The 61325-nt window shown below is 44.1% G+C and overlaps 1 protein-coding gene across 1 annotated transcript; it reads left to right on the forward strand.

Annotated features, from left to right (window-relative positions):
* The first annotated feature begins 9048 nt into the window (after nt 1-9048).
* Nucleotides 9049-59594, forward strand: CPLX3 (complexin 3). Its single transcript, XM_063930427.1, has 3 exons — nt 9049-10075; nt 57829-57916; nt 58273-59594. The coding sequence occupies exons 1-3, from the start codon at nt 9912-9914 to the stop codon at nt 58495-58497; spliced, it is 477 nt and encodes a 158-aa protein (XP_063786497.1). The 5' UTR covers nt 9049-9911; the 3' UTR covers nt 58498-59594.
* The last annotated feature ends 1731 nt before the right edge of the window (nt 59595-61325 follow it).

Raw genomic sequence — 61325 nt, forward strand, 5'->3', positions numbered from 1 at the left:
TGCCTAATAGACAGGTGGGAAGGGCCGTACCAAGTTTTGTTGACAGCACTATCCCAGTGAAAGTAACGAGAGAGAGACTTGGGTCCACGATTCCCATTGCAGGAAAGTCGGTAGTCCGGAAGGAACTCGTAAATGGAGCGAGATCGCAAAAGTATCACCAGAGAGTCTGTTCCGTGAAGACTGAGAGGCGGCACTGTTGAACACTACCTGAGCGTGCTGAAGGATTGCAGAAAGACCAGTCGTTGTAATTGATTTGCTATGGACAAGATTTGTTTTGTTCTATTTCTCTTTTCTCTCTTTCCCGCTGACAAACATTTACTTCAGGACATTCTATTTTTGCGAGGTTTTTCATGAGGAGTCGAGTGTGGGACTGGAACTGGTTCTGGAGGAAGGAGTGATTTCCTTTTAGGATCCCAGGATCAGCCGACCAGTTTGTTAAAGCCAGAGAAAAATCAAAGGTCTAGTAGTTACGGAGTTCGGAGGTAACGTGATAGGCTATTGTCTGAGGAATACTGTATTTTGTAGTTATTGTGACACCATATTTGAAGATGAGAGCATCCAGAGATGTCAGTCTAGCAATAAGGTGACAGACATCCCTTGAGTGATTACCACTCACTAGTGGGTAAGGTCTTAAACCAAACGGAATGTTGGATGTGCTCACAGGTACCTCTAAGACGTAAGATGCAGGATTAGTGCCATATTTTTTTTTAGAGTTAGCTGAGGTACTTGAAGAAGGGGGAGGGGACCAGATGACAAAGAATATAATATAACTAGTCCCCCTAGCCTTAAGATCCACCAGTACCATAGATAAATCCTTGGTATGTTTAAATCTCACCAATTTCAGGAAATTGGGAGGTAATCAGGAACAATCAGACAATGGCTATTCACACATAGCAGATAAAGAGCTCATTAATATATGTGGAAGAAAGGTTTATGAGTGGCTCTCCCCGAACTCCGAAGGTTTATGTTATCTAGGAAGGACACTACTTATAACCCTTGTTCAATGATTAAACAGACCTAGCATACGTTCCAGAAATGGAAACAATGTTCAGAAAATTATAGGAATATGTAAATCATGAAAATTTTATATGTCACTTTCACGATTTGTTTGTGTCTTCTCCCTCTACCCAGCAGAACCTCAATCAAATCCGAACATCAGTGTACAAAGACGTAGGTACATATGTATGTGTGAAATGTTTGTCCAAATCAGACATTATAGGCCAAAGCACTGTACCAGCATACTCTATAGGTTGAATGTTGTCCCACACCCAACCAGTGGTCCCGTGACCGCCGAGTGCATATAGAGGATGTCTCGTCCTTCTCCCTGTCTTCCCCAAATATAGTCAAATGTCTGATTTGTGAAATGAATACATACGTGTGTCCAGGTCACCGATTATTGTCTGAAATATTTTTCTTATGTTAATAATTTATGGCAGTTATTGTTTACTGCCAAAGGGTGGACTGCCGAAGTCAAAAATATTACATAGAGAGAACATACAGACTCCACACATTATGAGTCACTATACTTGCAAATACGCGCAGCGAGCACAGCAATATATGGTAACATATGCATTTACACAAACATGCCACAAAGATAGATTCAACACATATTTCATACAGCACATAATTATAACATGTCAAGCGCCAGACATCATAATGTTTTAAAATTATATAATGGAGTAACATCATGTATGTGTATTATTGGAACGAAGCAAGATGGACATGTCGTGTTTGGTATTAAAGCAACCAGATTAATGTGTATATCAATTTGATGCCTGTTATTAAGTTGTAGCTCATTGCAACAAGTAGATATGATTAAATGTATGAAAGCTAAAGTCACTCTTATTAGAACAATGAATTTCCTGGAAGACAGCATGATTGTAGCCTGGAGCCAGTGGCTATCTCCTGTAATTACACCATGAAGGCTGGACGTTGCTTGAATATGAACTAACCAATGACTCATCATGAATGAGAAAGTTCCCTCCCCTAGATTAGTTACAAGAGATCTGTATACGCCCCCAAGAGACTCAGTGTATTGCTGAAGAGACACACAGAAGCATGCTTTTTCCCCTGGGTCCTGAACGAGATGGGTTTCTGCCGATACTCTGCTCCTTTGAGCATGGAGGGGGAGCATAGTGAGCATTGAGGGAGATGGTAATTGTATCGCTGGCCTGTAACTGTATGGATTCCTGCTTCCTGTGTAAATTGTAACCATGTAACTATATATATATATATATATATATATACTGTACATCGTGATATATTGAATACATATCCTTTTAATAACAAATATATACATCAATAAGCTTTGGAACTCAGATAATGTGTGGGTGTATTGTTTTCTCATGGGATACAGTGTTCTGCGATGTATAGCACACATTCATAGCACATGGTAATAAGATACGCAGGCGTCCACAGTATATATTAGAGCGGGCATTTTAAATATTTGTTAGAAAGCAATTTGGCATTTACAAAACCCTTTGCTCTATTGTTCTGGCCTTGGAACCTGGGATTATATGGTCTCCCTGGACATACAGGATGCTTACCTGCATATTCCAATTGCAATGTCGCACCAGCAGTATTTGAGGTTTGCTGTGGGCAACCTCCATTACCAATTTCGGACGTTACCTGTTGGCTTGATAACGGCTCTGCGTGTTTTCACCAAGGTCATGGCGGTAATAACAGCTGTACTCCACCATCAAGGGGTCAGGATCCTACCGTATCTGGACGACTTGTTGATCCTGGCAAATTTCCCAGAAGTTCTCCTATGCCATCTGGATCTGACTATCCAGTTTCTGCAAGCCCACGGGTGGCTCATCAACTAGAAGAAATCTTCCCTGGTCCCTGCTCAAAGCATGGTGCACCTGGGAGCGTTGTTGGACACCTGCAACCAGCGCTTGTTCTTGTCTCAGGACAAGGTCCTGAAGCTTCAGGACAAGATTAGATACTTCCTATTTCGTCCGCGAGTGTCAATACATTCGGCGATGCAAGTGCTAGGTCTCATGGTGTCGTCTTTCAACATGGTGGAGTTTGCTCAGTTCCATTCACGCCCTCTGCAGAAACTGATTCTTGCCAAATGGGAAGGCCTACCTCACCGTATCAGGTCTCACATGATCTCCTTGTCTCCGGAGGTCTGTCTGTCAGTCACTGAGTTGGCTTCAGGATCAACGATTGAGCAGGGGTTGTTTCTTCTGGATCTCCAACTGGGTTCTTCTAACGATGGATGCCAGTCTGAGAAGTTGGGGCGCAGTGTTGGAACAACACTCCCTTCAGGGTCAGTGGACCAAGGAAGAGTGTCTCCTCCCGATAAACATTCTGGAATTGCGGGCGGTGTTCAACTCATTGAACTTGGCCCAGCATTTAATACAGAACAGACCTGTTCAAGTACAGTCAGACAACGCCACCACAGTGGCGTACATCAATCATCAAGGCGGCACTCAAAGCCACATGGCAATGAGGGAAGTATCACGGATTCTTCAGTGGGCGGAATGCCTTCTGCCAGCCATATCGGCAGTGTTAATTCCAGGAGTCCTAAACTGGGAAGCGGACTTTCTCAGTCATCAGGACATACATGCCGGAGAATGGAGCCTCCATCCAGATGTGTTTCAACTCCTCGTGGACAAGTGGGGCCTTCCAGATGTGGACCTGATGGCATCTCGACACAATCACAAGGTTCCGGTTTTCAGAGCAAGGACAAGGTATTCTCAAGCAGCATTCGTGGACACACTGGCAATTCCATGGAACTTTCGGCTGCCATACGTGTTCCCTCCAGTGTCACTCCTACCCAGAGTAATAAGGAAGTTCAAGCAAGAAGGAGGAATCCTACTTCTGATCGCTCCAGCGTGGCCCAGACGGCATTGGTTCTCAGACCTTCAGGGTCTCTCGATAGAGCGTCCCCTTCTACTTCCACAGTGCCCAGATCTCCTCGTTCAGGGCCCCTGTGTATATCAGGACTTAGCCCGATTGGCTTTGACGGCGTGGCTCTTGAAGCTTCCGTCTTAAGGGCCAAAGATTTTCTGAGGCAGTCATTCAAACCATGTTGAAGGCCCGGAAACCGGCTTCTGCTCGGATTTACCATAGGGTCAGGAATTCTTACTTTGCTTGGTGCGCATCTAACAATCATGACGCTGACAAGTTTAGTATGGCCAAACTTTTGGCCTTTCTACAACAAGGCCTGGACTTGGGCCTTTGTCTGGCCTCCATCAAGGTTCATATTTCTGCCTTGTCGGTCTGGTTCCAGAGAAAAATTGCAACTTATGTTGCGGATTCAACCTCCTTACGTCCCGCTGGTGGCTCCTTGGGACTTGTTGTGGTTCTGGAGGCGTTGCAAGGGTCTCCGTTTGAGCCTCTTGAATCGGCAGACCTTAAGTGGCTTTCTCTTAAGGTGTTGTTTCTGTTGGCTATTGCCTCTGCCAGACAGGTGTCGGATTTGGGTGCTTTGTCCTGTAAGTCACCAAATCTGATTTTTCACCGTGACCGAGCAGTTCTTAGAACACGTCCCGGGTATCTACCTAAGGTGGTGTCTTCTTTACACCTTAATCAGGAGATTGTGGTTTCGGCCTTTGCCTCTCCTGAATTGTCTTCCAAAGAGCGGTCTTTGGATGTAGTATGGGCTCTCCGTATATATGTGAAGAGGACAGCTCAGAAAGTCTGATTCTCTCTTTGTACTGTTTGGTTTTCACAAACGTGGCTGGCCTGCTCACAAGCAGACCTTGGCCAGATGGATTAGAATGGTGATTGCACATGCTTATGTACAAGCTGGTTGCCCAGCTCCTGCTACTATTAAGGCCCATTCTACTCGGTCTGTTGGACCTTCTTGGGCGGCCCGCTGTGGTGCGACCATTGAACAATTGTGCAAGGCGGCTACATGGTCCTCAGTGAACATGTTCATAAGGTTCTATACCTTCGATACATCCGCCTCCCATGATGCTTTCTTTGCACGCCAGGTTTTGTGCCCGCTACAGTGCGTCCCCTCCCATAAGGAACTGCTTTAAGACATCCCCAATGTCATTCTCTGTGGAGCCCAGTGTACCCCGCAGCAGAAAACGAGATTTATGGTAAGAACTTATCATTGTTAAATCTCTTTCTGTGAGGTACACTGGGCTCCACAGGGCGCCCACCCTGATGCACTTAGCTTCTTTGGGTTAGTATGGCATTAGCTGCTGATACCCTCTCCTGTCGTGAGTGTGTGGTGTATGTGGCTACTAACAATTGTCGTCTCTTTTACCTGCTACTGCATTGGACTGGTTAACAAAAACTGAGCTCCTGTGCACGGAGGCGGGGTTATAGAGGAGGCGGTGCTATGCATCTTGGGAGGAAGGTCTAAGCTTTGAGCCTGTTGGTGCCTCGGATCAAGATCCTACTCTACACCCCAATGTCATTCCCTGTGGAGCCAAGTGTACCTCGCAGAAAGAGATTTAACAACGGTAAGGTCTTACCATAAATCTCGTTATCTCATTAATCTCCACCATATCATTTTAAGTGAAAAGTATGTAAATTTTTGCTGTGTAAATATATACATTTCTATACTGCATATGCTCACCAAAATATGTCCGTATTAAGATTTGTTTGTATCATAGACTTGTGTCACCTTATACCTAGAATGGGAACAATAGGGAAAATTTAAGTGCAATAAGGGTATGTTCACATAATTGTAGCATGCTCTCTAGAGATCCAACATAATAAAATGTGAAGGCATATCTCTTGTGAGTACTCAGGGCCTAATATAGGACTGCGGGGCCCCTAGGCTGAAAAGCTGTGGGAAATCTCTGGACTGGCGCCAAGAAGATTTAACCGGTCCAATAAATAGGAAAATTGTCTTTATGTAGGCCATCACATTACACAATACAAAGAAATGTATGTTGTCCTCCACGCAGAATTAAGAAAAGATACATTTTTGGTTTAAATACCTCTTTATAGTGGTGTTTTTTTTTTCTTTTAAAGTGCACTTATTTGCAGGTATTACTTCCTTGTGGGATGTGTGTGTATGCATATGTGTTAATCCCAACACCAGTCGCAATACCGTAGTCAGAACCCGACAGCCGACATGCCAAACGTAAGTAATAGGGAGAGGATAGGGTTAGGCTGTGGGAAGGGAGGGTTAGGATTAGGCTGCGAGGAGGGTAAGATAGGGTTAGGCTACAGGAGGGGAGGGTCCGGGGGGAGGGTAAGGATTAGGTTTACGTTTAAAAATAAAAAATCAATAGATAATAATGGGAATGCGCTTATTCAATCTGATGTAGATTTTAATTTTCAAGATAAGTATTACCCATAAACATTATCAATGCCGGCCAGCATCACACATATAAAATAATAATTAAAAAACACACACAATTAAAGACATACAATAAAAACATATAGTAAAAAGCTTCTTTCAGAATGATAGAACTCACACTATCTATGCATGTATTTTCTTATATGCACCCAATAGTATATTAGCTGCTTTATATTATTAATCAAATAAACCATGCAATCGTCCTTAGATAGTCCATATATCCAAATATATGTTAGTAATGATGTTGAACAATCTTGCAATATGCTTAATGTCCTTTTTAAAACTTTGGTTAGTATCCAGACGAATCATGCATTAATAAGATGTTGTTATATTATAATCAAGAAAAAAAGGCATTTGTTTCCCCCAGCACCCTGAATGATAACCGTAACCAGATATAAATTCCACATAATAATAGAATTCAGAGATCTTCGTTACACATATTTGCGCAAATGTGTGAATAAGCCCCAAAGCCGCATCAAGGCGTCTCTGTATATTTGGGGTCCCTAGCGCTATATCTAGGTGCAGGGTGTGGCACCCCAAATTTCTTGCTTAGAAATACCCCTCCCTTTCGAGCACCTGAATGATATCACTATGCTAATTGAGCATCTACCAATATATATATTATAATCATCCATGCACATGCAGCTGCTTTGTAAGTATTCAAGCAATTTATGCAACAATATGACATTTATTATATAGGGCAGTCCATGTCCTCTTGTACCATATTACTTGCAATGATGAATTTTGACTACCATATAACATTCATATATTAGCCTGTATTATGTTCAGGCAACTTTGTATTCCCCCTCCTGGCTGGCTTGCTCACTCCCAGCCTTATCCAGAGTTCACAGTTCACAGGCAATGGTAGTAGTGTGCTCAACTGATCCCCCTTAGCACTGGGGTTTCAAGTCACAGGGCTGGCCAAAGAGTATCAGCTGTATTCAAAGTTGTGTTGCTTCCGTGGAGGTCCCAACAGACGCGTTTCCCCGCCTCTTTATACATGTCAGCGGCTTCCTCATTGTCAGGGCTAACGCAACTTTGATTACAGCTGATGCTCTTTGGCCAGCCGGCCCTGTGACTTGAAAAGTATATGTACCCAATATATTGCAACATGGTGTGTCCAGGTGTACAATTCAGTACTTGCTCTATTTAGCTGTACTCCCATCTCAGAATCAGGCCCTTAATGCCGACATAAGTGGGTCATGTGTCTAATCTACACTTATAGAGGTACTCAGGAGCGGAACTGCCAGAGACAATGGAGTCAGTTGCTGTCAGGCTCCAGGCCTGAAGGAGGCACTTCCTACATTATCCTCGGTTCCTCTATGTCCCCTGTGTTCTTCCCGCAGTTAGAGGAGCAGCCGGGTGCTTCCCCCTGCCCCGTGACCTAGTTTCGCTGCTCTAGTTGTCCACATCACATGAGATGCGTGACCTGAGCGACTGAGCGTGACTGAGGAGCTGGGAGACAGTGTGTGATGAGCCAGTGTGTAGAGAGAGCTGGCATGCAGAGATGTCACTGTTGCAGCAAAGTGGCAACCAATATTTAAGTAAGTGCAAGCCACATGGGTTGCGGGAGTGGGGGTAGCTACTTGCAGGGGGTGAGGTGCAATTTATTAAACTGTATTTAATTTGGAAACACTGGAGGAGCATCCATATGATCATAAATATATTATTACACTATCTTTCATTTTAAATATATCATGACAGTCATATATATAAAGAGCAAGATAGTGTATTAATGTCTTTATGACAGATTAGCTACACCTCCAGTGCTACTAACTTAAATATAAATTTATATATATACATATAATAGATAATCAGTGTACCTGGTTCATGTGTAGCCTCCTCCATCTGGGCCCCCTTCTCTCTGCCGGTAGCGCATTAGACTCTTAGCACTAGAGGGCTCAGATGCTAATGTGCATGCGCAGATCTCCAGGCAAATGGCACAGGGCCATTCTCCTAACAATTTCTCTACTGCACATGCACAAAACACTGAGGATGGCATGCTGCATATGCAGTGTGAGCCCCCTAGGACTCAGGACCTGCGTGCGCTGCACCCATTATAAATATGCCAGTGGCCATATTCCTCATATCAGTTGAGGTACGAGTCTGTGCCCCTCCAAATACCACTATATTGGTGAGTAAATTCATGCAAATCCATGTGACGCTTTAGGGATCTAGCATGTGCGCAAACGTAGGCACAGGAATAAAAAGAAATTTGCATAGCAGTTTTCAATATTTCTGAGACACTGTAGCTATTTACTTTTTTCTTCTTCTTCTTGTTTTTATTATTATTGTATCTTTATGTGAGTTGCACCACAAAGTTGCACTAGCACTGTACAGTCAAAATTACAATAACATGCACAAACAAATCAATATAATGATAATCAGACAGAGCAAGTGGAAGAATCAAACAGTGGGATGTTATACAACTGAGTGACAGTTATGTTGGTAGCACCGAATACATACAGTACTATGAATACCATCAGTTCATTTACTCAATGAAATTCCTACACTGACATTGTAAGTCTTTTACTCAGAAATATCAACTGTATTTTAGTGAAGAAGAAAAAATGAAGCTGAATAAATAAGACGATTTCATTGCTATGAACTTTGATGTAATGCTTACATATGGATACGCCCTGTGCACCTCAGCAGGGTTACTGATGTATCTGTGCCACATTTGTAGATAAAACTGAAGGTGTTAATTGTATCATCATCATCTAAAGGTTCTTGCTATGTTTCACTCCAATAAAACGGCAGAGCAGAGACAGCGTTGCCATAGGTGTGATGGCTTTTCATTTTAGGGCATCTCACCTCTACATCACACTGGAGGTATTAACCTCTTTGTTTGCAGAGAAGGGGGGGCAGCCAGGGACATCTAACAGGTGGGGCGTGTGGCTTTGTGACTACCTACGTGTAAACAAGTTAGGCTATCTTTAGAATAAGAAGGGGGTTTGGGAGGCAGAGAATAATAGGATTTGAAGGGTTGGAAGCTAATGGGAATAGATGTGTGTCTGTTATTTCCTAAACGTGGGATCGCCCAGCTGAGCTATGTGAACAGATTGGAAAGGCTAAGTGACTTTACTAGAGCCAATGGCTGTGATGCTGTAAGCCAGACTGAACAGAAGGGGCTGATTGTGTTTTCAGTTCCTCTGCTAGCTGTGACTCGGGACTGGGGAGTCTGCCTCCCTCCCTCTCCCCAATGTCTCAGAAGACCAGGGACAGCGCAGGGTTGGAAGCTGTTCAGTGCGGTGGTGCTGAAATCTAAGACCAAGCAGTGACACTCTTCACACGTCAGAGCCTACAATCCGGAGACCTCTTGGAATATCCTCACTTCCATGCTCTTCTGCTGGATATAAAGATCTTGGCACAGCATGTCTGAAAGCATGCATTCAACTCATTAAACTGACCGTCAGTGTGAACCTGCACAACCTGTCCTGAGCAAACCAGGGTACATTTACAGCTGTATACTGAAGTGTGTGGTCTTGTAGGTATTGCGTTTACACTGACGAAGTAAACTGAAGCAGCTTTCTTTTAGTCACATTATAATATAATTTAAGGGCAGACCTTCATCTCATTCACAAATTTAACTCTGCAGTAAAGTCACTGCAGCCTGCAACCAGTGTGCTGCACAAGTATGGCTTTTATGGTGAAAACTATGGTGGGGGGACAACTGAAGAACCTCACAGGAGGTCTGGGGGGCAAAGAAGAGAAGGGGGAAGGAGAGAAATCACCAGCTGAAGCCCAAGGAATGACGAGGGAGGAATATGAAGAGTATCAGAAGCAACTTCTAGAAGAGAAGTAAGTGTTTCTTGTTTGAGTCATCTGGCCAGTAATGAATGTAAAAGTGAAGCAAAATAAAATGCAAATATTTAGAAAAGGATACAAATGTATTCTTACAGCATATACCTGGCACTAGTCCTATATCAAAATGCAGAACTGGAGGGGTCACTGGAAAATAAAATACAGGTGATTAGATGCAAGTCAGAAGCTTCTATTCTTTCAGTCAGTCAGTCAGTCAGTCAGTCAAGTTGCAGGTTGTCTCACTCAGTTCCACTGCTAGCTCATCGTCATATTTATTTGTCATTTGTTCATTTAAGTTACATGTTCCATGTCAGCACACCCTGCTGGAAAATGTGATTCATAGAGTAGCACTCAATGTTCTGAATTCTACTCTATACAGATTAAAGTATACATTTTACTATTCAATAGGTACATGTGGATGTGTCATTTCAGTACATTTCAGACCTGCACAATCTGTCTGCAGAGTAAATGTCTTATAATGAATAAACTAAAGACAGTTAACAACATAACACAAAAGGTACACAGTTACATCACTAGAGAAGCCAGGGCCACTACCAGCAGTTTTATAATATGGAATGGGCCAAGGACCCTCCAGAAACAATTTGTTATAGAATATTACTTTAAATCGACCATTGAGAAGTTTTGTGAACATGTGCCAGGTCTCAATCCTGCAAGACCCTCCTGAAGACCACCCCTGAGGCCGTGCATTGCTACTGAGTAATTGCCTTACTATGACCTTTACTTCCTGATTATCTGCCTCATTCAGTACATCTTCCCTCTTACTTACACTTACACTACTGCTCAATGTGCTACTGCATTAACCTCATCCATGCAAAATCAGGTTCTTGTGTATTCATACATCTAGTATTAGTATTATTTTACCTGATCATATAATAACAGCACTAGTATATGTGCACTGTAGGTAGGGACATATATAGTTACAGGGATGATACAAGGGCAAATATTTACTCCTATAGTCTACAAAGTGTTACAAATGTGTCTACCACAACATCCATGAACACAGTTTTAAAGAACTAGATTTATGTCATACACAAAAACTGAAATTTGCTTAATGCCTGATCAAAACCCACAACATTAGTAATAGCAGTATAGTACAGTGACAAGTACGTATGGGCAAAGCTATTGCAATACTAAATGATGCTGATATGTATTGAATGAAGGAACCATCAAACAAAGAGCTAGGTGTAATTAAAGGTTAATGCTTTGTGGATTCTTAGCAGTCATATGTATAAAGGTGATCCCTGTTTGGAACCGTTTCTTTATACTCTGTAGAAGAGTGTTTATAGCACTTATTGCCTTAAAGCTCCGGCCATATTCAATAGACTTACTGTGGCTAGACCTCCCTACCTCATTCTGCTGATTTTATTGGATTAAACCAGAGAAGAACCTTCTCTGGTTTGTGCTACCAATGGTGTCACAGTGGCCAGCGTAGATAGAAGACTCGCTATTTACAGGTGCACTGGCTACAAACAGTACCCTTAAAGTCTATTTTACACTTCTATTTTACACTCCTTATGGTGCCATAAGAAAAATAACATTAACAACACATCATCATATTTCTTATGTTGTACTAATCATTATATTGTTTGGAGCCCATTAATACACTGAGCTGTAATAAAAGAAGACTATGTTAATAATATACAGAGAAATATATAGTGATTTAAAAAGCTCCATGGTATTTCTCAACAGTATATTTTGATGTCAAGTCTATGTATAGAATGCTGACCTACATATAACACACCTGCAGATATTAGCACACCACAGCAGAATAAAATAATGGCACAGATTAAATAATAATGTACCACATAGGATAGGAGAAAATGCACATTATTGTGTTTTAAAGGGAGAGATTTTATTTATTTACCAATGACTATTGTCTTTAGAGGATTAAGATGATTAAACAAGCAAAGTTCAGTCCTATACTGTTCCTAATAATACAATAGAGGCTGATCGATAAGATGTCCAAATCTCTAGTGTGCCAAGGTCTGTGACTCATCAGCTCCAACCAATCAGTGCAGCCCTCAGTCTATGTAACCTGGCTTCTGCCTCTGCTAACCTTTTCACTTCCTCTGCTTATGATCCTTCATTGCTGCCTTGTGCAGTCCTGATCTTAGCTTGTGTTGACTTACAACCTTGTTACTGGCTTATTTTGCTCTGTCCCCCATGTTATTGTCCTGCAGAAATGACCTTGCAAGCACATTTTCAATTGATGCCAATATATTTATAAGAAAAGCTGTAGTGTGACCTGTATAGATTTTTTTTAACCGTCATATTCCATAGATAGGTACAGAACCTGCAGACTTTATAATGAGAGAACTGCAGTGCATGGCCTCGGCTAGATGATTGTTTTAGCCTCTTAATAGCTTAAAAACTTTCCACTAATGTCCTAATAGAAAGATTATAGTAGGCAACATCAGTAAACTGTGAGTTTATCCTCAAATTGAAACATAGTCTATATAATGGGGAGCTGCAGTCAGGAAGGCTTTTTCCCACCTGTAAAATTATGTTGGCAAGTACCTCATAGGGGTCTTTAGTAAGCAATTAATCAGCTTCTAGCTATCATTTAGTACAGGGATGGGGAACCTTCAGCTCTCCAGCTGTTGTTGAACTACACATACCAGCATGTCTTGCAACAATTTTGCTATTTGGCCATGCAAAAACTGTTGCAGGGCATGCTGGGATGTGTAGTTCAACAACAGCTGGAGGGCCGAAGGTTCCCCATCCCTGATTTAGTACATACTATAAAATAACAGTTAGAAGATGATTGGTCTCTATGGGCAACTTCTCCACTTTATCTCTCTTTAAGATTTGATACAATTCCCCCTGTGTCTCTCCTCCTGTCCTATACATTATCTGGCTCTCCCCATTCCCTCCTTTGCAGTCTCTCTCTCTCTCTCGCTCTCTCTCTTTCTTTACCCTCTTTCTCCCCCATCTCTCCCATCTATCGCTCTCTACCGTGATCTTTCGTTCTTTTTATTCTGAATTTACACAACAAAATAAGGTTCATTTCAGAGCTTGATGGACTGTGGCCACAGCAAAACTAAGTTTTGTGATGTCATGTGATGTTTTGAACATTTTTGTGTTCATATTCCCATTTGAATCAAAAGGGTACTGTCAGGTGTTTGCACGAGTACAAAGTTTTGCATGTCTTGTGGGAGGAGCAGGGTTGAATAGAGAGTGGCTCTAATTAGGATTTACTTTAATTTGCAGAATATATACCCTATTGTTAATTTACATTTAAATGTTATAAATCAAATACAGATGATGACATACATTGTACTTAGGGGGTAATTCAGACCTGATCACTAGGCTGCGTTTTCTCACAGCCTGAGATCAGGTCCGAAAATGCGTATGCACCAAAATGCGCAGGTGCATCGGACGACTGCACGGAATGGTGTGAAAAAAGCGATTACACAGGTGATCGCAAGGAGATTGACAGGAAGAGGGCATTTGTGGGTGGCAACTGACCGTTTTCAGGGAGTGTCTGGAAAAATGCAGGCGTGTCCAAGCGTTGGAAGGGAGGGTGTCTGACGTCAAATCCGGTCCTGGACAGGCTGAAGTGATCGCAGCAGCTGAGTAAGTCCTGGGCTGCACAGAGACTGCACAAAATCAGTTTGTGCAGCTCTGCTACACATGCGTTCACACACTTGCACAGCTAAAATACACTCCCCCAGTAGGTGGCGACTATCTGATCACAGGGCTGCAAAAATCACTGCCCAGCGATCAGGTCTAAATTAGGCCCTTATATACTTAACTTCCTGTGAAAGGTATAGACTCTAAAAATTTTATTATGTAACAATCATGGTGGTATGACCAGAAATAACTGCACAATTGACTCCTTGTCCATCATACACAGCACAGTGTGAAGCATAACAGCCTCCATTAACAATCCTATTTCCAGCATGTTGTCCGGTTATTTCACAGTTCAGCATTATAGGCATAGCCCTGTTGTGCTTTTATAAAACACTATGGAGTAAATTTACTAAGATGGGAGTTCTTTTTAAGATGGGATGTTGCGGACTTCCGGTGGGCGGGCCGAACGGATCGGCTGCTTTTAGCAGAGAGCTCTCCGTGTACCTCACCCAAATAGCCCTTACTATCGGCTATATTTGGTCCAGGGGCCCCATTTCCACGACTACGGGGCGCGGAGATAATAGGGAGCAAAGAGGTGCTACCCCCGGCTCGCTCCCCTCCTCCTTTGAGCCCACCGAAAGAGGCACACGCTTAGTGCCCGGCACAGCGGCGGCCATTTTGGGACTCGCGACCATCCGAGTCCGGCCCGCCTGACTCCCAGAACAGCCAGCAAGTGCCCCGGAGAGACGGACTGGTGGCGTCTCCCCTCACCACCTCTCGCGGCAGCCGCTGCTCGAGCTCCGGTCTCCCTCATCGCACCGCGGACCTCGGCCGAGGCCCGCGATCCCCCTCCTGGGAATACTCCTGATCTACTCCGCACCCCACCTGCGTCACTCCTGGGACAGCTGAAGGAGACTACACAGCCAGCCAGCGCTACAGAATCACAGGAGGGCCTAACTGACAGCATTTTCCTCCATACCTCCGCAGCATCCTGGCTGACTGAGGCCTGCAATACCACGCTCCCGGCAGCTCCTGGCAAATTACAGGTGTGCGGCGCAGTTACACCTCCCCCCAACCCGAAACCACAAGGAAGTGAACCGCCACCCCACGCTGTGGGTCCCACAGGTACCGCGCTGGTCGCTGCCTGTAACCCACGACAACGACAGGCGAGCCTTATATTTTGAACCCAAACAAGTCTGACAAAACCAACCTACGTACAGGGTTCTGCTGACCTCTTGCCCCCTCCTGGTTTCCTGAGGCTTCCCTGACCGTTCTATACCTTCTGCAACGCCGGAGCTGCGTTCACACTGCATTACAACCTATAGCTCTCGCTACACCTGGCCTGAAAACAAACTTACCATCATGGAAAAATACGTGGCTAAAACGCTCCGGGCAAATAAAAATTCTCAAAATAAAAACAAGCCGGCACCCAAAGAGCAAAGCCCACTTCAACAGCGGTCACCGCCCTCGCCGGGCGAAAGAGATGCAGACGACTCATCGTCGACTGACTTCAGGGCCAGCCCGTCCGCCGTACAGAGGGCCAGGGAGATTACGGAAATCATATCGCCCTTGTTTGACGCGAAACTGGCACCCTTATTAGAGGCCATCAACTCAGCTGCGGCCCAAATATCACAACACACTCAACGATTAACAGAGGCTGAGGATCGTATCTCCACATTGGAAGACGACCAACATGCGATCCAATCACAATTAAAAGCTCACGATAACACGCTAACAGCCATGAACGATAAAATTGAAGATTTGGAAAATCGCAACCGTCGAAACAATTTGCGTCTTGTTGGGCTTCCGGAGACGGTCAGGCAAAAGGATTTGATGGACGTAGTCACTCGCTGGCTTCCCTCAACGTTAGATCTCCCTTCTTCACCGACCTCATACCTAGTGGAACGAGTCCATCGCATTGGCCCCGAAAGACAACCCTCCCAATCTGCACAATCACGCCCCAGACCGGTAATTTTCAAACTGCTAAATTACCTGGACAAGGTGAAAATTATGGAACTGTACCGCAAGAGTTCCGGTCTTTGTTATGAGGGCTCCAGGATCCTCCTCTTCCAGGACTTCTCCTTCCAGGTCTCCTCGCAACGAAGGGAATTCTCCCCAATATGCAAGGAACTATTCTCTCGGAACATTAGATTTGCACTCTTATATCCTGCAAAATTGAGAATCTTCCACGCAGGAAAACCAAATTATTTTGATTCCCCAGAACCTGCACGGAACTTTCTCAAATCACTTGACACCCATGGATCAAACTCCCGTATGGATGACGCGGATTGAGTGCCCTGGAGTAGCAAGTATTCTTTTGTTATAAATAATCTTCTACATCTTTCTAATGGCTAACACACTACTAAATTTATACAGTCGATTAGTCTGGTTGCAGATAAATCTGTTGTTTTCATGTATGATATTGAAACAGGGGAGGGGGGAGATTGCTTACCCACCCTCTCTGTCTATGCCTACCTTTTTCCCTTTGTCTAATCTTTTCATAGTTTCAGTTAAACACAAATGGTTCCTAGAACCATCCTCTTGGGTTCGGATATTTCAAAAATGTTTTGACCGATGGCTTATAATGTTTTCGTTATCACAGTTTATATGTATTACAGTGCATCATTGTTATCTAAATGCTCCCCAACATGCTGCCATATTACACTTCTTTTGCCCTACCTCCGCTCGCTGGGACGGAGGGCCGGGCCTTTGCTTGTGGCTTCTCTCTCCAAGTTCCATTAGACTGGGTATTGGATAATGATAGACCCACGAGCAGCTGAGACATCTGTAGATGGCTCAAAGACATCACTCAAATTAGTCTCGTGGAACGTGGAGGGTTTGAACACACCAACTAAGAGGAAGAAAATCCTAAATCATCTTAAAAAATTTCACCCAGATGTGGTGTTTCTACAGGAGACACACTGGCGTATTTCAGATCCAAATAAATTGAAGGATGCTTGGGTGGGTGATTTTAGAAGCGCCTCATATAGCACCAAGACACGAGGGGTCTTAATACTCTTTCGTAAATCATTACACTATGAAATAAGGGAAGAGTGGATAGACCCGGAAGGTCGATTCTTATTATTGAAGATGGATATTGAAGGTGAACGATTTACTTTAGCATGTATCTATGCCCCTACAGGGTCAAACACATCCTTCTTCTCAAACATATTTGTTAACCTACAGGGTTGGATTGAGGGCTCATTGATTTTGGGTAGGAGACCTTAATGTAGTCTTGGACCCTCAGCTAGATGTATCAGGAAGTCCTAAACAATCAGGTTCCAATAGGTCAATACCACCCACACTTTCATTGATGCTAGACTCCCTACAACTTCTTGATCCCTGGAGGTTCACACACCCCGACGCCAGGGAATACTCCTTCTTCTCTCACCCACACAAAACATTCTCTAGATTGGATTATTGGCTGGTATCGGCCTCTCTAATACACAGGGTAGAAGATTCAACCATAGCTAATATCCTACTATCTGACCATGCTCCTATCTCATTAACAATCACGTTGACCACGCCTCGCACAATCTCTTACAATTGGCGCTTCCCAGAATACCTAGCCACCTCAGAAGACTTTAAGCTTTACCTGTCTCAGTCCTTCCTAAACTATACACAAGACAATGCAACACACACAAATGACATGAACCTTTTCTGGCAAGCTTCCAAACCTGTTCTCAGAGGCCAAATACTATCTTATGTTGCCACAAAGAAAAAACGCTTTAAGGAAAGAATGTCCACAGCTTCCCAACAGGTGACCACCACATACTCAAGGTTACTGGCCGACCCCACTGAAAACAATAGGCTACAATACAAGGACGCCAAATTAGTTCATGACACTTTATGCACAGAACAGGCCAAGCTATTCCTCTCTTTCCAAACTAATAAATACTTCCGCTGGGGCAACAGGCCAGGAAAATTATTAGCTAACATGGTAAAGACCCAAAACACTCCCAAACATATCTCCTCAATACGAGACAGTCACACTAAGCCTTCACTGACCCAAGAAGCAATTAGTAATACTTTCCTGAAATTCTTTGAAAACCTATACACAGCACCCCCTGACCAGCCCGAGATAGGAGAGGACTTCTTACTACGAGCTGACCTCCCTACTCTTAATGACACTGATAAAATGTGTCTCACCGCCCCTATTACAGATGAGGAACTGGAATGGAATTAACTATAAAATCCCTTCCCAATGGGAAATCTCCAGGCCCAGACGGTTTGTCAGCAGCCTATTACAAAACACTCCTTCCACACATCAAAAAACATCTAAGGGCCCTTTATAACTCAATTCTGACTGGAGGTCCGGCTCCGCCTGACTTCAACACAGCCAGAATCATTGTCTTACCTAAACCAAACAAAGATCACACTTTGGTCTCGTCTTACAGACCCATCTCGCTACTAAACCAAGACTTCAAAATTTTTACAAAAATCCTTGCCTCCCGCCTTCAATTGATACTGCCCACACTACTACACCCTGCACAGACAGGATTCCTACGCAATAAACACTCAGTGATCAATGTCCGATCCTTAATAGCGGCCATGATCAAATCCCACGAATCACGGGAGATGGGAAACATAATCCTCAGCTGTGACGCAGACAAGGCCTTTGACAGAGTGTCTTGGGCCCATATCAATAGGATACTTAGACACCAGAACTTTGATCCCGCCTTTACACATGTTTTTCAAACATTATACCAAAACCCCCAAGCCTTCTTGACAATCAACGCCCATAACTCCAAACGTTTCATACTACAACGCGGGACCAGACAAGGTTGTCCTTTATCCCCTCTCTTATTCAACCTAGTAATGGACCCCCTCCTCAGACACTTCTTAAAAGAAAAAAAATGGAGAGGTATTAAACTAGCCAACCAGGAACTTAAATTTTCAGCATTTGCGGATGACATACTACTCTATGTTAGCAATCCTCATGAGGCCATGCCGCATTTGCTCAACATACTTAACTCTTTTGAAGCAGTATCAGGATTCAAAATTAATTATTCAAAGACAGAAGCAATAGCTTTCTTCCCTGCAGCTAAATTGGGGTGGGGTGACACCTTTCCATTCCAATGGGCAAGGAATAACCGTCTCACCTACCTGGGCATCATAATCCCGGATCACCCTTCCAAATTATACTCCCTTAATTTTCTCCCACTCCTCGCCAGAACCCACGCAGATTTCACCAGATGGGCTCACCTTCCGCTAACATACACAGGTAGAGGTCACTTGTATAAGATGATCAGCTTCCCACGCCTCTTATATGTGCTACAAATGCTCCCGATGATCCCAAACAAAAGCACATTTGCACAACTAGACAAAGCGCTGACTAAATTTATTTGGGCGGGTAAACGCCCACGATTTTCCCTATTCAAATTGCGACAACCGAGATCACTGGGTGGTTTAAACTTGCCATGCCTTCGTGCATACGCATTAGCAGCAAATTACAGGATTGCCCTGGACTGGGTTAGCGGACAAAACAAATACACCAACGCACAATTAGAACAATCTTTCATACCCACCTGGAACCTGACGTCCCTACTGCACACCTCCCCGAATAACATGCCTAACCACATAAGGGACAATGTGCTTATCTCTTCTACCTGTGCTGCTTGGCAACAGATCCGCTCTCAATTAAAACTCTCAAATAAGACGTCACTCTTTACACCTCTCTGGGGCAACCCTGATTTTAAACCACATGCCGCCTCTCTGATATTCCGTAATTGGCATGAGGGGGGACTGAAATATGTATATCACTTCTTAGACACCCAAAATTTAACATTACTCACACATTCGCAGATCATAGAGCGTTTCCCGAACCTATCCATACCACTATTCCCCTTCCTTCAAGCGAGCAGCTTTGTAAGAAAATCATTATCCCTTTTATCCTCCCAAGATATTTCTAACACTCTAGATAGATCTGCTCGACTTAACCCAAAAGGTCACTTCTCAATAGCATTTATACACACACACTCTCGCCCATTACTAAATATAGATTCTGGCACAGTGGGCTTACTGAAATGGACAAGAGATTTCCCGGACCTCACACTAAGAGCTATTCTAGATGCCAACAGCTACCTAGATAAGACACTGGGCTCAGTCACATACACAGAGATGCATCAGAAAATACTACACAGAGCATATGTCACCCCTAGATTGAGGTTTCTCATAGGAGCTGCCCCTTCATCCCGATGTTACAAGTGCACTGCTTTAGAAGCAGGTATAGTTCATTGCCTCTGGTCATGCCCTAAAGTACAGGTCTTATGGCAGGCACTCCAATCATATATAACTGCAGAGCTGAAAATACAATTCACCATAACTGAAACCTGGGCGTTCTGGGGCATTTACCCATCTTCCCCACCCAACACGCTAACCAAAGGCAATCGCATCCTATTAATCAAACTGGCCGCTGCAACAAAGAAAACAATTCTCTCTCAATGGGTCTCCACTGACCCAATCCCTATCTCACTGCTACATCCTAGAATCTCCCATCTCTTCCACTTGGATTGGACCAACACTACACTACAGAAAGACAAGCTAACGGAAAAACACTTCCAAACTTGGTTGCCGTATGTTATAACCCTACCTCCACTGATAAAGGCCGCTTTGCGACAATGTTTTCAAGATACCAGATGGTATTTACTGGAGACTCTTAACTCCACTGCTCCTTTCTGACTTTGAGCCTCATCTACATATCTGTCTTTACACAATTTCCACAGGATCTGATGTGGCTTTATAATACCAAGTTTATTTTTACATAATTGATTGCTCTAAATACATGTCTAATGATGTTAAAATATGGCGGAGTACCAAAATCTTTATGTATCGCCAAGCTGTTTTGCACTGAATACATTTGTTATTTGATATTTGTTACTATATTCTGTAACCATCTGTCAATAAAAAATTTGTTAAAAAAAAGATGGGATGTTGCCCATAGCAACCAATCAGATTCCAGGTATTATCTTCTAGAAGGTGCTAGATAAATGAGAAGTAGAATCTGATTGGTTGCTATGGGAAACATCCCATCTTAAATAGAACTCCCATCTTAGTAAATTTACCCCTATGATTCCTCCATACCATCCTGTTCTCAGATTACTCACCTTCAGGCCTCCATGATCCTGCTGATTCATTTACAAACACAAAGACATGCATTGTAAGTGTGCCCTGGAGAAGAGCCCAAATCACACTGCATGGGAGAATAGCCCAAATCATACTGCCTAGAAAAAGGCCCAAATCACTCTGCCTTGGGAGAAGAGCCCAAATCACTCTGCCTGGGATAAGAGGCCAAATCTCTCTGCCTTGGGAGAATAGCCCAAATTACTCAGGCTTTGGAAAAGAGCCCAAATCACTCTGCCCTGGGAGAAGAGCCCAAATTACTCTGCCCTGGGAGAAAAGGCCAAATCACTCTACCCTGGGAGATGAGGCAAAATCACTCTGCCCTGGGAGAAGAGCCCAAATCACTCTGCCCTGGAAGATGAAGCAAAATCCCTCTGCCCTGGGAGAAGAGCCCAAATCACTCTGCCCTGGGAGAAGAGCACAAATCACTCTGCCCTGGGAGAAGAGCACATATCACTCTGCCCTGGGAGAAGAGCCCAAATCACTCTGCCCTGGGAGAAGAGCCCAAATCACTCTGCCCTGGGAGAAGAGCCCAAATCACTCTGCCCTGGGAGAAGAGCCCAAATCACTCTGCCCTGGGAGAAAAGGCCAAATCACTCTGCCCTGGGAGAAAAGGCCAAATCACTCTGCCCTGGGAGATGTGGCAAAACCATTCTGCCTTGGGAGAAGAGCCCAACTCACTCTGCCCTGGGAGAAGAGGCAAAATCACTCTGCCTTGGTAGAAGAGCCCAAATCACTCTGTCCTAGGAGAAGAGCCCAAATCACTCTGCCCTGGGAGAAGAGGCCAAATCACTCTGCCTTGGTAGAAGAGCCCAAATCACTCTGCCTTTGGAAAAGAGTCCATATCACTCTACCCTAGGAGAAAAAGCCAAATCACTCTGCCCTGGGAGAGGAGCCCAAATCACTCCGCCTTGGAAAGAGCTCAAATCACTCTGCCCTGGGAGAATAGGCCAAATCACTGTGCCCTGGGAGGGGAGCCCAAATCACTCTGCCCTGGGAGAAGAGCCCAAATTACTCTGCCCTAGAGAAGAACCCAAAACACTCTGCCCTGGAAAAGAGCCCAAAGGCACAAATCACTCTGCCTGAGACAAGAGCCTAAATCACACAGCTCTGAGAAAAGAGTCCCATTCTCATTGCCTGGGAGAGTGGCCCAAATCACAGTGACCTGGGAGAAGCCCCAAATCACAGTACCCTGCCCGGAAGAAAAGCCCAAATGCCAGTGCCTAGGAGAAGGCCCAAATCACATGGTCCCAGGAGAAGAGCTCATGTAATTCTGCAGTGGTAGAAGTGTCAGTGTACAAGCCTCTCCTTACAGTTCAGCCTGCCCATTCTGTAATTTGTGGTCTAAGATATAGCTTTTCTCTTTCGGAGGTACAGCTTGCCAGATTTCACTGTGCCATGAAACAGTAGGTACTGTAGTTCTGTTATCACTTTCTAGCAAGATACAGTACTGTATACCACCTTTGAATACTGTCAGCTCTGCAAGGTTCTTGTAGGGACCCAGTGGACCTGCATACATTGAATCCTCATAAATAGAGAAAATACCTCAACAATATTTCTACTTATAACAGTCATTATAAGACATTGCCATGTATACAGAAGGAAAGTACACAAAAAAAGCAATATATCTCACAAAATTGGTTGTTTAAATATTGATGCTGGTAAAGGAGTAAATGTACAGTACAGTATGTATTGCGAATTGAAATGTCTCCCCACTTGCACTCTATGGATTAATGTTACTTAATCCAGTACATTTTTGTTTTATTGTCGCAAGCCATAACTGTCCCTAAACATAATCCTCCCATCTGCCAGGAACAGCCCCTTCACAGTGCATGCACTAAACTGACTGACTGACTGCTGACTGACTGACTGACTGACTGAAGGATTAGGTGGTAGGACAGTGAGATCAGATACGTTCCTTCATACTGTATATCAGGACAAGTGGGGAAACGTCACTTGCGCAAGTAATGCATAGCACAGCAGTATTTTAGCACTAAGGACATTATTCAGTAAGGATTGCTAAATTTGCGAATCGCAATACAGCTGATTATCGAATGATTGTGCACGTGCAGCATTTGCATTGCACACTTGTGAGCAAAAACAGTGAAAGAAATTGTGTACACACCGTGATCGCAATGCAGCCGCTGTTTGACTGACAGGAAGCCAGTGTTTCTGGGCAGAAACCTGCCGTTTTCTGGGTGTGTCTGAAAAAAATGCAAGCATGCTCAGGCATTTTTAAGGAGGGTCTCTGATGTCAGTGATGATTACTTCCACCCTCTTGTGTCACAGGAAGTATGGACGATCTTGCCTGGCGCAGATAGGAAAACTCTTCAATGTTCCGGAAATTGCATATGGTTTTGCGATCAGACCGCATATTCCGATGCATTCACAATTTCTGCAATGCCCGTTTCTCTGACGTCCTAGTGGATGCTGGGAACTCCGTAAGGACCATGGGGAATAGCGGCTCCGCAGGAGACTGGGCACAACTAAAGAAAGCTTTAGGACTACCTGGTGTGCACTGGCTCCTCCCTCTATGACCCTCCTCCAGACCTCAGTTAGAATTTTGTGCCCGGCCGAGCTGGATGCACAATAGGGGCTAGCAACAGACTCACTGCTACGAGGGACTTAGGGGAGAGAAGTGGACCTACCTGCTTGCAGCTAGCTTGGGCTTCTTAGGCTACTGGACACCATTAGCTCCAGAGGGATCGAACACAGGCCCAGCCTCGGTCGTCCGGTCCCGGAGCCGCGCCGCCGCCCCCCTTGCAAAGCCAGAAGCAAGAAGATGTTCCTGAAAATCGGCGGCAGAAGACTTCGGTCTTCATTAAGGTAGCGCACAGCACTGCAGCTGTGCGCCATTGCTCCCCATGCACACCACACACTCCGGTCACTGATGGGTGTAGGGCGCTGGGGGGGGGGGTGCCCTGGGGCTGCAATAAGAGTACCTTACTGGCAAAATAACACATAATATAGTCATTAAGACTATATATGTGTAAAATCCCCTGCCATATATTCCATAAAAAAGCGGGAGAGGGGCGTGGCTATCTCCCTCAGCACACTGGCGCCATTTCCTCTCACAGCTCCGCTGGACGGACGCTCCCAAGGCTCTCCCCTGCAGTTTCCAGACTTCATAGGGTTAAAAAGAGAGGGGGGGGCACTAAATTTAGGCGCAGTATCTGTATATTAATAGCAGCTATAAGGGAAAAATCACTGTATGTATAGTGTGAATCCCTACATTATATATAGCGCTCTGGTGTGTGCTGGCATACTCTCTCTGTCTCCCCAAAGGACTTTGTGGGGTCCTGTCCTCAGTCAGAGCATTCCCTGTGTGTGTGCGGTGTGTCGGTACGGCTGTGTCGACATGTTTCATGAGGAGGCTTATGTGGAGGCAGAGCAGGTGCCGATAATAGCAGATGTGGGACAGCCGGCTTCTCAGCCCGTGCCTGCCCAGACGTCTCAAAAGCCATCAGGGGCTCTAAAACGCCCGCTACCTCAGATGGCAGACACAGATGTCGACACGGATACTGACTCCAGTGTCGACGATGATGAGACTAGTGTACACTCCAATAGAGCCACCCGTTACATGATTACGGCAATGAAAAATGTGTTGCATATTTCTGATATTACCCCAGGTACCACAAAAAAGGGTATTATGTTTGGGGAGAAAAAACTACCAGTGGTTTTTCCCCCTTCTGATGAATTAAATGAAGTGTGTGAAGAAGCGCGGGCTTCCCCCGATAAGAAACTGGTAATTTCTAAAAAGTTACTAATGGCGTACCCTTTCCCGCCAGAGGACAGGTCACGTTGGGAGACATCCCCTAGGGTGGATAAAGCGCTCACACGTCTGTCAAAGAAGGTGGCACTACCGTCTCCGGACACGGCCGCCTTAAAGGAACCTGCATATAGAAAGCAGGAGGCTATCCTGAAGTCTGTATATACACACTCAGGCATTATACTGAGACCAGCTATTGCTTCAGCAGTCTTATACATGAGAGATGCACAGAGGGATATTTGCCGGCTGGCATCTAAAATAAACGCAATGTCCATTTCTGCCAGGAGAGGATTGTGGACTCGGCAGTGGACAGGTGATGCTGATTCTAAAAAGGCACATGGAAGTTTTGCCTTACAAGGGTGAGGAGTTGATTGGGGATGGTCTCTCGGACCTCGTTTCCACAGCTACAGCTGGGAAATCAGCATTTTTACCCCATGTTCCCTCACAGCCAAAGAAAGCACCGTATTATCAGGTACAGTCCTTTCGGCCCCAGAAAGGTAAGCGGGTTAAAGGCGCATCCTTTCTGCCCAGAGGCAGAGGTAGGGGGAAAAAGCTGCAGCATACAGCCAGTTCCCAGGAACAAAAGTCCTCCCCCGCTTCCTCTAAGTCCACCGCATGACGCTGGGGCTCCACAGGCGGAGCCAGGTACGGTGGGGGCCCGTCTCAAGAACTTTAGCGACCAGTGGGCTCACTCACGGGTGGATCCCTGGATTCTACAGGTAGTATCTCAGGGGTACAAGCTGGAATTCGAGACGTCTCCCCCTCGCCGTTTCCTCAAATCTGCCTTGCCAATGGCTCCCTCGGACAGGGAGGCAGTGCTGGAGGCAATTCACAAGCTGTATTCACAGCAGGTGATAGTCAAGGTTCCCCTCCTTCAACAGGGACGGGGTTACTATTCCACAATGTTTGTGGTACCGAAACCGGACGGTTCGGTGAGACCCATCTTAAATTTGAAATCCTTGAACACTTATATTTACCCCCCTCACCAGGAGTACCTCAGATTTGTGGTACAGGACTGTCATTACCAATTCCAGACGTTGCCGTTTGGTCTGTCCACGGCACCGAGGGTATTTACCAAGGTAATGGCAGAGATGATGATACTCCTTCGAAAAAAGGGAGTTATAATTATCCCGTACTTGGACGATCTCCTTATAAAGGCGAGGTCCAGGGAACAGTTGCTGATCGGAGTAGCACTAGCTCGGGTAGTGCTACAACAGCACGGCTGGATCCTGAACATTCCGAAGTCGCAGCTGGTTCCTACAACGCGTCTACTGGTCCTGGGGATGGTTCTCGACACAGAACAGAAAAAAGTGTTTCTCCCGGAGGAGAAGGCCAAGGAGTTGTCATCTCTAGTCAGAGACCTCCTAAAATCAAAACAGGTGTCGGTGCACCACTGCACGCGAGTCCTGGGAAAGATGGTGGCTTCTTACGAAGCAATTCCATTCGTAAGGTTCCATGCAAGGATCTTTCAGTGGGATCTGTTGGACAAGTGGTCCGGATCGCATCTTCAGATGCATCGGCTGATAACCCTGTCTCCGAGGGCCAGGGTGTCGCTGCTGTGGTGGCTGCAAAGTGCTCATCTTCTAGAGGGCCGCAGATTCGGCATACAGGACTGGATCCTGGTGACCACGGATGCCAGCCTTCGAGGTTGGGGGGCAGTCACACAGGGAAGAAATTTCCAAGGACAATGGTCAAGTCAGGAGACTTCCCTACACATAAATATTCTGGAACTAAGGGCCATTTACAATGCCCTAAGTCAGGCAAGACCCCTGCTTCAACACCAGCCGGTGCTGATCCAGTCAGACAACATCACGGCGGTCGCCCATGTAAACCGACAGGGCGGCACAAGAAGCAGGATGGCGATGGCAGAAGCCACAAGGATTCTCCGATGGGCGGAAAATCATGTGTTAGCACTGTCAGCAGTGTTCATTCCCGGAGTGGACAACTGGGAAGCAGACTTTCTCAGCAGACACGACCTCCACCCGGGAGAGTGGGGACTTCATCCAGAAGTCTTCCAAATGATTGTACAACATTGGGAAAGGCCACAGGTGGACATGATTGCGTCCCGCCTCAACAAAAAGCTAAAAAGATATTGCGCCAGGTCAAGGGACCCTCAGGCGATAGCTGTGGACGCTCTGGTAACACCGTGGGTGTACCAGTCGGTGTATGTGTTCCCTCCTCTGCCTCTCATACCCAAGGTACTGAGAATAATAAGAAGGAGAGGAGTAAGAACTATACTCATTGTTCCGGATTGGCCAAGAAGAGCTTGGTACCCAGAACTTCAAGAAATGATCTCAGAGGACCCATGGCCTCTGCAGCAGGGGCCCTGTCTGTTCCAAGACTTACCGCGGCTGCGTTTGACGGCATGGCGGTTGAACGCCGGATCCTGAAGGAAAAGGGCATTCCGGAGGAAGTTATCCCTACGCTAATTAAAGCTAGGAAAGAAGTGACCGCAAACCATTATCACCGCATATGGCGGAAATATGTTGCGTGGTGTGAGGCCAGGAAGGCCCCAACGGAGGAATTTCAGATAGGTCGATGTCTGCACTTCCTACAGTCAGGGGTGACTATGGGCCTAAAATTGGGTTCCATTAAGGTCCAGATTTCGGCTCTATCGATTTTCTTCCAAAAAGAACTGGCTTCACTACCTGAAGTTCAGACATTTGTTAAGGGAGTGCTGCATATTCAGCCCCCTTTTGTGCCCCCAGTGGCACCTTGGGATCTCAACGTGGTGTTGGATTTCCTAAAGTCGCATTGGTTTGAACCACTTAAAACCGTGGAACTAAAATATCTCACGTGGAAAGTGGTCATGCTGTTGGCCTTGGCTTCGGCCAGGCGTGTGTCAGAATTGGCGGCTTTGTCTTGTAAAAGCCCTTATCTGATTTTCCATATGGATAGGGCGGAATTGAGGACTCGTCCCCAATTTCTCCCAATGGTGGTTTCAGCGTTTCATTTGAACCAGCCTATTGTGGTGCTTGCGGCTACTCGTGACTTGGAGGCCTCCAAGTTGCTGGACATAGTCTGGGCCCTAAAAATCTATGTTTCCAGGACAGCTGGTGTCAGAAAGACTGACTCGCTATTTATCCTGCATGCGCCCAACAAGTTGGGTGCGCCTGCTTCAAAGCAGACTATTGCTCGCTGGATCTGTAGCACGATTCAACTTGCACATTCTGCGGCTGGACTGCCGCATCCTAAATCTGTAAAAGCCCATTCCACGAGGAAGGTGGGCTCTTCTTGGGCGGCTGCCCGAGGGGTCTTGGCTTTACAACTTTGCAGAGCAGCTACTTGGTCGGGGTCAAACACATTTGCTAAATTCTACAAGTTTGATACCCTGGCTGAGGAGGACCTAGAGTTCGCTCATTCGGTGCTGCAGAGTCATCCGCACTCTCCCGCCCGTTTGGGAGCTTTGGTATAATCCCCATGGTCCTTACGGAGTTCCCAGCATCCACTAGGACGTCAGAGAAAATAAGATTTTACTCACTGGTAAATCTATTTCTCGTAGTCCGTAGTGGATGCTGGGCGCCCGTCCCAAGTGCGGATTGTCTGCAATACTTGTATATAGGCCCTCATTCCGAGTTGATCGGTCGCAAGGCGAATTTAGCAGAGTTACACACGCTAAGCCGCCGCCTACTGGGAGTGTATCTTAGCATCTTAAAATTGCGACCGATGTATTCGCAATATTGCGATCACAAACTACTTAGCAGTTTTAGAGTAGCTCCACACTTACTCTGCCTGTGCGATCAGTTCAGTGCTTGTCGTTCCTGGTTTGACGTCACAAACACACCCAGCGTTCGCCCAACCACTCCCCCGTTTCTCTGGCCACTCCTGCGTTTTTTCCGGAAACGGTAGCGTTTTCAGCCACACGCCCATAAAACGCCGTGTTTCCGCCCAGTAACACCCATTTCCTGTCAATCACATTACGATCGCCGGAGCGATGAAAAAGCCGTGAGTAAAAATACTATCTTCATAGCAAAGATACTTGGCGCAGTCGCAGTGCGAATATTGCGCATGCGCACTAAGCGGAATTTCACTGCGATGCGATGAAAAATACAGAGCGCACGACTCGGAATGAGGGCCATAGTTATTGTTTAACTAAAGGGTTATTGTTGAGCCATCTGTTGAGAGGCTCAGTTATATTTCATACTGTTAACTGGGTATAGTATCACGAGTTATACGGTGTGATTGGTGTGGCTGGTATGAGTCTTACCCGGGATTCAAAATCCTTTCCTTATTGTGTCAGCTCTTCCGGGCACAGTATCCTAACTAAGGTCTGGAGGAGGGTCATAGAGGGAGGAGCCAGTGCACACCAGGTAGTCCTAAAGCTTTCTTTAGTTGTGCCCAGTCTCCTGCGGAGCCGCTATTCCCCATGGTCCTTACGGAGTTCCCAGCATCCACTACGGACTACGAGAAATAGATTCACCGGTGAGTAAAATCTTATTTTTTTTCTCTATTTTTGGAGCTTCAACTATTTGATCGCAGCAACTGCTTTTTAGCAGAAACTGCATTCCTTACTGAATAAGGTCTTAAGACAGCAGAAATAGCACATAGGTAGCTCAGATGCTTGCAGATGGGAGACACATACAGAAACATAAGGCCTAATTCACAGTTGTACGCAATGACAATATTTAAGGAGTCAGCGATTATTGGTAAATAGTGCACGCATTGCACACTCTCCAAGGTACCTTAGTGATGCTGCTCGCATCTATTCGCAAAGTGACTGACAGCCTGGGACCGTTTGTTGGATGTAATGAGAGTGTCAGCAAAAATGCAGGCGTATTGTAACTATAATGGGGCAGTGTTTCAGGCTGCAACTGTGATCCCACATTCAGTAAACATGGCGCTGGCGTCTCCGCACACGCTGCCATTCTGCGCAACCACAGGGCAGCTTAGATGGTCGATTAAGCATCTTAACTGACACTGTGTCTTAGTACGCAGCTGCTAGGATTTGTGCTGCCACCGGTCTTCGTCTCCATACAAGTCCTGGCATCTGCAACATTTGCATATTTTCGCATAGTAGCTGCGTACAAAGAGGCAGCTGTAAATGCATTAGCGTGCAACTCTAAATCAGGACCATAGTAAGTTACAACCATGGCAATATAGAGTGATAAAAGTTATAGTGAGAATGTAAAAAGACATAAAACAATATAGTGACGATGTAAGAAAACAGTACATGCTATAATATCGTAATAACAGAGATACATTATCACAATATAAGACAGTAACAAAAATATGGTATCCGGACTCCAGGTCGACAACAAAAAGGTCGACACACCTTAGGTCAACGCCAATTGGTCGACACCTTAGGTCGCATGGACAAAAGGTCGACGTGAACAAGGTCGACATGAAGAAAGGTCGACATGAGTTTTTCACGATTTTCTAATTTTTTTGGAACCTTTTCATATTTAACGATCCACGTGGACTACGATTGGAACAGTAATCTGCGAAGCGACCATGCGAAGAGACGCGGTGCACTAATTGGGGTTCCTGGTCACTCTACGAAGAAAACGACACCAAAAAAACATAAAAAAATCATGTCGACCTTGTTCACGTCGACCTTTTGTCCATGTCGACCTAAGGTGTGTCGACCAATTGGCATCGACCTAAGGTGTGTCAACCTTTTTGTTGTCGACCTGGAGTCCCAGACCCCAAAAATATACCCAAAAATGTCATTGCTGTGTTTTTTCATCTTTTTTTTTGCATTGCAATTGTTTCAAATGGTATTCAAGTACATATAATATAATAAAGAAGAAAATGTAACATAGTTTAGAAATGTCACACCATCCACAGATGTAATGTTAGCCTTTCAAAAACAGAACGTCTCCTTTTTCTTTCAGATTCACAGAATGACTCCCAAAGAATAAAATGTGGAAGAAATAATAAAATACATCTCACATAATACTTACTGTCAGATGATATATTGTTACTGTCTTCATATTGCTCCAGTGTATCTTTGTTACTCTAGTCTATATCCATATTGTTATAGTGTATTTTTGTTACTGTCTTTTAATATTGTATTAGCATATCTTGGTCACCGTCTTTTCACATTAAGATAGTGAGCCAAATGTAATAGCCTGTGGGTTGTGGAAAGTCCAGAGATTTATGCAATTTAGATTTATGTATATTTCATGTGTATACTTGGCTTCTTTTTTTTTTCTTTTTTTCTTTTGTCAAACGCGAATTAACCTACCAGTACGTTTTTAGATTGTGGAAGGAAACCAGAGTACCTGGAGGAGACCCATGTAAACATGGGTGGCACATATGAATCCCACACTGACAGGAATTGCACCTACAGTATGACCTCAGAGCTGTGAGGCAGCAAACTGACCATTGTGCCACTATGCTGCCAAACAAATATTCTTCCAGTCTCTCATCTCTGCTCAAGCTTCTAACCTCAAGTGACTTTTTAATACATTTAAATCTCTTTTGAACCCTCCCACATCAAACCCACTAGTTACTATCACTGCCCAAGATCTTGCGTCCTACTTCAAGGACTAGATTGATAAAATCCAGTGTGAAATGTTATACTCTTTCTCAACCAGCAACCTGCTCAGTTCATTCCCTGAAACCTCTGGCACCTCCTCTTCATAACAGCCTGCAAGATGCAGAAAGTGCAGAGATTTTGTTGATTTTGGGCCTAACTCAGCATGGATCGCAAAAGCAAAATCATTCTCTAATGGACAAACCCATGTGTAGTGCAGGTGGGGCAGATATAACATGTGCAGAGAGTAATACTCCTTTCGCATCGCCAAAATAACCCGGGTTATTCCTGGGCTGTTGCTTGGTTGACCCAGGTCGAGGTGCAGTGTGAAAGCGCCAAAGTGAATAATCCGGGTTGAGCAACCCTGCATTTCACCCGGGTTAAAAGAAGGGTTAAACACAGGTGGGACCCGGGTCGCTGTGCAGTGTGAAAGCCTCTGACCCGGGATATTCAACCCAGGTCTCAGAAAAAGGTGTTGATTGGCTGTTTATGTCTCTGCTTAGAGCAGTCCTCAGCCCCTCCTTTTATTTCCTGTGAAACCTCATCAATGTGAGCCAGAAAAGTTCATTTTAAATCACTTCACAGTGTTTAATATGGGTGACCCGGGTTCAATGTGAAAGGCACCAACCCGGGAATGACCTGGGAATAACCCGGGTTGAAACTGCAATGTGAAAGGGTCTGAGGTTGCTCGGATGCGGGTTGGACCCAGGTTCAAAAGCCGGGTCCGACCTACTGGGTTTGCGATGTAAATTGCAGTGTAAAAATAAAGCAGCCAGTATTTATCCTACACAGAAACAATATAACCCACCCAAATCCAGGGCCGGCTCCAGGCCTACTAGCACCCTGAGCGAGAAAATGTAAAAGCGCCCCCCAACCCCTATGCGCGCGCGCTTCGGGGAAAGTGGGTGTGGCCTCGTAACTTCATATTATCAAACTATAAATATATTTTTTCACACCCCCTCTATGCACACAATTAGCAGCCTTACGCAGAACAGCCACAGTAGTGTTCCTTACACACAATGTCTCCAGTGTAGTGCCAGATACACATAATGTGCAGTGCCAGCTACACATGACATGCCCTGCAGCAGTGCCAGCTACACATGACATGCCCCGCAGCAGTGCCAGCTACACATGACATGCCCCGCAGCAGTGCCAGCTACACATGACATGCCCCACAGCAGTGCCAGCTACACATGACATGCCCCGCAGCAGTGCCAGCTACACATGACATGCCCCACAACAGTGCCAGCTACACACAATAGGCCCCCCAGCAGTGCCAGCTACACATGATAGTGTTCACGTTTTAGGGCAGGGTGCTGATCACAAGGAGGGTACATTTTTAAGTAAGGAGGGGCAAAATGATGTACATACTGTAATGCTTGGTGCTCCTCCACCCACATGCAGAAGCAGGGACAGTGCGCGCCGAAGGCGCGCAGCAAAAATTTAGGGGCGTTGCTTCGTGGGGAAGGTGCATGACCACAGAATAGTGGCAATTCGCATTACACCACATAGTAGTGCAGCTAATACACATTGCACCAGGTAGAACCTCCTATACACTTTGCGCCAGGCAGAGCACGTTAGACACTTTGCGCCAGGCAGAGCACGTTAGACACTTTGCGCCAGGCAGCGCACGTTAGACACTTTGCGCCAGGCAGCGCACGTTAGACACTTTGCGCCAGGCAGCGCACGTTAGACACTTTGCCTAGCCACAAACGCCTAGTAGATACACTACATGATATGCCCCCCAGCAGTGCCAGCTACACGTGACATGCCCCCCAGCAGTGCCAGCTACACGTGACATACCCCCCAGCAGTGCCAGCTACACGTGACATACCCCCAGCAGTGCCAGATACATAAATGGCCACACAGTGCAGATATGCCCCCAGTGCCAGATACATAAATGCCCCCACAAAGCCAGATACATAAGTGCCCCCACAGTGCCAGATACATAAGTGCCCCCTCAGTGCCAGATACATAAGTGCCCCCACAGTGCCAGATAAATCTGTGACCCCACAGTGCCAGATACATAAGTGCCAGATACATAAATGCCCCCAGTGCCACAAAACATAAATGCCCCCACAGTGCAGATATGCCCCCACAGTGCCAGATACATAAATGCCCCCCCCCGTGCCACAAAACATAAAAGCCCCCACAGTGCCAGATACATAAATGCCCCCAGTGCCAGAAACATAAATGCCCCCACAGTGCCAGAAACATAAATGCCCCCAGTGCCAGAAACATAAATGCCCCCACAGTGCCAGAAACATAAATGCCCCCAGTGCCAGAAACATAAATGCCCCCACAGTGCAGATATGCCCCCACAGTGCCAGATACATAAATGCTCCCAGTGCAGATATGCCCCTACAGTGCCAGATACATAAATGCCCCCCGTGCCACAAAACATAAATGCCCCCACAATGCAGATATGCCCCCACAGTGCCAGAAACATAAATGCCCCCACAGTGCAGATATGCCCCCACAGTGCCAGAAACATAAATGCCCCCACAGTGCAGATATGCCCCCACAGTGCCAGAAACATAAATGCCCCCACAGTGCAGATATGCCCCCACAGTGCCAGAAACATAAACGCTCTCACAGTGCAGCTATGACCCCACAGTGCCAGATTTTCACTTACATGTCACTGCGGTGCTGGGAGCCGGGAGGGGGAGTACTGCTGTGGGCGCGGGCGGGTGGGCGGACGGATGAACACTTCTGTATTCGCGCTATTCGCGCTGCGCGGCGCCGGCGTCTAACGTCAGACGCCGGCGCCGCACAGCGCGCTGCATAGCGCGCACACAAGCGGCCGGGACACTGATTGAAGGCTGGCTCCAGGCAGGAATATGGCGGCCGCAGCGTGCGGCGCCCTATAAGAGTGGCGCCCCGCGCGGCCGCTCTAGTCGAACATGCCTGGAGCCGGCCCTGCCCAAATCCATTACTCTCTCTCTGTACATGTTACATTTCCCCACCTGCAGTGAACATGGTTTTGCCCATTAGAGAAAGATTTTGCTTTTGCTATCCATGCTGAATTTTCCTTTAAAAAATTGCTGCTTTAAATCTTACATCTAAATCACAGAAATCTCTGGACTTTCTGCAACCCACAGGCTATTACATTTGGCTCACCATCTTAATGAGAAAAGACGGTGACCAGGATATGCTAATGCAATATTAAGCCAGTAACAAAAATACACTATAACAATATGATTATAGGGTAACAAATATAGGGTCACAATATGATAAAACTGCGACAAAGGTCCTCTATCGCAATATCAATAAACTAACACAAATACACTAATGCAATATGAAGACGATATAAAAGGTAGACAGTTGAACTATGAAAAGATAGTAACAAGGGTTATTACAATATGAAGACAGCAACAAAGATACAGTATTGCAGTATTAAAAGACAGTAACAAAAATACACTATCACAATATGAAAGGACAATAACAAACGTACAATGGGCCTTATTCAGCATCACACAGTTGTACAATGAAATCGCACCAGTTTTGCTATTTTAGCAAAACTGCAACTGAAGCTGAGTAAGGCCCAATATCACAAGGTACACTATCGCAATATGAAAAGACAATAATAAAGATACACTATATGACTACACTGCATGTACTTTTGTATTTTTATTTATTTAATTTTTTACTGTGTATTATCTAGTCACTAACCTAAAGGGGAAATACTTTTTAGTTATTCACTTAGACATACTTTGTTGGGGTTCGGTATGTAATACCGCCGCCCGGGATGGCGAATGTCACTATCCTGACATCTGCATCCCTAGCATTGGAATGCTGGCAGGGTGGCGAGGGCAACTAAGCCCCTTGCGGGCTCGGTGGCTACGCTCACCACAGGTTATATTCTCCCTGTATGCGTGTCATGGTGCCCATAGAGGGGGAATCACCTACCTCGCCAATATACCGGCGTTGGTATGGTGCACCCTTCGGGATCCCGACGTCTGTATTGTGACCGCCGGGATCCCGACTGTCGGTATGCTAACGGCATACCCTTTGTTGATGCATACCCCTGGGGAAAAAAAGGTATTGATGCAGACAGGACTTTGGCAACCTTATGCTGCAATCTTTATTGGGATTCTGTCCATCCCATATCTTGTACTTAATGTTATGTGCTTTCTCTATGAAGTACAAATTTTACCTTATCCATAAATATAAGATCAGCAGTTACATCTGCATCCTGACCAAACATAAGTACAATTCATTTTACTATGTGTTATGTTTAATGTGTACATTAAGTTGTAAACAAACTAGGTCATTAAGTAGAGATGCGTGGGCTTGGTTTTCTGAAAACTGAACCTGCCTGAACTTCCAGGTTCCGAGGGAATCCAAGCCGTGGCACAAGTTTTCCTGCCCGACTCAGATTCCAAAACGAGGCAAAACGTTATCTTCCCGGCATCACATCTTACGTGTTTATAAGTCCCTCCCACAGTGATTCTGACACTATTTTACACTGGAGAGCCGATGGATAGGTTGCAGCTAGGCAGGCAGGGCTCTTTTAGTTGAGAATTGACTTTGCCACCTACTTCACATCCAAAATTGACTCCATGTGTCAGGACATACCATCCCACCAGAACCTGAGCACCCCCCTCTCCTTCCCTCCAACCAACTCTGACATCTTTCTTCCCTGTATCTTCAGAGGAAGTCATGGTCCTCATCCGGTCCTATCCCCCCTCCACCTCCCCACTTGACCCTATTCCCTCCTTCCTTCTCCGCTTCCTCTCTTCTTCTGCCTGTTCCCATCTTGCCTATCTACTCAATCTCTCACTCTCATCAGGCACTATCCCTTCTGCCTTCAAGTATACACTGGTCTCCCCTATTCTTAAAAAACGTACACTTGATCCAACCAATCTCTTCAACTACCGACCCATCTTTCTCCTCCCTTTTGCCTCCAAACTCCTTGAGCGTATTGTCTACAACCACCTCACTGTCTGTCTTTCTTCCCACACAACTGGAACTGCCCTCACGAAAGTCTGCAGTGACCTCCTTGCTGCTAAATCCAAGGGCCACTACACTCTACTTATTCTCCTTGACCTCTCTGCTGCTTTTGACACTGTAGACCACCCTCTCCTCCTGCAAATCCTTTACTCCCTTGGTCTGTATGATACTGCTCTCTCCTGGCTGTCCTCCTACCTTTCTGACCATTTCTTCTCTGTCTCCTCTCATGACTCCACCCCCCCCCCCCCCCCACTTCCTCTACCAGAATACCAGAAGGTGTCCCCCAAGGTTCTGTTCTTGGGCCTCTCCTTTTCTCTCTCTACACATCCTCATTAGGTGAGCTCATTAGCTATTTTGACTTACAATATCATCTCTACGCTGACGATACTCAAATCCACCTTTCCTCTCCTGACCTCTTCCCTGCTCTCCTCACTCGTATCTCCAACTGTCTCTGTGCTATCTCCTCCTGGATGACCCAGTGCTTTCTTAAACTTAACATGTCTAAGACTGAGCTGATCATCTTCCCTCCCTCCTGCATAACCTCACCTACCACAATTTAATTATCCATTGATGGCACTACTATCTCCTCTAGCCCCCAAGTGCGATGTCTTGGAGTAATCCTTGACTCGTCCCTCTCCTTCAAACCACACATTCAGTACCTCTCACAAACCTGCCATTTCCATCTCAAAAACATCTCCAGGATCAGACCCTTTCTCACCCAGGGCGCTATTAAGACACTCATCCACTCACTGGTCATCTCCAGATTGGACCACTGTAATCTCCTCCTATCTGGCCTCCCTCAAAAATGCCTCTCTCCACTTCAATCTATCCTCAATACTGCTGCCCATCTCATCTTCCTCACCAAATGTGCTACATCCACATCCCCTCTCTTGCAGGACCTTCACTGGCTACCCTTCCCATTCAGAATCCAGTTCAAGCTTCTCACACTCACCTACAAAGCCCTCACCCACTCTTCTCCCTCTTACATCTCTGACATTATCTCCATTTACTCTCCCATCCGTCCTCTTCGCTCTGCTAATGCACGCAGTCTCTCCTGCCAACTGATTACCTCCTCCCACTCCTACTTAACAAGAGTTTGCACGTGCTGCTCCCTATCTCTGGAATTCTCTACCTCTCCATTCGACTCTCCACCTCTCTACAAAACTTCAAACAGGTTCTTAAGACCCACTTCTTCACCAAATCCAGCCAACTCTCCTACTAACCCTCTAGTCTATGCTCACTGTCTACCCCTTCTGTTTCACCCCGTTCTGTTAGCCCTTCACTTTTTAGATTGTAAGCTCACAAGAGCAGGGCCTACTTTCCTCATGTGCCTTTCCTTTTCTTACTTATACTATCTTATACTCCATACTCCCTTTGATGCCACCTAACCCCTGGTTTTCTATACCAGTCCTATATTGTCTTGAACTGTAAGTGCTATTTTCTTGTTTGCTCATTTGATTATGTACTATGTAATGGGCGCTGCAGATCCCTTGTGGCACCATAAAAATAAAGGATAATAATAATAATAATAATAATAATAATAAAACACTTTCATAAGTGATAAAGTGTTTAGCAGCAGCTAAAAAGCCTGTAAAGGCAGAGGAACTGTGTAACTCTGTGGACTCAGGGAGAAAGCATTGGGTTCAAGGGGCAGTGGGCACTGAGTATTTGTGTAGTAAAAAAAAGGGCATTAGGAGCACATTGTGTGTACTCTTTTATTTAAAAAAAAATCAGTGACCAAGATCAGTGATCTACTGATCTTGGGGTTATTTTGGTAAAACCTTTGTGTATGACCAGACCTTGCCAGGCATTGGCATTGTCTTCAAACAAAAACTGTTTTTTTTAAACTTGGATTTCTTCAGACAGGCCAGGTAGTGGTACTGTGTATAACAACAATACCGTTCAGTAGCTGCCAAGCACCATGTTAATATAAGGGCTGTGTGCATCGCAGTGTGAAGTTACTGTATTGTCATTTGTTAAAAAAAAGAAAAATGTTTTTTTTTTTTTTTACTTGCATGTGTTCAGAGCCAGACAGTGGCACTGTGTTACAGTAATTCTCAGTAAGTGCCTTGCCACCATAATAATACAAGCACTGTGTAGGTCGCAGTGTATAAAAAAATAAAATAAAAAAAAGCTAAGATAATTATTTAAAAAATTGTGTATTCAGGCTCAGGTTGTGGCACTGTGTTACAATAATGCTCAGTAGGTGCTGTGCCACCGAGTTTATGATATAAGTTCTGTATCAGTCGCTGTGTGAAGTTGTTGTCATTTCTCTTCTTTTTTTAAACTTGTGTGTGTACAGGGCCAGGCAGTGCATTGTGTAACAAAAACACTCAGTAGGGCCCGTGCCACCGAGTTAATAATATAGGTAATGTAAGTTGATATGAATTACGATCAGTCAATAGAAGAGCAGTAGCAACAACCAAGTAATAGTACTGCGGCTGCTGCCAGGAAAAACAAACCTTTTCCCAGAGACACACTGGTAATGAGGATTAGTCTACTCAGCACAACAGAATGACACAACACTTTGACATTTGGCCAGGCTCAAAGAATTGTCCAACATTAGTGACACCTCTACCATGATGACTCAATCTTATACGGTAACCATCCATAGAATGGTGGAGAAGTACTTTAATGACAGTATACAAATGAGCATGTCAGACAGTCCCTTTGACAACAGGGAGGGAAAAAAAGCAATTTGGAGCCCATTGTAAAACTTGCTATGCTTTACTTAAGCTGCTCATCCTCCAGTGTGTACTCAGAGTTTTCAGCACAGCCGGCGGGAACCTTGTAAGTGATCGGTGTAGGAGGCTCAAATGGCCTCAAAATTTGGAAAAGATGATGAGCGTAAAAATTAACTCCAAATTCCGCGAGGATGACCTTTCCCGCCAATTACATCAAAGTACAGAGACTTCTGTAATGGTGGACTCCAGCAGGGATGAGTTATTATTATTACATTTTATTTGCAAGGTGCCACAAGTGGTCCGTAGTGTCATACATCTGGTAACAGTAGGACAGTACATGGTACACAAAACATTGCAGTAAGCAAAACATAAGCACACAAAGCACATGTAACAATTAGCACCACAATTCTCAGTGCACAAAACAGCTGGGAAGCAAGCTGAGGGAAGGAGTAATCGGAGATGGGTGACTAGCAGGGATAGAGCAGCTGGAAGAATCAAACAGCTATGAGCAGGAGGAATGCCAGCCTAAATGGCCACTGAGTAAGTGAAGGCTGTCATTGAAGTGCTAGAGTAGAGAGCTATGAGAACAGGAGGGAGGAGGATCCTGCTCACAGGAGCTTACAATCTAGGGGTTAGGATGAGTTTATATTGTGTGATGATGAGGATAATGACATCTTCTTACCCTAGAGAAGAGAACATTAACAAAACAACATTGTTAGCTGCCTTAAGTACATTGGTAGCTTGTTTTGTGGGGGCCAAACAAACCAACACTTCAGCCACTAAAGTGGCAGTCCCTGTCACTGAAGTGCTTAGTTTGTTAAACTTTGCATGTCCTTTTTAATATCCAACATAAGAGTGGGTGGGAGGACCCAAGGACAGTTCCATCTTGCACCACTTTTCTTTTCTACCACTGCTGTGTGGCATTGTTTCCTACATATGCTATAAAGTGCCATGTGTTTGTGGCACTGATTTGTTGCTTAGTAACCAGCCAGCTCGCTGCAGCCTTTGCCCAATATTAGTGAAAACAATATTATGAGCTGTGAGGTGGTCAAAATTGACTTTAAATACCTGGAAATGCATGCTATTGAGGTTAATAATACCATAAGAACAAAAACAGGCCCAAACCACATGATTTTAGCTGTTTTTAGCATATTGTAAAAATACAGATACAAAACCAAAACATAAGAAGGTGGTTTTGCAAAATTAGAACCAAAACACAAAATTAATACAGATTCAAAACCAAAACACAGGGGGTCGGCACCTATTTTTATTATTAATACTAAAAGCGCTGCTGCTTCTAGTCATCAGGGGGGGACTGTGGGGACTGGCACAGGAAGGACTTCTTAAAACAAGCCTTATCCGCACATCAGCTCTCTGTAAACTGTTTCTGTAGGTCCACAACACGCTAACTGTATGTAACATCACAATGTATGACATCACATAAGGGTGGAGCAGTACAGCAGGATGGTTTTTTTTGGGGGGGAGGGAGGGGGCCCTGTGTATTTTGAGAGTCCCGGGCCCCACAATTTCTGATGGTAGCCTGCTTCTAGTCGCTGACAGATGTTGTGCTGCTCTAGGCCATTTGTAGCCATTGTTTTCAGAGGGTACAGTATTTAGTCCAGAAATGGTCTGCAGGTGGTTCAGGACAGCCCATTATCTATAGAAAGGCTTCCCAGTTATGAAATCTGCATATGTATACACAGACTCTGACCTTGGCACTCCCCGAAAACTGGGGTCAACACCCCCAACCACCCCTCAATTTTCAGGAATGTTGGCTGGCACCACTATAGGGTTTTTGTACTAATCTGTAATCTGAATCAGAGCTTTTATCAGCTGTCATGTACAGTATCTTTGAGAGTAGATCATCTTCCAGTTGAGGCATATATGGGTCCATACTTTTACTGGATACCTAACAATAATCAAAAAATGCAAGGTGTGGCAAATGGGACATTCATTTGCATCCAGCGATATAAGACTTGTATGTAATGTCTACATGTATATTGTAATGGAGCCTATGACATAACATAGTTGTCAGCCTGTCCTCTAAGTGAACCCATAGCTACATAGATATGGGAGTAGAGGACACTGATGTATAGTGGAGAGTCAGAGGTTAGTTTATGGCCCTTACCTTATCTAAGAAGCTATAAACTATAGTTAGGAGGAACATCACAGGTCAAGAAACCTGACCTCTTGAAACTTAAAAGAAAGCCAGCTGGAAAAAGTAACTCTGGTTTCTCACTGCCCAGGTACACAGCATTGAGAGTTAAGGAAATGGTGGGGGCTGCAGCTGTGAGGGGGTTATATCTGTCCCTCTCACCCACACTGGGTTGTTCATTCCTGAGGGAACAACCAAGAGCTGGGGATGCACCATATATCTTACATTGTGAAATCCCTCCACACAGAAGGCTCACCTACTGCTGAGTAGGGTATTCTGAAATTCTCCATTTTGTTTTATTTGAAATTGTATCCTAATCGGTGTGTACTTTTAAATATTTCTCATAATCTTTGTAACTCTTTTTTTGTAACTGAAGCTCTGAAGATATTCTTGAAATTAAACATCAAATTTTTAGTTCTGGTCTGTGTTCAAATGCCCAAAGGCCTCATGGTCCATGCTATCATTTTGCGACATGTTAATAATTGTGTGTGTAGGCTGAAGCGAAGATGGCCTTGTGTTTAGTCACTAAAATCTTCTTGCTGGTGGCAGTTTCAGGTTTAAAGTAATCCAGTAGTCACGCACGGCGATTCTCGGATTGCTGTATCTGGAGTATCGGCCGGTGTCCGTGACACAAGGCTTGAGTGATGAAGAGTTTTTAAAGAGCCCATAAGGCTTGTAAAGTGTATATACAGTATAATAGCACTACTGTTGCCTCCAACGTCATATGTTTTGAGGCTCAACTGGAATCTGTTCCTATTCAGAATAAAGGATACTGAATTTGTTAAAGAATGTTTGGGTAATATAGACTGGTGACTGCTACATTTTGGTCACTGTAATTATGTAATATCTTCTTTACCAAGGTCCCGTTAAAGTAATGTTACAGAATTGTGAAAAATAAAATTCTGGGTCACATAAATCAATATTTTTGTCACATCCCTTTTTTATGTTACACCCATTAGGATGCACAGTGAAGAATGGATTTTCAATAAAAAAAAATCTAACTATATATTAAATTACAGAATGCACACTGTTCATTGGCAAGTTTTCAAGTTAGAAGATGGCACCCCCAATTAGCAGTCATATATGAATTATTCCAACCCCCTCCAATTGCTGGCCATATATTACACTGACATTTCTTGCCATATATTGCAGATACCCTTCTAGTTGCTGGCTGTATATTGCACACAGATTCCCTGAGTTGTTGACAGTGTATTGCAGGCGATACATTACTGAGAAATTACCCTAATTAATATCCCTGTGCTGGTCCCCTGCTGCAAACCCCACATTGCTCTATTAATCTGTTCTTTCAAAAAATCCTCCCAGCTTCTCAGAGCTCACTTCAGTTTCCAGACAAAGCACTGAATGCCCAGGAATGTTTCACACAGATCTCTGTGCATGAACACAAATAATGAGAATTGCATATAGTGCAAGCGCAGATACAACTCTATGCAGTTTTGCATCAGTCCCATTCTGAGTTGTATGGAACTCGGTTGGATTTGTCTTTCCTTGAAAATTGGTGTTTCAAGGTGACAACAATGCAAGCTCACAGAACCACTCTGACTTGTGGGAGTGCCATGGAAGTATTGTGGGCATATATCAAATGCATGCATTTGGGGAGGGGAAACCTGTTCCAACAGATCTCCTGCACCTAGAATGCCAATACTGATGACAGTTGCACCAACTGGGGTGAAATCAATGGATGGCTTTCTGCTTGTAGTCTTACAAACCCACACATTAGCCCAAAGTATTCTCACATTAGCATATGGTAGTACATCAGACTTCCTCTGCTACCCGCAACACTCAGGATCAGCCCCACAGGGCTCATACACGAGATCATGATCCTAGACCAGTGAAACAATTACAGCAGAGGTAATGACAAGTGTTGGGGACCCTCCTGCTGTCATTCCCTGCCCCGTACCCACAGCCAGATGTGCCAGTATATCTGAAGTGGATGTGATATGTCTGTGAACGACGTCATTCACAGACATACCATTTGCATACACCCGACTATCTCACAATGTAATGGCCATTCTCTTGAACGCCTGATATAGCGTATAATATGTGCCTAGCTTAAATTGCAGCCCTACATATGTATTTTGTGTTGCACATATCTGCTGATACATAACTTAGCATGGTTACTTCTAAACAAACTACGATCCCCTTGTTAAGGCAACAAATAGCCCCAGCTTAAGCCAGGCTGGGTTTGTCACATTATAACATATTTAATCACAGGGTCAGTAGAAGTGTTCTCATAGCCGTAGCTTAACCCATGAGCAGCTGATTAACATCTGACCACGGATTTTCTGCATAATCCAGCTGTGTGCTCTGTGAATGTATTTGTAGGCACAGTGGACAGGAAATGTATTTGTAGGGCAGTGACAGAGGCCACAACCCAAACAGCTCCGCTGGCCTTACGGTCCTTACTGGACACAAGAACAACATTAAAAGTACAAAGCATACATAGGGTTACCTGATCAACCACATACATCTAGAGAAATATGAATTATATATGCTGCTTGATAAACTTGCATACAGTGACTAGTAAGGGAGGAAGCTCCCCAATGTGTTTGTAGCTCACGCTGAGGGATCTGTTGCAGACCACACTCACATCCTCTTTTAGTGTTCACTGAGCCAGGTTTTTATTGTGAACAAAATTAAAATGAGATCACTCAAGGACAGGATTAGTTCACATAGGTCAGGATCAGATCACAGCATGAGAATTCTGCGCACAGCACTAAATAATGAAATTCATCATAGACAAAGCTAAAGATAAGATGTCTTGAACAATTTCATCATGATACTCAGAGGGGAGACTCTTAATTTACTTCTTACAACAGAAATGCATTGGATCAATTTACTGTGAGTGCATTTAACTTATACCAAACTCGTGAGAAAAGTCATTACCTGTTTTTTTGTAAACTACTGCAGCTAAATATATATGTAATTTCAATTTTTTTTGTAATAAAAAAATCTTGTTCTGGTTATATCAATATAAATGTCTCTGATTAATACTGGTGACTACTATATGCCATGCATCTATTCTGAAGTATGACAGTATGTAAACTTTTTAAAGAAATAAACAAAACAATTACTTTTTGAAGCCATGCTTGTGTTATCAGACTGCTATAGAATGAGCAGCTACCATTTCAGCTGCATATGCTAAGACCAAGGGATAATGCTTAATATATTCATCCATCAGACTGCACTCTCAGGCAGGGATGCAGTTAAAATACCAGCTGTCAGGATCCTGGCGTTCACAAGACCAATGGCGGAATCCTGACAGCCGGTGAAATGCTGATGGACGGAATCCCGACCTCCGCATGGTATTATCACTCGGTTGGTGGGTCCATGCCACCAACCAAGTGGGAACATAACCGGTGGTGAGCGAAGTGAGCCACCGGGCCTGAATTGTGGTGAGCCCACGAGGGGACTCGCTGCCGGTATACCAATAAAACATACTAAATACCTCAGACATATATAATAAAAGAGGACAGTATACAGTATATTCTAGAAAAGTATATTTACCAATAATGTAGGGCATATTTATAACTCATACAATGGATGATAAGGCCAGACTCGGGTATTGGCAAATCAGAAACCCACACAAGGAAAAAAGTGAATTCTGTGAATATTTTATTAAACCATTCCAGTGTACATCTCTATCTGTAAGGGGCCATTAGATTATTTACAGTGCTGGTCATAGTAATCCAAAGATTACTACATGGGTCAGTTCATCTTCTAGTGAAGTGCTCAGCTGCAATGCATCATAGGTAAATTTACAAAATTAAGATGTATTGAACATGAGTGAAATGGACCACATCTAAAATACCAATACATGAGTACCCCTGATGGTTTGCACACATGAAGGCCTTTTTGCACCAGTGTGTAATAGGGATTATTGATCCATGCACTACCACATGTATAGACACATTGTACACATGGTAATGCATGCTGCACATATGGTTTATTCTCCATTCACGATGGTTTACTTCCACATAGAGTGGCCATTCTCCATAGGTACCAATCATCTAAATTCTACTTGAATTACTTTAGTCAGGCTGCAGCTACCCACTTCTTATAAATATGATTTTTCAGTGTAAGAGAATGAGTTAGTTTTCACTTGCATGTTTAAGTGATTGCAGTCTTTATGCTGGAAAGTCTGTCCCACTTTGACTTTATTAATACAGGTTGAGTATCCCATATCCAAATATTCCGAAATACGGAATATTCTGAAATACGGAATTTTTTGAGTGAGATAGTGAAACCTTTGTTTTCTGATGGCTCAATGTACTTGTACCTTGTTTAATACACAAAATAATTAAAAATATTGTATTAAATGACCTTCAGGCTGTGTGTATAAGTGTATATGAAACATAAATGAATTGTGTGACTGTACACACACTTTGTTTAATGCACAAAGTTGTTAAAAATATTGGCTAAAATTACCTTCAGGCTATGTGTATAAGGTGTATATGTAACATAAATGCATTCTGTGCTTAGACTTGGGTCCCATCACCATGATATCTCATTATGGTATGCAATTATTCCAAAATACGGAAAAATCCGATATCCAAAATACCTCTGGTCCCAAGCATTTTGGATAAGGGATACTCAACCTGTAATAATAATAATAATAAGCACAGCAGCGGAGATAAACATTTATATAATAATAGTCACAAAGGATAAAATATATTTTGAGCAGTACAAGTATCTAAACACTGCTGGAACGCTGGAACATCTAGCTCTGTGAAGAGTGCAGTTCAATGATAATCTGGAAGTGAGCATGACATTGTACAGAACAGAAAGAATAGGAATATTAAGAAGAATAAAAGGGTGTAATATAACAACATTGTTGATAACGGAACAAAAGAAAATGCTTGAATTCTGCTCCATTACATATTAACAAACAAAGAAGAAAAGCCCCAAATTGTCCATCCTCGGAGAGCATGATGCATAAGCTAAAAATAAAAGATTAAAATCCCTTTTGCCATGTGCGTAATCCTTCTCTTAACATTATTGCTTTTAGTAGTACTGCCTCCTAAGGAGCTTTTCGAAACATGCCTTGCACACATGATGTATTATATGTAGAGTAAGGAAGAATGGGATTAAAGAATATAAAATGACAGCTTGGTGGGAAAAAAAAATATATAATACATTTATGATCTTCTATACCTAGCAGAGATATAGGATACTGTAATCGCTTGTATTAGTACATATCATCATCTGTGAAATTTGCCTCTCCCATCTAACTAATGTTCATTAAGAGAAGGCGTGCTACCACCGTGGTGTCATAAAGCTTGGATTTCAGACTATCTGGATTGCCATAAAGGATGGATAACCCTATCTGCTCAGAATCTGTGCACCAGGTGCACCATACAAGCATGTGTGTCTGTAGTTGTACTTCAGCTGACAACCTCCACTAGTTGATAAACTGGCAGTCAGTAAGACTGCAGAGTACCGTCATTGATACCGTGATCCCTTAATGTAAGTGTGGCCACCTTTACTGAATTGATGATATTCAGGGGTGGCCAGCTTCTGTTACACCTCCCGAATACAAAAATGATGAAGATAAGTAAAGCAGGAACAGTATCTATAAGGTGTTTTTTCATATTTTTATTTTCTTAATAAAACAAAATGTATTTATTCCCAAACTCTTACCATCGGTCAACACAAAATAATCTCTAAAGCATACCTCCCAACTGTCCCGATTTCAGCGGGACAGAACCGCTAATTTGACACTGTCCCGCTGTCCCTCCCGCCAGGGGCAGCTTGGGATCGAACACCAGCCCGGGAAATTTATGGAAGCAGCCCTAAGGGGGATGGAGTCTGTTGAGGGGGAGGGGTCTGTCAAGAGGGCGGGGGCACTCCTCAGAAGTCCTGATTCTGTGGTAGACACAGTTGGGGCCTCCTTTGTTTTACGTTATGCTAATGTTTACCTGCTACTTTATGAATATGCTGCTACAGTGCCCTTCCCTGATGTACATCCGTACATATGAATATACAAGGACTGATATGCCCACTTTCATTGTCTACTGACACTGCAGTCATGCCTTTAATCCACTTCTGATTTTATTGATTTTTCATTCTACAAACCCCTTATATGTTTCAGAGTACAAGGAGGGGGAGCACACACTACATACAGCACAGTACAGGGAGGGAGCACACACTACATACAGCACAGTACAGGGAGGGAGCACACACTACATACAGCACAGTACAGGGAGGGAGCACACACTACATACAGCACAGTACAGGGAGGGAGCACACAGTACATACAGCACAGTACAGGGAGGGAGCACACACTACATACAGCACAGTACAGGGAGGGGGGACACACTACATACAGCACAGTACAGGGAGGGGGGACACACACTACATACAGCACAGTACAGAGAGGGAGCACACACTACATACAGCACAGTACAGGGAGGGGGGACACACTACATACAGCACAGTACAGGAAGGGAGCACACACTACATACAGCACAGTACAGAGAGGGAGCACACACTACATACAGCACAGTACAGAGAGGGAGCACACACTACATACAGCACAGTACAGGGAGGGAGCACACACTACATACAGCACAGTACAGGGAGGGGGGACACACTACATACAGCACAGTACAGAGAGGGAGCACACACTACATACAGCACAGTACAGGGAGGGGAGCACACACTACATACAGCACAGTACAGGGAGGGCGCACACAGTACATACAGCACAGTACAGGGAGGGGGGACACACTACATACAGCACAGTACAGAGAGGGAGCACACACTACATACAGCACAGTACAGGGAGGGGAGCACACACTACATACAGCACAGTACAGGGAGGGCGCACACAGTACATACAGCACAGTACAGAGAGGGAGCACACACTACATACAGCACAGTACAGGGAGGGGAGCACACACTACATACAGCACAGTACAGGGAGGGCGCACACAGTACATACAGCACAGTACAGGGAGGGGGGACACACTACATACAGCACAGTACAGAGAGGGAGCACACACTACATACAGCACAGTACAGGGAGGGGAGCACACACTACATACAGCACAGTACAGGGAGGGCGCACACAGTACATACAGCACAGTACAGAGAGGGAGCACACACTACATACAGCACAGTACAGGGAGGGGGGACACACTACATACAGCACAGTACAGAGAGGGAGCACACACTACATACAGCACAGTACAGGGAGGGGAGCACACACTACATACAGCACAGTACAGGGAGGGCGCACACAGTACATACAGCACAGTACAGGGAGGGGGGACACACTACATACAGCACAGTACAGAGAGGGAGCACACACTACATACAGCACAGTACAGGGAGGGCGCACACAGTACATACAGCACAGTACAGAGAGGGAGCACACACTACATACAGCACAGTACAGGGAGGGGGGACACACTACATACAGCACAGTACAGAGAGGGAGCACACACTACATACAGCACAGTACAGGGAGGGGAGCACACACTACATACAGCACAGTACAGGGAGGGCGCACACAGTACATACAGCACAGTACAGGGAGAGAGCACACACTACATACAGCACAGTACAGGGAGGGAGCACACACTACATACAGCACAGCACACACTACATACAGCACAGCACAGGAAGGGAGCACACACTACATACAGCACAGTACAGGGAGGGCGCACACAGTACATACAGCACAGTACAGAGAGGGAGCACACACTACATACAGCACAGTACAGGGAGGGGAGCACACACTACATACAGCACAGTACAGGGAGGGGAGCACACACTACATACAGCACAGTACAGGGAGGGCGCACACAGTACATACAGCACAGTACAGGGAGGGGGGACACACTACATACAGCACAGTACAGAGAGGGAGCACACACTACATACAGCACAGTACAGGGAGGGGAGCACACACTACATACAGCACAGTACAGGGAGGGCGCACACAGTACATACAGCACAGTACAGAGAGGGAGCACACACTACATACAGCACAGTACAGGGAGGGGGGACACACTACATACAGCACAGTACAGAGAGGGAGCACACACTACATACAGCACAGTACAGGGAGGGGAGCACACACTACATACAGCACAGTACAGGGAGGGCGCACACAGTACATACAGCACAGTACAGGGAGGGGGGACACACTACATACAGCACAGTACAGAGAGGGAGCACACACTACATACAGCACAGTACAGGGAGGGGAGCACACACTACATACAGCACAGTACAGGGAGGGCGCACACAGTACATACAGCACAGTACAGAGAGGGAGCACACACTACATACAGCACAGTACAGGGAGGGGGGACACACTACATACAGCACAGTACAGAGAGGGAGCACACACTACATACAGCACAGTACAGGGAGGGGAGCACACACTACATACAGCACAGTACAGGGAGGGCGCACACAGTACATACAGCACAGTACAGGGAGAGAGCACACACTACATACAGCACAGTACAGGGAGGGAGCACACACTACATACAGCACAGGACAGGGAGGGAGCACACACTACATACAGCACAGCACACACTACATACAGCACAGCACAGGAAGGGAGCACACACTACAAACAGCACAGCACAGGGAGGGAGCACACACTACATACAGCACAGTACAGGGAGAGAGCACACACTACATACAGCACAGTACAGGGAGGGAGCACACACTACATACAGCACAGTACAGGGAGGGAGCACACACTACATACAGCACAGGACAGGGAGGGAGCACACACTACATACAGCACAGCACACACTACATACAGCACAGCACAGGAAGGGAGCACACACTACATACAGCACAGCACAGGGAGGGAGCACACACTACATACAGCACAGGACAGGGAGGGAGCACACACTACATACAGCACAGCACACACTACATACAGCACAGCACAGGAATGGAGCACACACTACATACAGCACAGGGAGGGAGCACACACTACATACAGCACAGCACAGGGAGGGAGCACACACTACATACAGCACAGCACAGGGAGGGAGCACACACTACATACAGCACAGCACAGGGAGGGAGCACACACTACATACAGCACAGGAAGGGAGCACACACTACATACAGCACAGTACAGGAAGGGAGCACACACTACATACAACACAGTACAGGAAGGGAGCACACACTACATACAACACAGTACAGGAAGGGAGCACACACTACATACAACACAGTACAGGAAGGGAGCACACACTACATACAACACAGTACAGGAAGGGAGCACACACTACATACAACACAGTACAGGAAGGGAGCACACACTACATACAGCACAGTACAGGGAGGGAGCACACACTACATACAGCACAGTACAGGGAGGGAGCACACACTACATACAGTACAGTACAGGGAGGGAGCACACACTACATACAGCACAGTACAGGGAGGGAGCACACACTACATACAGCACAGTACAGGGAGGGGGAGCACACACTACATACAGCACAGTACAGGGATGGAGCACACACTACATACAGTACAGGGAGGGGGAGCACACACTACATACAGCACAGTACAGGGATGGAGCACACACTACATACAGCACAGTACATGGAGGGGGAGCACACTACATACAGCACAGTACAGGGATGGAGCACACACTACATACAGTACAGGGAGGGGGAGCACACACTACATACAGCACAGTACAGGGATGGAGCACACACTACATACAGCACAGTACATGGAGGGGGAGCACACTACATACAGCACAGTACAGGGATGGAGCACACACTACATACAGCACAGTACAGGGAGGGAGCACACACTACATACAGCACAGTACAGAGAGGGAGCACACACTACATACAACACAGTACAGAGAGGGAGCACACACTACATACAGCACAGTACAGGGAGGGAGCACACACTACATACAGCACAGTACAGGGAGGGGGGACACACACTACAGTACAGGGAGGGAGCACACACTACATACAGCACAGTACAGGGAGAGAGCACACACTACATACAGCACAGTACAGAGAGGGAGCACACACTACATACAGCACAGTACAGAGAGGGAGCACACACTACATACAGCACAGTACAGGGAGGGGGGACACACACTACAGTACAGGGAGGGAGCACATACTACATACAGCACAGTACAGGGAGAGAGCACACACTACATACAGCACAGTACAGAGAGGGAGCACACACTACATACAGCACAGTACAGAGAGGGAGCACACACTACATACAGCACAGTACAGGGAGGGGGAGCACACACTACATACAGCACAGTACAGAGAGGGAGCACACACTATATACAGCACAGTACAGGGAGGGGAGCACACACTACATACAGAACAGTACAGGAAGGGAGCACACACTACATACAGCACAGTACAGGGAGGGAGCATACACTACATACAGCACAGTACAGGGAGGGAGCACACACTACATACAGTACAGGGAGGGGGAGCACACACTACATACAGCACAGTACAGGGAGGGGAGCACACACTACATACAGCACAGTACAGGCAGGGAGCACACACTACATACAGCACAGTACAGGGAGGGAGCACACACTACATACAGCACAGTACAGGGAGGGGAGCACACACTACATACAGCACAGTACAGGGAGGGAGCACACACTACATACAGCACAGCACAGGGAGGGAGCACACACTACATACAGCACAGTACAGGGAGGGGAGCACACACTACATACAGCACAGTGCAGGGAGGGAGCACACACTACATACAGCACAGTACAGGGAGGGAGCACACACTACATACAGCACAGCACAGGGAGGGAGCACACACTACATACAGTACAGGGAGGGAGCACACACTACATACAGCACAGTACAGGGAGGGAGCACACACTACATACAGCACAGTACAGGGATGGAGCACACACTACATACAGCACAGTACAGGGAGGGAGGGAGCACACACTACATACAGCACAGTACAGGGAGGAGGAGCACACACTACATACAGCACAGTACAGGGAGGGGAGCACACACTACATACAGCACAGTACAGAGAGGGAGCACACACTACATACAGCACAGTACAGGGAGGGAGCACACACTACATACAGCACAGTACAGGGAGGGAGCACACACTACATACAGCACAGTACAAGGAGGGAGCACACACTACATACAGCACAGTACAGGGAGGGAGCACATACAAGAAGTGAAACACAGACACAGGGGACCAGCGCAGCAGAATCTGTCCCAGTGGCCAATCCGCCCTTGATTACATACATAGCCACCACATTACAGGAATAGCAACACATCACACGTATAGCACTGCATTACACAAATAGCGCCACATAACACGTATAGCACCTCATTTTACAAATAACACATTACATACGTAGCCACTGCATTACATACGTAGTCACCGCATTACATATATAGTCCCATCATCATGGACAGATGTTGGGCATCTGTAGGGCTGAAGGACGTTGCATAAGAGATTGTCCCAGGGCTGGTTGTGAGTGCTGCCTGATCAGCCTGCATCCAGAGAACAAGGTACATCCTGCTCCTGTCCAGTCCCCAAACCATACACTGTGACCGGGGATGCCCTAACTCTTACACCAACATGATAATGCAAATAATGAACCACAAGTACTGGAAGCAGTGTGAGCCAGCCCACCCTGAGTGTAAATCTGCCTGGCTGAGGGGGATATGGAACTGGCCCATCGGAATCTGTCATGGTGTCCTGGTGGGCCAATCTGCCCCTGCCTCCCGCGGGTCGCAGTGTCCCGCGGGCGGGGCAGTTGGGAGAGGTAGTGATCACCGCTGCTCTGCTTTGCAAAGCAGCCGGTGATCACACTGTATAGATGCATCTATCAGCACAATGAGGAGAGCCGGGGGCTGTCCAGCAGCTCATGGAGAGCTGGACATGCCCCCAAAATGACGAAAACGGGGGATGCTGCAATAGGCCACACCCCTTACCGGAGGCCCCTCCCCTCTACTCAAAGCTCCGACCCTCTTCCGAAGGTTGGGAGGTATGCTAAAGTAATATAAAAAAGTTTATTTAAATCTTTTTATAAATGAATAACACATTAAATATATAATTGACTACATGGATATCCACCTCTTTGTTCAATATAAAGCATCTTTAGCTGCAATTACAGCAAACAAGTCTATAAGGGCAAATCCCTGACTGCTCTTCTCATCTAGACTAAACATCTGAATTGCTGGGGTGTTAAATACTTTAACTGCTTGTTTCCTTGTTGTATGAAGTAACAGACTGAATTGAATTCAGCTTAATAAAACAATTATTTATTTGAAAGACCACGCCCCATATACAGGCTGAGAGGCAGCATCTGTCAGCCCAGGTTAGATGACAATAACAATGTAAACAAGGCAGTGCACTTCTTGTATAATACTTGGTTACACCCAATTCTCTTAACAACACCCACTGATCACATTCTAGAAGAATAATATCTCTACACTTTTAAATTCATATTAGGACCTAATGTCCTTGGTAACAAGCTAGGAGCTGGTTAGCTGTATTTGGGGCTAATTCCAATTCTATGACAAATTGAGCCACACTGAGCCTGCTGATGTGTTGTACAAAGTCTGTTAAAGGAACATGTATCTTATAATTGAACTAATGTCTGTATAAAAAAGTCACATATCCAACTCTATGGAATATGGTCATTTTCCATGTACGGTATATTATATGATAGGTATACCTGTATGCCTACAAAATATGTGAGTATATAGAATTAGTAAAATAAATTATATTACTTACGAACTTTAGGGATTTAATAGGGGAAATAATAATTTTAAAAATCTGTTTATTTCAATTCACAAATACACGTATCCTACTCCTGCTATTTTTACAGACATTTCCTTCCTCTTGTATATAAATACCGCAACCTACAGTACTATACACAAAGCATTCTCAATATTTTCTTTAGATGACAAGATCACAAATAGTTTGACCAAGCTATTTCAAAACGTATATTCTTGCAAAACCTATATCTTCTTCTGGGCAGGCATTATTTTAGCAGAAAATGATTCCATTACTAAGGCTAGAATATGGTTTGTCCAGCAGACATTCAGCAAGCTGCTTTTTTTGTCAAAATATGGATGTGTAAGGTCATATGAAAAGTAATATACAAAAATCGCTTTAGCTATCAATATGTTCAAGATTCATGGACAGATATATAGTGAAAAGTAATCAGAATGTCTGTTATATGACAAGACTTCAGCCAGAATCATTACAAGCGATAAAGGCATACTATGTGGTAAATCAGTAATAAAATACGTAAAGCCCTAAAGAAGATTGGGAGTGGTAAAATATATTCATTTGCTAATGTACAATGCAAATAATACGAAAACAGCACGTGATATCATAATGAAAAAATGATCCATATACACAAGTATTATACATATCATAAATATACATATCACAGCAATAGGATGTGCACCCATGGGGATAAACCTACTTAATGACATCAAGAAGTGGACATTGTATAAAGTATATATAGCAGATCACAATAAAAGTATCATATCAAATATACTCATTTTGTAACTGCAGTGTTTACAAAGAAGCATGAAGAAAAGAATAGAGAATAAAATAGTTATTATCAAACTCTGCAGTAAATCTAGATGAGACAAAGTGTCAAAAGTTTATTAAAAATAAGAAATCTGTACAAGAAACAGTAATAGAAGTTCTTAAAGTAGCCACAAGTGTAAGGAATGTGACATGTTCTGGGTTCAGCTGCACAACTCCTTGAAGACTCTAAAGCCAATTTCTTCAGCAGTCACGGCATCTGAGTCAGACCGTGCACTTCTGTCATACATCCCTCGTCATTTGGCCTACATAAAACCAGCTCTTTGAAGATATATGTGCATGCTTTCCATGCTGGTGCTGCACATATTTTGGATTGAAAGGAATTACAAATGTTAATAGGGGTAGTGTTACAACTGCAATTCACTTTATTACATAATGGTCATACACAAGTAATGTTGTAGAAGTCATTTAAAATATTGCAAACTGCAGACCATCTTCCAGTATTTGGTTTAGGAATGAAGTCTGGAACTCTGCCAAGCATCTCTCTCCTAACTGATGGCACATACTGTATTATGCCTCTAGATTGTAGCCTGCTTGAAATACCCACATCTTCTGCAACATGTGAAAGCAAAAGTGTTCACAAACTTTGGGGGAATTTTTTTTCTGTGGGTTTGTCCTCCTAACTGCTAGTTTTATCCAACATTTTGGAGAGTTAAAATGCAAATTCCCAATAATGAGCAGATATTACAAATCCATAAATCACATACAGTGTAAGACAAACTGACACTATTCTAGTTCGGTGGTTCTCGATCATTTTCCACATAGGTAACCCCTGGCAACCTATTATATAGTTCCCTAACATTTGCTATACAATTGTAATTAATAAAACTTGCTATTTATTTATTACCAGTTATTTATATAGCACACACATAATCCGCAGCACTTTACAGAGAATATTTGGCCATTCACATCAGTCCCTGCCCCAGTGAAGCTAACAATATATTCCCTATTACATGCACACACACACATTCATACTAAGGTTAATTTTGTTAGTACCCAATTAACCTACCAGTATATTTTTGGATTGTGGGAGGAAACCGGAGTACCCGGAGGAAACCCACGCAAGTATGGGGAGAATATACAAACTCCACAGTTAGGGCCATGGTGGGAATTGTACCCTTGACCTCAGTGCTGTGAGGCAGTAATGCTAACCATTACACCATCCATACTGCTATTATATCAAATGTTTACGTCAGAGGTTCCCAAACTGTGTGCCGTGGCTCCCTGGGGTGCTTCGGGACACTTGCAGGTGTGACCTAGGTTGGTGGTCCAGGACCAATTCAAATTATTCATGGTCAATATAATAGGCAAAACCAGTGCTGGTGGCTGCCAGTCATAAAATATGTGGCCAAACAGGAGCAAATCTTGTCCCTCACCACACAACTGACCCTAAGGATGACATATTATAAACGCGATCTACTTGATGTAATATTTCTTTCTAAATTTCTCAATAAGAAATTTTTGGCCTAGGGGTGCCGTGAAAAAAATTCTGATATTCTAGGGCGCCGTGATTCAAAAAAGTTTGGAAACCACTGGTTTACGTGCCACTATATATAGAAAAGCAATAAACAAGTAAACAGAACAAAAAAAAAAACAATTCCACAAGAATAGAATTCTCTCATATTACAATTTATGAAAAATATAAAATTCACAATAAAATGATAGCCTACATATGCTGTATGTTACATGACAAGAATGTTTCATTTTGTTATCAAGGTCCTACTACGAGGCATGAGCCTAGATATCCCTATGACACGTCTTTCCTCGTGTCTCTATCACTCCCGCCTTCCATTACAGAAAACAGAGAGTAACACTGGGGGTACTAGAACCCCTGGTTTAGGGCCTCTATTCCTGGTGGTATGTTCAGGCATCTGCCTAGACCAATCGAAAGTGGTACCCCTGGATGGTGGGTACCAGGGAAAACAAATGTGTGCCCATTATAGTTTTTAACAACTTTAAGTCACCCAAAAAAAGAAAACTAGTATCTGTAATTCCTAAATAAACTGATATATGTGCCACCTTTCAAATTAAACTTTCCCCCTTATTAATAAAATATATTTCCCCTTTTATTTAAAATATTAGTATTTGTACCGATCAAGAAATATATATGAATTTAGTATGTAGCTGCTGTTAAATATGAAAGAAACGGACATAAAATGAAAAAAGTTGTATATTTTTTAGGGATAGTAAATACTTATATTGTACAATGAAGACAACACTAATAAAAAGTACTCAATGAATATGCAATAAGAATGGAACCTAAAGTTTGCTATACATATAATAAATGTAATAAATCACCACATATGCATATAATTGCTAATTTAAGTAAGACCTAAAACAGTTTAGTAACATGCAGAGACCAACAATCTAAAATACTTGGGAGGCAGCAATGATAGTCATCTCAGCTTAAAAATAAAACCTAAAACAACATTATATAATAATATGTATACAGTCAGTGTATACATTTTTATTATATGCACCATATCAAACTTCATGTTCCATTCTTACATATTACAGTCATTGATTTATTTTTATAGTAATAATATTTAAACCAGTTTCTTAGACCATTTGATTCCCCAATATTTTAAAAAGTAGAATGGGAAATACTTAACTTTCTAATTTTGCTTTTCTGGATCCGATGTAGTGCAGTGGGTTAAAAATAATAAAAAAAATACTGAGCAAACATTCCAGAACTCGCATTATAGCTAACCAACGTAAATAAGTCAGGATTTAGCGAATCCATCTACAGTACTTTATAGGTCGGCAGACAATCAGGATCGGTATCTCATGTGAATAATGAAAGTTGATTAGTTATCAGGTAGCTTTGTAGCTGGCACCTGACAAGGTTCCCTGGTGATACACCATTGGGCATGGTGTTGATTTGCAATGTAATAGAGAAATACAGTTACAGAGAAAATGATATTAGGACTGACAGTTATCACTGATGTTAGTAAAGACGTCTATTACACAATCTAATGTCATATATACAACTACAAAAATCCATTTATATGTATGATTATAAAGTATATATATTTCCAAAAGCTATTTTAAAGGGGTCTATTTACTAAGCCTTTAGATGGAGATAAAGCACCAGCCAAATCGGTTCCTAAGTATTATGTTACAGGCTGGGTTTAAAAAATGACAGTTAGGAGACGATTGGCTGGTGCTTTATCTCCAGCTACTTTATCTCCATCCAAGGCTTAGTAAATAGACCCATAGATTCTTACTGCAAGATACCTGCATCATATTGAAATCAGATAAATTATCTACTGAAACACTGACTTAAGAAGGATCAATTGATTTAATAGTAGATGGGTGATTTTAGTCTGTGTGTTTATTCAAGTTCAATACATGTATTGTACTAACATGATCTGTTTCGTGCAGGATGGAGCGTGATGCTTTGTACACTCAACGCAAAGCAGAAAGAGCCACGCTACGGACTCACTTCAGGGATAAATACCGCCTACCCAAGGTAAAGTAGCAACTCATGCAGATAATAAACTATCTAGGAGAGGACATATATTTACATATATGCATTGCGCACAAATATATATGCTCCACTACGAAATTTGTGGGTAAATCCTACCACCACCACCACCACCAAACTGCTGATGAAGCTCCTTCTCATCTCCGTTTTGTATGTGTATACATATTTGTAAAGGTTTTATATAATAAATAAAAGAAAATAAACAGTAACATGTAATTGTAGCCTCACCCATATTATCATAAGCCCCTTCGGGATGATCCCGCCCCTTACTGTAATGTTGATAGAGTAATTGATATAGCTGTATGTGTGAAGCTTGTATGCGTCTCTCCCTCTCTCTCTAGAATGACACTGATGATTCACAGATCCAGTTAGCTGGTGGTGACGTGGAGCTTCCCAAGGAGTTGGCAAAAATGATTGAAGAGGATAACGAAGAGGAGGAAGGAAAATCATCAGTCATTGGACAACTAACCAACATCCAGAATATTGACTTGGACTCAATTAAAGGAAAAGCCCAGTCCACTTTGGATGACCTGAAGCAGTCAGCTGAAAAGTGTACTGTCATGTGACTTTTCTTAAAGCCCCAAACTATCTCAGTTTGCTGACAGTCAGTGAGGTCATTTGAACTTGCTGTCCAGCTCTGAGATCTAGATTGCACAACACTGGTTACATAACATATGTTTTGGAGATAATATGACTCTAACGTGTACACCCAGTTTCAACTCAAGTTTTACCAGCCATCCTCTAGATCACGTGGGAAAACTTAGTTCTTGAGCATGTGATCACCAGATTTGAACATTTATAATTCTCTGGAAAAAAAAGGTAGTTATCTGATCATATGTAGTAAGAGGTTAACATTCCTGATCTTTAAAACATGATCAGACAGTCTATATGGTATCTGTGCAAAACTTGAAAGATGATCACATGGAGCATAAAACATGTATTGTGTTATATGTATAAGTCTTTTCTTGTATGGAGTTAACACTAAAGTTTATCTATTTTGTGGTGAGATGACAATTTTATGTACAGCTTTTCTGGTGCACCAATTTTTCAGTACCTGAACTAACCTTTGTTAATGGCGTGCACACTGTAGATATACTCATTATCCCAATTTCTATTTTTCAATTTTAGCTGAGCCAAAACAAAGAACCTAAAATATTTAAAAATAAAGAAATATCTAGGTCCAGATCTCAGGGCAGTGTTGATGATAGATGCACATCCTGTATCTAGAGGAAGCAATAATTAGAATAACAGATAATATGATGATAAGCAGAGTTAGATGGTATTATACAGCATATTTCATGGAAATAATGTTAGGACCTTGTACCATTTGAAAACAGCACACTTGCTGAATCTTGCAACAGCATGGACATCCCTTTGCAGACCATGTACCCTTATACTGCACACTAAGGCAACATATTTAATATATTGCAAAACACTATCATGTGGAAAGGGATAACAGAATATGGACCCTATGCTATTTAACAGAGAGCACATATGACGAGACACGATGACCCAGAGATACTGTACCTTCCTGTGTGTCTCAGCACTGCGTAGTGTGCTTGGTCTGTAGTTGGATGTCTGGTTTTATTAGAACTGTGAGTTTTGTAGTGGTAGTTTCTACTAGTAATCTCATTTTTAACTTGTTATTAAACAACTTTGGAAACTTGTGTGTCCTTTAATTTTTATTTTTGAATTCTGAGCTGTAGTTTGTGCGTTTTAGGACAATAATGTTTAGACAACCTTTTGCTCTTTCTGATCTGCCCCAATAATAGAGAAAAGTCTCTACATAGGGCACATAAGCTACGACACAGGAGGACTCCGTACTCTTAGCACTTGTAATCAGCACAAAGGGGACTGAAAGAATGCAGCCTTCCTATCAGACAACCTCACACAGCACAGTGGTTCCCAACAGCAGGTAGCAGGAGAGGCCTTGAGCAAGTCAGAGAGAGGCATCCCTGCTGCTCTGCTATTGGCCTAAAATGTTGACACATAATACATGAATACATATTTGTTCTCTTAACATCCTTGGTTTTTTTTTTTATACACTAGTTTAGCATTAAGTGTACAAAGCAAACAATGTACATAATATTTTAGAATATATATACTAAAACCCAATTTTCATAAATTAAAATCAATCAAAATCGAAAGTGGGTTTCATATTAACACAGTAACATAGTTAGTGAGGTTAAAAAAAGACAAGTTGTCCATCGAGTTCAACCTTTATTTTTGATCTAAAAATAGACGTTATGGTAAGAACTTACCGTTGATAACGTGATTTCTCTTATGTCCACAGGTATCCACAGGATAACATTGGGATATGCCGAAGCGACAGCGGAAATGGCACCAAACGGTTACAAGCTTTCTGGCCTCCCAGGATGCTTCGGGGCTTCACCATATAATACCGCCCACTGACTCAGTCAAATCAGTTCTTTCCACAGCGATTACGCAGGAGCATCAGGTAGAAACCTATTTAGGCGATAAGAACACACATGCACACTCTTCCATACAAGCGGGAAGAGGTTTAGTAATTGTCAAGATCCTCAAATCAGGTGGATACCTGTGCACATAAGAGAAATCACGTTATCAACGGTAAGTTCTTACCATAACGTCTATTTCTCTGGCTGGGTCCACAGGTTATCCACAGGATAACATTGGGATTCCCAAAGCCAGTTTTAGTGGTGGGGACGCTCCTGATTACACAGGAGGACCTTTCGCCCGAATTCTGCGTCATGAGAGGCAAAAGTATCCAAGGCATAATGTCTGATGAATGTGTTTATGGAAGACCATGTGGCTGCCTTACAAATCTGTTCTGCTGAAGCACCCTGTTGTGCTGCCCATGAAGGACCTACCTTACGTGTAGAGTGAGCAGAGACATTAGCCGGTGTAGAGAGATCTGCATGAGAATAAGCTTCTGATATTACCATTCGGAGCCATCTTGCCAGCGTCTGTTTACTAGCAGGCCATCCTCTTCTATGAAATCCGTAGAGGATGAAGAGAGAATCTGTTTTTCTGATGGCACTAGTACGATCTATGTAGACTCTTAATGCTCGGACTACGTCCAACGACGCCTCTCCCGCAGACAGTCCCGATACCTGAAAAGCTGGGACTACAATCTCTTCATTAAGGTGAAACTTTGAAACCACCTTCGGAAGATAACCAGATCTAGTTCTGAGAACTGCTTTACAGAGACTTACACGACAGCGCTCCTAAATCTGATACTCTTCTAGCTGAGGCCATTGCCAGTAGGAAGAGTTTTTAGCCGTTAACCATTTAAGATCTGCTCTCTTAAGTGGTTTAAACGGAGGTCCCTGAAGGAATTTAAGAACTAGATTCAAATCCCAGGTAGCTGCAGGAGGAACAAATGGAGGTTGAATGTGTACAACTCCCTGAAAGT

This window comes from Pseudophryne corroboree, chromosome 6 (genome assembly GCF_028390025.1).
Source record: "Pseudophryne corroboree isolate aPseCor3 chromosome 6, aPseCor3.hap2, whole genome shotgun sequence".
NCBI classification, from domain to species: domain Eukaryota; kingdom Metazoa; phylum Chordata; class Amphibia; order Anura; family Myobatrachidae; genus Pseudophryne; species Pseudophryne corroboree.

Excerpts from the sequence above, each read along its gene's own strand:
- CPLX3 (XM_063930427.1), top strand. The coding sequence starts at position 9,912 with ATGGCTTTTATGGTGAAAACTATGGTGGGGGGACAACTGAAGAACCTC. Across the intron at positions 10,076-57,828 it reads AAGCAACTTCTAGAAGAGAA|GATGGAGCGTGATGCTTTGT; the intron begins GTAAGTGTTTCT and ends TGTTTCGTGCAG. Across the intron at positions 57,917-58,272 it reads ATAAATACCGCCTACCCAAG|AATGACACTGATGATTCACA; the intron begins GTAAAGTAGCAA and ends CTCTCTCTCTAG.